The following is a 72,089-nucleotide window of genomic DNA, read 5'->3' as shown; positions in this document are numbered from 1 at the left end:
AATTAGAATGGCTTATTTTGAATGACAATTGTATCAACCAATCAGATGGCCTCAATCCTAAACTAATTTGAATAAGGGCTTTTTTTACACTCCATAACTTACTGAGGTCCTTCCTGCCCCTAGTTTAATTGAACACCTGCAGAACAAGCCACAGATAGTTGATAACAAGAGCATTCTTGACCAATTGTCTTGCTGGTTGAAGACTATTGCATGATGGTCCCAGCAAAAGTTGTAAAATAGAAAACTGTTGACTGACAGTACATAAACCAATCAGAATGGCTTATTTTGAATGACAATTGCATCAACCAATCAGATGGCCTCAATTCTAAACTAATTTGCATAAGGGCTTTTTTTACTCTCCATAACTTACTGAGGTCCTTCCTGCCCCTAGTTTAATTGAACACCTGCAGAACAAGCCACAGATAGTTGATAACAAGAGCATTCTTGACCAATTGTCTTGCTGGTTGAAGACTATTGCATGATGGTCCCAGCAAAAGTTGTAAAATAGAAAACTGTTGACTGACAGCACATAAACCAATCAGAATGGCTTATTTTGAATGACGATTGCATCAACCAATCAGATGGTCTCAATTCTAAACTAATTTGCATAATGGCTTCATTTTCTCTCCATAACTTACTGAGGTCCTTCCTAACCCTAGTTTAATTGAACACCTGCAGAACCAGCCACAGATAGTTGATAACAAGAGCATTCTTGACCAATTGTCTTGCTGGTTGAAGACTATTGCATGATGGTCCCAGCAAAAGTTGTAAATAGAAAACTGTTGACTGACAGTACATAAACCAATCAGAATGGCTTATTTTGAATGACGATTGCATCAACCAATCAGATGGTCTCAATTCTAAACTAATTTGCATAAGGGCTTTATTTACTCTCCATAACTTACTGAGGTCCTTCCTAACCCTAGTTTAATTGAACACCTTCAGAACCAGCCACAGATAGTGGATAACAAGAGCATTCTTGACCAATTGTCTTGCTGGTTGAAGACTATTGCATGATGGTCCCAGCAAAAGTTGTAAAATAGAAAACTGTTGACTGACAGTACATACACCAATCAGAATGGCTTATTTTGAATGACAATTGCATCAGCCAATCAGATGATCTCAATTCTAAACTAATTTTCATAATGGCTTTATTTGCTCTCCATAACTTACTGAGGTCCATCCTAACCCTAGTTTAATTGAACACCTGCAGAACCAGCCACAAATAGTTGATAAAAAGAGCATTCTTGACCAATTGTCTTGCTGGTTTAAGACTATTGCATGATGGTCCCAGCAAAAGTTGTGAAATAGAAAACTGTTGACTGACATTATATAAACCAATCAGAATGGCTTATTGTGAATGACAATTGTATCAACCAATCAGATGGTCTCAATTCTAAACTAATTTGCATAAGCGCTTTATTTGCTCTCCATAACTTACTGAGGTCCTTCCTAACCCTAGTTTAATTGAACACCTGCAGAACCAGCCACAGATAGTTAATAACAAGAGCATTCTTGACCAATTGTCTTGCTGGTTGAAGACTATTGTATGATGGTCCCAGCAAAAGTTGTAAAATAGAAAACTGTTGACTGACATTACATAAACCAATTAGAATGGCTTATTTTGAATGACAATTGTATCAACCAATCAGATGGCCTCAATCCTAAACTAATTTGAATAAGGGCTTTTTTTACACTCCATAACTTACTGAGGTCCTTCCTGCCCCTAGTTTAATTGAACACCTGCAGAACAAGCCACAGATAGTTGATAACAAGAGCATTCTTGACCAATTGTCTTGCTGGTTGAAGACTATTGCATGATGGTCCCAGCAACAGTTGTAAAACAGAAAACTGTTGACTGACAGTACATAAACCAATCAGAGTGGCTTATTTTGAATGACAATTGCATCAACCAATCAGATGATCTCAATTCTAAACTAATTTGCATAAGCGCTTTATTTGCTCTCCATAACTTACTGAGGTCCTTCCTAACCCTAGTTTAATTGAACACCTGCAGAACCAGCCACAGATAGTGGATAACAAGAGCATTCTTGACCAATTGTCTTGCTGGTTGAAGACTATTGCATGATGGTCCCAGCAAAAGTTGTAAAATAGAAAACTGTTGACTGACAGTACATAAACCAATCAGAATGGCTTATTTTGAATGACAATTGCATCAACCAATCAGATGGCCTCAATTCTAAACTAATTTGCATAAGGGCTTTTTTTACTCTCCATAACTTACTTAGGTCATTCCTGCCCCTAGTTTAATTGAACACCTGCAGAACAAGCCACAGATAGTTGATAACAAGAGCATTCTTGACCAATTGTCTTGCTGGTTGAAGACTATTGCATGATGGTCCCAGCAACAGTTGTAAAACAGAAAACTGTTGACTGACAGTACATAAACCAATCAGAGTGGCTTATTTTGAATGACAATTGCATCAACCAATCAGATGATCTCAATTATAAACTAATTTGCATAAGCGCTTTATTTGCTCTCCATAACTTACTGAGGTCCTTCCTGCCCCTAGTTTAATTGAACACCTGCAGAACAAGCCACAGATAGTTGATAACAAGAGCATTCTTGACCAATTGTCTTGCTGGTTGAAGACTATTGCATGATGGTCCCAGCAACAGTTGTAAAACAGAAAACTGTTGACTGACAGTACATAAACCAATCAGAGTGGCTTATTTTGAATGACAATTGCATCAACCAATCAGATGATCTCAATTATAAACTAATTTGCATAAGCGCTTTATTTGCTCTCCATAACTTACTGAGGTCCTTCCTAACCCTAGTTTAATTGAACACCTGCAGAACAAGCCACAGATAGTTGATAACAAGAGCATTCTTGACCAATTGTCTTGCTGGTTGAAGACTATTGCATGATGGTCCCAGCAACAGTTGTAAAACAGAAAACTGTTGACTGACAGTACATAAACCAATCAGAGTGGCTTATTTTGAATGACAATTGCATCAACCAATCAGATGATCTCAATTATAAACTAATTTGCATAAGCGCTTTATTTGCTCTCCATAACTTACTGAGGTCCTTCCTAACCCTAGTTTAATTGAACACCTGCAGAACCAGCCACAGATAGTTGATAACAAGAGCATTCTTGACCAATTGTCTTGCTGGTTAAAGACTATTGCATGATGGTCCCAGCAAAAGTTGTAAAATAGAAAACTGTTGACTGACAGTACATAAACCAATCAGAATGGCTTATTTTGAATGACAATTGCATCAACCAATCAGATGGCCTCAATTCTAAACTAATTTGCATAAGGGCTTTTTTTACTCTCCATAACTTACTGAGGTCCTTCCTGCCCCTAGTTTAATTGAACACCTGCAGAACAAGCCACAGATAGTTGATAACAAGAGCATTCTTGACCAATTGTCTTGCTGGTTGAAGACTATTGCATGATGGTCCCAGCAAAAGTTGTAAAATAGAAAACTGTTGACTGACAGCACATAAACCAATCAGAATGGCTTATTTTGAATGACGATTGCATCAACCAATCAGATGGTCTCAATTCTAAACTAATTTGCATAAGGGCTTTATTTACTCTCCATAACTTACTGAGGTCCTTCCTAACCCTAGTTTAATTGAACACCTTCAGAACCAGCCACAGATAGTTGATAACAAGAGCATTCTTGACCAATTGTCTTGCTGGTTGAAGACTATTGCATGATGGTCCCAGCAAAAGTTGTAAAATAGAGAACTGTTGACTGACAGTACATAAACCAATCAGAATGGCTTATTTTGAATGACAATTGCATCAACCAATCAGATGGCCTCAATTCTAAACTAATTTGCATAAGGGCTTTTTTTACTCTCCATAACTTACTTAGGTCATTCCTGCCCCTAGTTTAATTGAACACCTGCAGAACAAGCCACAGATAGTTGATAACAAGAGCATTCTTGACCAATTGTCTTGCTGGTTGAAGACTATTGCATGATGGTCCCAGCAAAAGTTGTAAAATAGAAAACTGTTGACTGACAGTACATAAATCAATCAGAGTGGCTTATTTTGAATGACAATTGCATCAACCAATCAGATGGTCTCAATTCTAAACTAATTTGCATAAGCGCTTTATTTGCTCTCCATAACTTACTGAGGTCCTTCCTGCCCCTAGTTTAATTGAACACCTGCAGAACAAGCCACAGATAGTTGATAACAAGAGCATTCTTGACCAATTGTCTTGCTGGTTGAAGACTATTGCATGATGGTCCCAGCAACAGTTGTAAAACAGAAAACTGTTGACTGACAGTACATAAACCAATCAGAGTTGCTTATTTTGAATGACAATTGCATCAACCAATCAGATGATCTCAATTATAAACTAATTTGCATAAGCGCTTTATTTGCTCTCCATAACTTACTGAGGTCCTTCCTAACCCTAGTTTAATTGAACACCTGCAGAACAAGCCACAGATAGTTGATAACAAGAGCATTCTTGACCAATTGTCTTGCTGGTTGAAGACTATTGCATGATGGTCCCAGCAACAGTTGTAAAACAGAAAACTGTTGACTGACAGTACATAAACCAATCAGAGTGGCTTATTTTGAATGACAATTGCATCAACCAATCAGATGATCTCAATTATAAACTAATTTGCATAAGCGCTTTATTTGCTCTCCATAACTTACTGAGGTCCTTCCTAACCCTAGTTTAATTGAACACCTGCAGAACAAGCCACAGATAGTTGATAACAAGAGCATTCTTGACCAATTGTCTTGCTGGTTGAAGACTATTGCATGATGGTCCCAGCAACAGTTGTAAAACAGAAAACTGTTGACTGACAGTACATAAACCAATCAGAGTGGCTTATTTTGAATGACAATTGCATCAACCAATCAGATGATCTCAATTATAAACTAATTTGCATAAGCGCTTTATTTGCTCTCCATAACTTACTGAGGTCCTTCCTAACCCTAGTTTAATTGAACACCTGCAGAACCAGCCACAGATAGTTGATAACAAGAGCATTCTTGACCAATTGTCTTGCTGGTTAAAGACTATTGCATGATGGTCCCAGCAAAAGTTGTAAAATAGAAAACTGTTGACTGACAGTACATAAACCAATCAGAATGGCTTATTTTGAATGACAATTGCATCAACCAATCAGATGGCCTCAATTCTAAACTAATTTGCATAAGGGCTTTTTTTACTCTCCATAACTTACTGAGGTCCTTCCTGCCCCTAGTTTAATTGAACACCTGCAGAACAAGCCACAGATAGTTGATAACAAGAGCATTCTTGACCAATTGTCTTGCTGGTTGAAGACTATTGCATGATGGTCCCAGCAAAAGTTGTAAAATAGAAAACTGTTGACTGACAGCACATAAACCAATCAGAATGGCTTATTTTGAATGACGATTGCATCAACCAATCAGATGGTCTCAATTCTAAACTAATTTGCATAAGGGCTTTATTTACTCTCCATAACTTACTGAGGTCCTTCCTAACCCTAGTTTAATTGAACACCTTCAGAACCAGCCACAGATAGTTGATAACAAGAGCATTCTTGACCAATTGTCTTGCTGGTTGAAGACTATTGCATGATGGTCCCAGCAAAAGTTGTAAAATAGAGAACTGTTGACTGACAGTACATAAACCAATCAGAATGGCTTATTTTGAATGACAATTGCATCAACCAATCAGATGGCCTCAATTCTAAACTAATTTGCATAAGGGCTTTTTTTACTCTCCATAACTTACTGAGGTCCTTCCTGCCCCTAGTTTAATTGAACACCTGCAGAACAAGCCACAGATAGTTGATAACAAGAGCATTCTTGACCAATTGTCTTGCTGGTTGAAGACTATTGCATGATGGTCCCAGCAAAAGTTGTAAAATAGAAAACTGTTGACTGACAGCACATAAACCAATCAGAATGGCTTATTTTGAATGACGATTGCATCAACCAATCAGATGGTCTCAATTCTAAACTAATTTGCATAAGGGCTTTATTTACTCTCCATAACTTACTGAGGTCCTTCCTAACCCTAGTTTAATTGAACACCTTCAGAACCAGCCACAGATAGTTGATAACAAGAGCATTCTTGACCAATTGTCTTGCTGGTTGAAGACTATTGCATGATGGTCCCAGCAAAAGTTGTAAAATAGAGAACTGTTGACTGACAGTACATAAACCAATCAGAATGGCTTATTTTGAATGACAATTGCATCAACCAATCAGATGGCCTCAATTCTAAACTAATTTGCATAAGGGCTTTTTTTACTCTCCATAACTTACTTAGGTCATTCCTGCCCCTAGTTTAATTGAACACCTGCAGAACAAGCCACAGATAGTTGATAACAAGAGCATTCTTGACCAATTGTCTTGCTGGTTGAAGACTATTGCATGATGGTCCCAGCAAAAGTTGTAAAATAGAAAACTGTTGACTGACAGTACATAAATCAATCAGAGTGGCTTATTTTGAATGACAATTGCATCAACCAATCAGATGGTCTCAATTCTAAACTAATTTGCATAAGCGCTTTATTTGCTCTCCATAACTTACTGAGGTCCTTCCTGCCCCTAGTTTAATTGAACACCTGCAGAACAAGCCACAGATAGTTGATAACAAGAGCATTCTTGACCAATTGTCTTGCTGGTTGAAGACTATTGCATGATGGTCCCAGCAACAGTTGTAAAACAGAAAACTGTTGACTGACAGTACATAAACCAATCAGAGTTGCTTATTTTGAATGACAATTGCATCAACCAATCAGATGATCTCAATTATAAACTAATTTGCATAAGCGCTTTATTTGCTCTCCATAACTTACTGAGGTCCTTCCTAACCCTAGTTTAATTGAACACCTGCAGAACAAGCCACAGATAGTTGATAACAAGAGCATTCTTGACCAATTGTCTTGCTGGTTGAAGACTATTGCATGATGGTCCCAGCAACAGTTGTAAAACAGAAAACTGTTGACTGACAGTACATAAACCAATCAGAGTGGCTTATTTTGAATGACAATTGCATCAACCAATCAGATGATCTCAATTATAAACTAATTTGCATAAGCGCTTTATTTGCTCTCCATAACTTACTGAGGTCCTTCCTAACCCTAGTTTAATTGAACACCTGCAGAACAAGCCACAGATAGTTGATAACAAGAGCATTCTTGACCAATTGTCTTGCTGGTTGAAGACTATTGCATGATGGTCCCAGCAACAGTTGTAAAACAGAAAACTGTTGACTGACAGTACATAAACCAATCAGAGTGGCTTATTTTGAATGACAATTGCATCAACCAATCAGATGATCTCAATTATAAACTAATTTGCATAAGCGCTTTATTTGCTCTCCATAACTTACTGAGGTCCTTCCTAACCCTAGTTTAATTGAACACCTGCAGAACCAGCCACAGATAGTTGATAACAAGAGCATTCTTGACCAATTGTCTTGCTGGTTAAAGACTATTGCATGATGGTCCCAGCAAAAGTTGTAAAATAGAAAACTGTTGACTGACAGTACATAAACCAATCAGAATGGCTTATTTTGAATGACAATTGCATCAACCAATCAGATGGCCTCAATTCTAAACTAATTTGCATAAGGGCTTTTTTTACTCTCCATAACTTACTGAGGTCCTTCCTGCCCCTAGTTTAATTGAACACCTGCAGAACAAGCCACAGATAGTTGATAACAAGAGCATTCTTGACCAATTGTCTTGCTGGTTGAAGACTATTGCATGATGGTCCCAGCAAAAGTTGTAAAATAGAAAACTGTTGACTGACAGCACATAAACCAATCAGAATGGCTTATTTTGAATGACGATTGCATCAACCAATCAGATGGTCTCAATTCTAAACTAATTTGCATAAGGGCTTTATTTACTCTCCATAACTTACTGAGGTCCTTCCTAACCCTAGTTTAATTGAACACCTTCAGAACCAGCCACAGATAGTTGATAACAAGAGCATTCTTGACCAATTGTCTTGCTGGTTGAAGACTATTGCATGATGGTCCCAGCAAAAGTTGTAAAATAGAGAACTGTTGACTGACAGTACATAAACCAATCAGAATGGCTTATTTTGAATGACAATTGCATCAACCAATCAGATGGCCTCAATTCTAAACTAATTTGCATAAGGGCTTTTTTTACTCTCCATAACTTACTTAGGTCATTCCTGCCCCTAGTTTAATTGAACACCTGCAGAACAAGCCACAGATAGTTGATAACAAGAGCATTCTTGACCAATTGTCTTGCTGGTTGAAGACTATTGCATGATGGTCCCAGCAAAAGTTGTAAAATAGAAAACTGTTGACTGACAGTACATAAATCAATCAGAGTGGCTTATTTTGAATGACAATTGCATCAACCAATCAGATGGTCTCAATTCTAAACTAATTTGCATAAGCGCTTTATTTGCTCTCCATAACTTACTGAGGTCCTTCCTGCCCCTAGTTTAATTGAACACCTGCAGAACAAGCCACAGATAGTTGATAACAAGAGCATTCTTGACCAATTGTCTTGCTGGTTGAAGACTATTGCATGATGGTCCCAGCAACAGTTGTAAAACAGAAAACTGTTGACTGACAGTACATAAACCAATCAGAGTTGCTTATTTTGAATGACAATTGCATCAACCAATCAGATGGCCTCAATTCTAAACTAATTTGCATAAGGGCTTATTTTGAATGACGATTGCATCAACCAATCAGATGGTCTCAATTCTAAACTAATTTGCATAAGGGCTTTATTTACTCTCCATAACTTACTGAGGTCCTTCCTAACCCTAGTTTAATTGAACACCTTCAGAACCAGCCACAGATAGTGGATAACAAGAGCATTCTTGACCAATTGTCTTGCTGGTTGAAGACTATTGCATGATGGTCCCAGCAAAAGTTGTAAAATAGAAAACTGTTGACTGACAGTACATACACCAATCAGAATGGCTTATTTTGAATGACAATTGCATCAGCCAATCAGATGATCTCAATTCTAAACTAATTTTCATAATGGCTTTATTTGCTCTCCATAACTTACTGAGGTCCATCCTAACCCTAGTTTAATTGAACACCTGCAGAACCAGCCACAAATAGTTGATAAAAAGAGCATTCTTGACCAATTGTCTTGCTGGTTTAAGACTATTGCATGATGGTCCCAGCAAAAGTTGTGAAATAGAAAACTGTTGACTGACATTATATAAACCAATCAGAATGGCTTATTGTGAATGACAATTGTATCAACCAATCAGATGGTCTCAATTCTAAACTAATTTGCATAAGCGCTTTATTTGCTCTCCATAACTTACTGAGGTCCTTCCTAACCCTAGTTTAATTGAACACCTGCAGAACCAGCCACAGATAGTTGATAACAAGAGCATTCTTGACCAATTGTCTTGCTGGTTGAAGACTATTGCATGATGGTCCCAGCAAAAGTTGTAAAATAGAAAACTGTTGACTGACATTACATAAACCAATTAGAATGGCTTATTTTGAATGACAATTGTATCAACCAATCAGATGGCCTCAATCCTAAACTAATTTGAATAAGGGCTTTTTTTACACTCCATAACTTACTGAGGTCCTTCCTGCCCCTAGTTTAATTGAACACCTGCAGAACAAGCCACAGATAGTTGATAACAAGAGCATTCTTGACCAATTGTCTTGCTGGTTGAAGACTATTGCATGATGGTCCCAGCAACAGTTGTAAAACAGAAAACTGTTGACTGACAGTACATAAACCAATCAGAATGGCTTATTTTGAATGACAATTGCATCAACCAATCAGATGGCCTCAATTCTAAACTAATTTGCATAAGGGCTTTTTTTACTCTCCATAACTTACTGAGGTCCTTCCTGCCCCTAGTTTAATTGAACACCTGCAGAACAAGCCACAGATAGTTGATAACAAGAGCATTCTTGACCAATTGTCTTGCTGGTTGAAGACTATTGCATGATGGTCCCAGCAAAAGTTGTAAAATAGAAAACTGTTGACTGACAGCACATAAACCAATCAGAATGGCTTATTTTGAATGATGATTGCATCAACCAATCAGATGGTCTCAATTCTAAACTAATTTGCATAAGGGCTTTATTTTCTCTCCATAACTTACTGAGGTCCTTCCTAACCCTAGTTTAATTGAACACCTGCAGAACCAGCCACAGATAGTTGATAACAAGAGCATTCTTGACCAATTGTCTTGCTGGTTGAAGACTATTGCATGATGGTCCCAGCAAAAGTTGTAAAATAGAAAACTGTTGACTGACAGTACATAAACCAATCAGAATGGCTTATTTTGAATGACGATTGCATCAACCAATCAGATGGTCTCAATTCTAAACTAATTTGCATAAGGGCTTTATTTACTCTCCATAACTTACTGAGGTCCTTCCTAACCCTAGTTTAATTGAACACCTTCAGAACCAGCCACAGATAGTGGATAACAAGAGCATTCTTGACCAATTGTCTTGCTGGTTAAAGACTATTGCATGATGGTCCCAGCAAAAGTTGTAAAATAGAAAACTGTTGACTGACAGTACATACACCAATCAGAATGGCTTATTTTGAATGACAATTGCATCAGCCAATCAGATGATCTCAATTCTAAACTAATTTTCATAATGGCTTTATTTGCTCTCCATAACTTACTGAGGTCCATCCTAACCCTAGTTTAATTGAACACCTGCAGAACCAGCCACAAATAGTTGATAAAAAGAGCATTCTTGACCAATTGTCTTGCTGGTTTAAGGCTATTGCATGATGGTCCCAGCAAAAGTTGTGAAATAGAAAACTGTTGACTGACATTATATAAACCAATCAGAATGGCTTATTGTGAATGACTATTGTATCAACCAATCAGATGGTCTCAATTCTAAACTAATTTGCATAAGCGCTTTATTTGCTCTCCATAACTTACTGAGGTCCTTCCTAACCCTAGTTTAATTGAACACCTGCAGAACCAGCCACAGATAGTTGATAACAAGAGCATTCTTGACCAATTGTCTTGCTGGTTGAAGACTATTGTATGATGGTCCCAGCAAAAGTTGTAAAATAGAAAACTGTTGACTGACATTACATAAACCAATTAGAATGGCTTATTTTGAATGACAATTGTATCAACCAATCAGATGGCCTCAATCCTAAACTAATTTGAATAAGGGCTTTTTTTACACTCCATAACTTACTGAGGTCCTTCCTGCCCCTAGTTTAATTGAACACCTGCAGAACAAGCCACAGATAGTTGATAACAAGAGCATTCTTGACCAATTGTCTTGCTGGTTGAAGACTATTGCATGATGGTCCCAGCAACAGTTGTAAAACAGAAAACTGTTGACTGACAGTACATAAACCAATCAGAGTGGCTTATTTTGAATGACAATTGCATCAACCAATCAGATGATCTCAATTATAAACTAATTTGCATAAGCGCTTTATTTGCTCTCCATAACTTACTGAGGTCCTTCCTAACCCTAGTTTAATTGAACACCTGCAGAACCAGCAACAGATAGTTGGTAACAAGAGCATTCTTGACCAATTGTCTTGCTGGTTGAAGACTATTGCATGATGGTCCCAGCAAAAGTTGTAAAATAGAAAACTGTTCACTGACATTACATAAACCAATCAGAATGGCTTATTTTGAATGACAATTGCATCAACCAATCAGATGATCTCAATTCTAAACTAATTTGCATAAGCGCTTTATTTGCTCTCTATAACTTACTGAGGTCCTTCCTAACCCTAGTTTAATTGAACACCTGCAGAACCAGCCACAGATAGTTGGTAACAAGAGCATTCTTGACCAATTGTCTTGCTGGTTGAAGACTATTGCATGATGGTCCCAGCAAAAGTTGTAAAATAGAAAACTGTTCACTGACATTACATAAACCAATCAGAATGGCTTATTTTGAATGACAATTGTATCAACAAATCAGATGGCCTCAATTCTAAACTAATTTGCATAATGGCTTTATTTGCTCTCCATAACTTACTTAGGTCCTTCCTGCCCCTAGTTTAATTGAACACCTTCAGAACAAGCCACAGATAGTTGATAACAAGAGCATTCTTGACCAATTGTCTTGCTGGTTGAAGACTATTGCATGATGGTCCCAGCAAAAGTTGTAAAATAGAAAACTGTTGACTGACAGTACATAAACCAATCAAAATGGCTTATTTTGAATGACAATTGTATCAACCAATCAGATGGCCTCAATTCTAAACTAATTTGCATAATGGCTTTATTTGCTCTCCATAACTTACTGAGGTCCTTCCTAACCCTAGTTTAATTGAACACCTTCAGAACCAGCCACAGATAGTGGATAACAAGAGCATTCTTGACCAATTGTCTTGCTGGTTGAAGACTATTGCATGATGGTCCCAGCAAAAGTTGTAAAATAGAAAACTGTTGACTGACAGTACATAAACCAATCAGAGTGGCTTATTTTGAATGACAATTGCATCAACCAATCAGATGATCTCAATTCTAAACTAATTTGCATAAGCGCTTTATTTGCTCTCCATAACTTACTGAGGTCCTTCCTAACCCTAGTTTAATTGAACACCTGCAGAACCAGCCACAGATAGTGGATAACAAGAGCATTCTTGACCAATTGTCTTGCTGGTTGAAGACTATTGCATGATGGTCCCAGCAAAAGTTGTAAAATAGAAAACTGTTGACTGACAGTACATAAACCAATCAGAATGGCTTATTTTGAATGACAATTGCATCAACCAATCAGATGGCCTCAATTCTAAACTAATTTGCATAAGGGCTTTTTTTACTCTCCATAACTTACTTAGGTCATTCCTGCCCCTAGTTTAATTGAACACCTGCAGAACAAGCCACAGATAGTTGATAACAAGAGCATTCTTGACCAATTGTCTTGCTGGTTGAAGACTATTGCATGATAGTCCCAGCAAAAGTTGTAAAATAGAAAACTGTTGACTGACAGTACATAAACCAATCAGAGTGGCTTATTTTGAATGACAATTGCATCAACCAATCAGATGGTCTCAATTCTAAACTAATTTGCATAATGGCTTTATTTGCTCTCCATAACTTACTGAGGTCCTTCCTAACCCTAGTTTAATTGAACACCTTCAGAACCAGCCACAGATAGTGGATAACAAGAGCATTCTTGACCAATTGTCTTGCTGGTTGAAGACTATTGCATGATGGTCCCAGCAAAAGTTGTAAAATAGAAAACTGTTGACTGACAGTACATAAACCAATCAGAGTGGCTTATTTTGAATGACAATTGCATCAACCAATCAGATGATCTCAATTCTAAACTAATTTGCATAAGCGCTTTATTTGCTCTCCATAACTTACTGAGGTCCTTCCTAACCCTAGTTTAATTGAACACCTGCAGAACCAGCCACAGATAGTTGATAACAAGAGCATTCTTGACCAATTGTCTTGCTGGTTGAAGACTATTGCATGATGGTCCCAGCAAAAGTTGTAAAATAGAGAACTGTTGACTGACAGTACAGAAACCAATCAGAATGGCTTATTTTGAATGACAATTGCATCAACCAATCAGATGGCCTCAATTCTAAACTAATTTGCATAAGGGCTTTTTTTACTCTCCATAACTTACTTAGGTCATTCCTGCCCCTAGTTTAATTGAACACCTGCAGAACAAGCCACAGATAGTTGATAACAAGAGCATTCTTGACCAATTGTCTTGCTGGTTGAAGACTATTGCATGATGGTCCCAGCAAAAGTTGTAAAATAGAAAACTGTTGACTGACAGTACATAAACCAATCAGAGTGGCTTATTTTGAATGACAATTGCATCAACCAATCAGATAGTCTCAATTCTAAACTAATTTGCATAAGCGCTTTATTTGCTCTCCATAACTTACTGAGGTCCTTCCTGCCCCTAGTTTAATTGAACACCTGCAGAACAAGCCACAGATAGTTGATAACAAGAGCATTCTTGACCAATTGTCTTGCTGGTTGAAGACTATTGCATGATGGTCCCAGCAACAGTTGTAAAACAGAAAACTGTTGACTGACAGTACATAAACCAATCAGAGTGGCTTATTTTGAATGACAATTGCATCAACCAATCAGATGATCTCAACTCTAAACTAATTTGCATAAGGGCTTTATTTACTCTCCATAACTTACTGAGGTCCTTCCTAACCCTAGTTTAATTGAACACCTGCAGAGCCAGCCACAAATAGTTGATAACAAGAGCAATCATGACCAATTGTCTTGCTGGTTGAAGACTATTGCATGATGGTCCCAGCAAAAGTTGTAAAATAGAAAACTGTTGACTGACATTACATAAACCAATCAGAATGGCTTATTTTGAATGACAATTGTATCAACCAATCAGATGGTCTCAATTCTAAACTAATTTGCATAAGGGCTTTATTTACTCTCCATAACTTACTGAGGTCCTTCCTAACCCTAGTTTAATGGAACACCTGCAGAACCAGCCACAGATAGTGGATGAAAAGAGCATTCTTGAACAATTGTCTGGCTGGTTGAAGACTATTGCATGATGGTCCCAGCAAAAGTTGTAAAATAGAAAACTGTTGACTGACAGTACATAAACCAATCAGAGTGGCTTATTTTGAATGACAATTGCATCAACCAATCAGATGATCTCAATTCTAAACTAATTTGCATAAGCGCTTTATTTGCTTTCCATAACTTACTGAGGTCCTTCCTAACCCTAGTTTAATTGAACACCTGCAGAACCAGCCACAGATAGTTGATAACAAGAGCATTCTTGACCAATTGTCTTGCTGGTTGAAGACTATTGCATGATGGTCCCAGCAAAAGTTGTAAAATAGAAAACTGTTGACTGACAGTACATAAACCAATCAGAATGGCTTATTTTGAATGACAGTTGCATCAAGTAAGTTATGGAGAGCAAATAAATTCCTTATGCAAATTAGTTTGGAAATTAGACCATCTGATTGGTTGATGCAATTCTCATTAGGGATGGCCATCGACCATCGATGTTTTTAAACCATCGATGTGTTATGGTCGATGTTCAATAGTTTTGACATCGATGGGGGAGAACCAGATGGTTTCACACCATCAATGTCAAGTTAAAACTACTAGTTTTGTTTTGCTATTTCCTGGGACACGGAGCACAGCTCCACCCACGACACCAGTGAAGCCCCGCCCCCATATTCTGATTGGCCCACAGGCCAGTCAGTCAAATACAATGGATGACCACTGATATGTAACAACATCGATGGCAAAGACAACAATGGCCATCATTAATACTCATTCAAAACAATCCATTCCGATTGGTTTATGTACTGTCAGTCAACAGTTTTCAATTTTAATAATTTTGATGGGACCATCATGCAATAGTCTTCAACCAGGAAGCCACTTGGTCAAGAATACTCTTGTTATCAACCATATTTGGCTGGTTTTGTAGGTTTTCTATTAGACTAGGGTGAGGAAGGATCTAAGTAAGTTATGGAGAGCAAATAAATTCCTTATGCAAATAAGTTTGGAAATTAGACCATCTGATTGGTTGATGCAATTCTCATTAGGGATGGCCATCGGCCATCGATGTTTATAAACCATCGATGGGTTATGGTCGATGTTCAATAGTTATGACATCGATGGGGGAGAACCAGATGGTTTCACACCATCAATGTCAAGCTCAAACTACTAGTTTTGTTTTGCTATTTCCTGGGACACAGAGCATAGCTCCACCCACGACACCAGTGAAGCCCCGCCCCCATATTCTGATTGTACCACAGGCCAGTCAGTCAAATACAATGGATGACCACTGATATGTAACAACATCGATAGCAAAGGCAACAATGGCCATCATTAATACTCATTCAAAACAATCCATTCCGATTGGTTTATGCACTGTCAGTCAACAGTTTTCAATTTTACTACTTTTGATGGGACCATCATGCAATAGTCTTCATCCAGGAAGCCAATTGGTCAAGAATGTTCTTCTCATCAACCATCTTTGGCTGGTTTTATAGGTTTTCAATTAGACTAGGGTGAGGAAGGACCTAAGTAAGTTATGGAGAGCAAATAAATTCCTTATGCAAATTAGTTTGGAAATTAGAACATCTGATTGGCTGATGCAATTCTCATTAGCGATGGCCATCGACCATCGATGTTTGTAAACCATCGATGTGTTATGGTCGATGTTCAATAGTTTTGACATCGATGGGGGAGAACCAGATGGTTTCACACCATCAATGTCAAGCTGAAACTACTAGTTTTGTTTTGCAATTTCCTGGGACACGGAGCATAGCTCCACCCACGACACCAGTGAAGCCCCACCCCCATATTCTGATTGGCCCACAGGCTAGTCAGTCAAATACAATGGATGACACTGATATGTAAAAACATTGATGGCAAAGGCAACAATGGCCATCATTAATACTCATTCAAAACAATCCATTCCGATTGGTTTATGCACTGTCAGTCAACAGTTTTCAATTTTACTACTTTTGATGGGACCATCATGCAATAGTCATCAACCAGAAAGCCAATTGGTCAAGAATGTTCTTTTTATCAACCATCTTTGGCTGTTTTTTTTAGGTTTTCTATTAGACTAGGGTGAGGAAGGACCAAAGTAAGTTATGGAGAGCAAATAAATTCCTTACGCAAATTAGTTTGGAAATTAGACCATATGATTGTTTGATGCAATTCTCATTAGGGATGGCCATCCGCCATCGATGTTTATAAACCATCGATGGGTTAGGGTCGATGTTCAATAGTTTTTACATCGATGGGGGAGAACCAGATGGTTTCACACTATCAATGTCAAGCTCAAACTACTAGTTTTGTTTTGCTATTTCCTGGGACACGGAGGATAGCCCCACCCCCATATTCCGATTGGCCCAAAGGCCAGTCAGTGAAATACAATGGATGACCACTGATATGTAACAACATCGATTGCAAAGGCAACAATGGCCATCATTAATACTCATTCAAAACAATCCATTCCGATTGGTATATGTACTGTCAATCAACAGTTTTCAATTTTACTACTTTTGATGGGACCATCATGCAATAGTCTTCAACCAGGAAGCCAATTGGTCAAGAATGTTCTTCTCATCAACCATCTGTGGCTGGTCTTATAGGTTTTCAATTAGACTAGGGTGAGGAAGGACCGAAGTAAGTTATGGCGAGCAAATAAATTCCTTATGCAAATTAGTTTGGAAATTAGACCATCTGATTGGTTGATGCAATTCTCATTAGGGATGGCCATCGACCATCGATGTTTTTAAACCATCGATGTGTTATGGTCGATGTTCAATAGTTTTGACATCGATGGGGGAGAACCAGATGGTTTCACACGATCAATGTCAAGTTAAAACTACTAGTTTTGTTTTGCTATTTCCTGGTTGACGGAGCATAACTTCACCCACGACACCAGTGAAGCCCCACCCCCATATTCTGATTGGCCCACAGGCTAGTCAGTCAAATACAATGGATGACACTGATATGTAAAAACATTGATGGCAAAGGCAACAATGGCCATCATTAATACTCATTCAAAACAATCCATTCCGATTGGTTTATGCACTGTCAGTCAACAGTTTTCAATTTTACTACTTTTGATGGGACCATCATGCAATAGTCATCAACCAGAAAGCCAATTGGTCAAGAATGTTCTTTTTATCAACCATCTTTGGCTGGTTTTGTAGGTTTTCTATTAGACTAGGGTGAGGAAGGACCTAAGTAAGTTATGGAGAGCAAATAAATTCCTTATGCAAATTAGTTTGGAAATTAGACCATATGATTGTTTGATGCAATTCTCATTAGGGATGGTCATCGGCCATCGATGTTTGTAAACCATCGATGGGTTATGGTCGATGTTCAATAGTTTTGGCATCGATGGGGGAGAACCAGATGGTTTCACACCATCAATGTAAAGCTCAAACTACTAGTTTTGTTTTGCTATTTCCTGGGACACGGAGCACAGCTCCACCCACGACACCAGTGAAGCCCCGCCCCCATATTCTGATTGGCCCACAGGCCAGTCAGTCAAATACAATGGATGACCACTGATATGTAACAACATCGATGGCAAAGGCAACAATGGCCATCATTAATACTCATTCAAAACAATCCATTCCGATTGGTTTATGTACTGTCAGTCAACAGTTTTCAATTTTAATAATTTTGATGGGACCATCATGCAATAGTCTTCAACCAGGAAGCCACTTGGTCAAGAATATTCTTGTTATCAACCATCTTTGGCTGGTTTTGTAGGTTTTTTGTATTAGACTACGGTGAGGAAGGACCTAAGTAAGTTATGGAGAGCAAATAAATTCCTTATGCAAATTAGTTTGGAAATAAGACCATCTGATTGGTTGATGCAATTCTCATTAGGGATGGCCATCGACCATCGATGTTTATAAACCATCGATGGGTTATGGTCGATGTTCAATAGTTTTGGCATCGATGGGGGAGAACCAGATCGTTTCACACAATCAATGTCAAGCTGAAACTACTAGTTTTGTTTTGCTATTTCCTGGGACACGGAGGATAGCTCTACCCACGACACCAGTGAAGCCCCACCCCCATATTCTGATTGGCCCACAGGCCAGTCAGTGAAATACAATGGATGACCACTGATATGTAACAACATCGATGGCAAAGGCAACAATGGCCATCATTAATACTCATTCAAAACAATCCATTCCGATTGGTTTATGTACTGTCAGTCAACAGTTTTCAATTTTAATAATTTTGATGGGACCATCATGCAATAGTCTTCAACCCGGAAGCCAATTGGTCAAGAATGTTCTTGTTATCAACCATCTTAGGCTGGTTTTGTAGGTTTTCTATTAGACTAGGGTGAGGAAGGACCTAAGAAAGTTATGGAGAGCAAATAAATTCCTTATGCAAATTAGTTTGGAAATAAGACCATCTGATTGGTTGATGCAATTCTCCTTAGGGATGGCCATCGACCATCGATGGTTGTAAACCATCGATGGGTTATGGTCGATGTTCAATAGTTTTGACATCGATGGGGGAGAACCAGATGGTTTCACACAATCAATGTCAAGCTGAAACTACTAGTTTTGTTTTGCTATTTCCTGGGACACGGAGGATAGCTCTACCCACGACACCAGTGAAGCCCCACCCCCATATTCTGATTGGCCCACAGGCCAGTCGGTGAAATACAATGGATGACCACTGATATGTAACAACATTGATGGCAAAGGCAACAATGGCCATCATTAATACTCATTCAAAACAATCCATTCCGATTGGTTTATGTATTGTCAGTCAACAGTTTTCTATTTTACTACTTTTGATGGGACCATCATGCAATAGTCTTCAACCCGGAAGCCATTTTTTTTTTTTTTTTTAAACCATTCAGGTTAATTAAAAGTTTTGCTCCATTACTACTCAGATGAATAGACCGAAGCATTCTCTCACTTTTAATCGTCATCCTCATGGTTCACACATAAAATATACAGAAAAATACAATAATAATTCTTAAGACTGAAAAAAAACTATTAGACCCTAACTTGGCCAATCCCATTTTATCTAAACATATTTAACCACTTGTTTCCATTTCAGAAACTTCCATACCCCTTCTGCATCAAAACCATCACCTTTCTTACAATCCATTCTATAAACCACATACAACTTAGCCAGAACCATTCTCACACAATCATTCACACTCCATTCTTCATTCTTATACACACTCATATTCCGCGCATTCCACAAAACCTCCATCACACATGCCATAATAATCCACAAACATCTTTCTTTCATCCCCTCACAAACCCCCATACCAAACATCGCCACTCTCCAAGATACAGAACTAATTCCACCAATCTCTTTACAAAGTCCACCCACACCTTTCCACACAGCATACCCAAACTCACAGTTCCACATTACATGCATTATAGTTTCCGTACCACCACATCCCCGCCTGGGACACACCTCCGAACTTACTAAATCTCTCTTTTTTTGTACATACCGCACCGGTAAAACCCCATGCATACACATCCAAACTATCTCACGCTGCTTATTCGTCATCCCATTCATCCCAATTTTCTTCCACACCTTTTCAGCCTCACTTGATCTTAATAACTCAATATTACATACAGTTTCACGCATCCTTAACACTTTCATAACCTTCTTCCTTTCTCTCAGATCCTTAACAGGCATACCCAACAACTCATACTTTTTAACAAATTTTTCAACCACACAATACCATACTGGACAACTGAAGGCCATTGGTAACGTTAATACCCTTTCCCTCCACCCTAATCCACAAAGCATCCACCCAGCCATAAACTTTGTCATGCATGCCGCTTTACTTTCTTTTTCAATCAACCTTAACACTAACACCATATAATTTAGGCCCAAATACACTTCCAGATCAGGGAACCCCATACCTCCATTTTCCCTCTCTTTCACGACATATTCTCTTTTGAGTCTTTCCATTTTACACCCCCAAAAAAATAGAAAAATAATTCTGTTCACTCGTCTCAAACAACTAATACTAGGAGGAAACACACTTGCAACAAACAAAATAATTGGCAAAATAACATTTTTAACCACTACTACCTTACCAGTCAACGACAATTCACGCATTCTCCAAAAATCCAACTTTTTCGCTATTTTCACACCACATTCTTCCCAACTTTCATCTCCCCTCAATCTCTCATCAAACTTAACCCCTAAAACTTTCAAACTTCCATTCTCACATTCTATATCCTCGATCATTTCCCTCCCATCCCCAAAACTCTTTAATTTCGATTTCTTCCAATGAACTTTAAATGCTGATACACAACAAAAAAACCCAATCAATAACTTTACCCTTCTCAAAGCACACTCATTCTCACACACAATCGCAACATCGTCCATGTAACTTAATACCTTTACACTCCTACCCCCACTACCAGGCACTACCACACCACGTACCATCTTATCCCTCCGTATCAACTGCAAGAGAGGCTCAATTGCACATATAAAGGCAATCGGGGACATAGGGCAGCCCTGTCTCACCCCAGACTCCACTCTCACACTCTCACTTACTACCCCATTCACCATTATTTTACTACTAATGTCCTCATACAAACTCCTAATACATTTAACAAAATCAACCGGAAACCCCATACGCACTAACACACGAAACATATATACATGAGACACACGATCAAAGGCTTTCTCAAAGTCCAGTGCTAGCACCATACACTTCTGTTTCCTATCCAGACAATCCTTAATTATATCCCGCAACAGCCCTAGATTATCAGACATCCTCCTGTCCGGGACCGCGCATACCTGATCCTCTTCAATTATTTGACCAATGACCTCCCGCATACGATTTGCCAATAACTTCGCATAGATTTTATAGTCTGCGTTTAGCAGGGTAATTGGCCTCCAGTTGTCCAGTACCATTCTCTCACCTTTCTTAAACACAAGCACAACAATCCCTTCTTTCATTGACCCACTTATCCTTCCATTCAAAAACATAAACTTACACACTTCACACAAGTCTTTACCAATCACATCCCAATACATACTATACAATTCAACTGGAAACCCATCTGCCCCAGGCGTTTTATTCCGTTCCGCACTTGCGATCACAGATCTTATTTCCTCTTCAGACACCGCTTTACATAACATAGGAATATCCTCCCTCGGCACTTTATTTTCCAAAACTCCCAAAACATCCTCTTCCAAACAACTATCACACCATTTATTACCATACAATCCCTTATAAAATCTTACAATCACTCCCAACAACTCACTATCTCTCACTTCACACCCATTCTCATCATAAACCGCATTCATCTCTTTATTTGCCTTACATACCTTTTTAAAGTAAAACCTAGTGCACCTTTCATCCTTCTCCATACACTCAATTTTAGATCTATACATAATCTCACAACCCCTTTCATACAAACACTTCTTAATCTCAACTCGCACCCCCTCAATCTCCTCACAAACTTCATACCCATTCTCTCTCATTTTATACAAAAAACTCAACCTTTTATTCAAGGACTCATACCTCATTCGCTTCCGTGCAGCCAACCTATAACCATTTTTCCGAAAAAAGCCTTTCATCTTTCCTTTCACCCAATCCCACCATACCAAAATATCATTAAACTCATTCTTCCTTTCACACCAATACCTATATCTTCTCTCAAACTCCTTCCGTACCACAACATCCTCCAATAACTTCACATTCAGCTTCCAGTTACCCTTACCATACATACATTCAGACTTTCCAACAAAATGCCCAATCAGGCACTCATGATCAGAAAACGGGACCTGTTTCTGAAAAAAATGAACACACTTAATATCATTGGACGTCAAAAGAAAATCTATTCTGGATTCACTCCCACCCCTATCCGCTCGATAGGTTACTGGTGGAGGCTTACCCATCCGCTCTACTGCAACATCCACAAAAGAAAGATCGTCAATTATTTGCCTTAAAAAATTCCCAGACACATCTATCTTACCATCCCCTCTCCCCTTCCTATCTCTCTTATCAATAATACAATTGAAATCACCCAAAACAAAAGTAGGGATTCTCCCCGGCAAAAACAACCTCATCTTCTCAAAAAGTTCATACCTTTCTTTTTTACAGGCAGACCCATACACACATACAATTCTAAACTTCCACCCTCTATAACTAAGAATAACTATTATACACCTTCCCCCCACCACTACACTAGAACTAATAATTTTAACCTCTTTATTTCTAATTAACAATCCCACCCCATCGTTTTTATTCTGGTCAGACCCGGACCATACACATTCACTATAGACCCATTCATCAATTTTAACCCTTTCAGAGATCCCGCACTCTTGCAAACATAAAATATCGACTTTAAACTTAGATAACTCATCAAAAACTGCCAATCTTCTGGCTCTGCTTTTGATCACTCTCACATTTAGTGAGGCAACTCTCAAAAAAACTTCAAAGGTCATGGCTTTAAAAAGGAATCAGCCATACACCCAACCCAGACCTTGTGAGCATGTGAATAATTTGACACCTTCAAATTTCATGGTGTACAACTTGTATTGCCATGTCTGGACTTTGATTTTCAAAAAGTTTCTCTTCCATAATTTCGTTTTCACCCATCCCCTTGTTGACCCCCACAGAAACCCGTAGTCTCTTTGAAGCTCTCCTCCACACCTTCTCCTAAAAAATCAGAGGATGCAGCTGAGTTCGCGGGCGAGCGCAACAACAGAGGGAGTCTAGGATTTAATTCATCCATCGACTCACTCTCGCTAGACAAATCTTCAATCTTTGCCTTTTTTGAACATCTCTCTACCTGTCCTTCCGCTTTACGGGTAGACAGGCCGTCAGTGGCACCTTCATTCGTATTGTCCACACCTGACTTCTCCCACTCAATTTGCAAAGATGCATTATCTTCTTCAGGGCTACTGATATTTTCCACAATATCACTCAGGTGCTCTTCTACCATCATCCCAGCTGTTTCAGCCTCAGGGTTCCGAGTTTTCTCAACACCCTGTGACTCATTAGCCAAATTCGTTGCATCTGGAGACTGATCTACAGGCATTTCATCCATGTAGGATTTTTCGCAGCCGCGTCTCAATGCCTCAGAGTAAGCCATTCTCTCCGACCTCTCCTCCCTTTCTTTATTTCTCTCTTCCTCCTCAATCATCCTCCTTCTTTCATATATTTTTGCAACCGGGCACACCCGACACGTGTGTCCAGGCTTACCACAGATATCACATACTTTGGGCTGTGTACAGCTACCAGCCTCATGACATGTGCGTTTACAGTTTCTGCACACTTTGCCAGTTGGGCAGTCTTCTTTGACGTGCCCAAATGTGAAACATTTCCGACAATAACTAGGCTGGCCGGGGTAAAAGAGGAACCCTCTATGCCCTGCAATGGTAAAATTGGCTGGGGGGTGCATCATGCTTCCAATACGATCTGGATCTACCTTCAATTTTGCGAAAAACCTGATCTTTCCATTAAAGATCCCAAATTGGTTTGTTAATTTTACACCCCCCCTGAGGCTTGAGCAATACCGCATCAAAAAGTTCTTGATTATCTCAATATCAGTAAAAGGGTTGTAAACATGCACTGTAATTGGAATCTCTTGAGCTGCATAGAGTGGAATAATTTTCACAAAACTCAACTCCGGCTTATCCAACTCTCTCTTAAGCCTCTCAAAAACCGTCAGACAAATACCATTGCGAATAAAGGTAACATCATAAATACCCTGAGTCGGGAAGTCCTGTATACAGAAAATCTGCTGCAACGACGCTCCTCCAATTTTCTCCAGCAACTCCTTCACAATAAACACCAAACGATGTTCGTTCCTCTTTTCTTCTTCCACCAGTAATCGAAAGGTATTCCGTACACCAGCCATACTGTACAAGTGTAGATCCGAAAGATCCTAGGGCTCCCCACGAGGAGGACCCTACAAGCCCCTGGCCCAGACCTTAGCAATGAACTTCGGTCTGAGCCAAAAGGCAGAGAAGCGATCTTACATTGATGGAAAAGGCAACAATGGCCACCATTAATACTCATTCAAAACAATCCATTCCGACTGGTTTATGTACTGTCAGTCAACAGTTTTCAATTTTACTACTTTTGATGGGACCATCATGCAATAGTCTTCAACCAGGAAGCCAATTGGTCAAGAATGTTCTTCTCATCAACCATCTTAGTCTGGTTTTGTAGGTTTTCTATTAGACTAGGGTGAGGAAGGACCTAAGAAAGTTATGGAGAGCAAATAAATTCCTTATGCAAATTAGTTTGGAAATAAGACCATCTGATTGGTTGATGCAATTCTCATTAGGGATGGCCATCGACCATCGATGTTTGTAAACCATCGATGGGTTATGGTCGATGTTCAATAGTTTTGACATCGATGGGGGAGAACCAGATGGTTTCACACAATCAATGTCAAGCTGAAACTACTAGTTTTGTTTTGCTATTTCCTGGGACACGGAGCATAGCTCTACCCACGACACCAGTGAAGCCCCACCCCCATATTCTGATTGGCCCACAGGCCAGTCAGTGAAATACAATGGATGACCACTGATATGTAACAACATCGATGGCAAAGGCAACAATGGCCATCATTAATACTCATTCAAAACATTCCATTCCGATTGGTTTATGTACTGTCAGTCAACAGTTTTCAATTTTAATAATTTTGATGGGACCATCATGCAATAGTCTTCAACCCGGAAGCCAATTGGTCAAGAACGTTCTTGTTATCAACCATCTTAGGCTGGTTTTGTAGGTTTTCTATTAGACTAGGGTGAGGAAGGACCTAAGTAAGTTATGGAGAGCAAATAAATTCCTTATGCAAATTAGTTTGGAAATAAGACCATCTGATTGGTTGATGCAATTCTCATTAGGGATGGCCATCGACCATCGATGTTTATAAACCATCGATGGGTTATGGTCGATGTTCAATAGTTTTGACATCGATGGGGGAGAACCAGATGGTTTCACACAATCAATGTCAAGCTGAAACTACTAGTTTTGTTTTGCTATTTCCTGGGACACAGAGGATAGCCCCACCCCCATATTCTGATTGGCCCACAGGCCAGTCAGTGAAATACAATGGATGACCACTGATTTGTAACAACATCGATGGCAAAGGCAACAATGGCCATCATTAATACTCATTCAAAACAATCCATTCCGATTGGTTTATGTACTGTCAGTCAACAGTTTTCAATTTTAATAATTTTGATGGGACCATCATGCAATAGTCTTCAACCCGGAAGCCAATTGGTCAAGAATGTTCTTGTTATCAACCATCTTAGGCTGGTTTTGTAGGTTTTCTATTAGACTAGGGTGAGGAAGGACCTAAGTAAGTTATGGAGAGCAAATAAATTCCTTATGCAAATTAGTTTGGAAATAAGACCATCTGATTGGTTGATGCAATTCTCATTAGGGATGGCCATCGACCATCGATGTTTGTAAACCATCGATGGGTTATGGTCGATGTTCAATAGTTTTGACATCGATGGGGGAGAACCAGATGGTTTCACACAATCAATGTCAAGTTAAAACGACTAGTTTTGTTTTGCTATTTCCTGGTTGACGGAGCATAACTCCACCCACGACACCAGTGAAGCCCCGCCCCCATATTCTGATTGGCCCACAGGCTAGTCAGTCAAATACAATGGATGACACTGATATGTAAAAACATTGATGGCAAAGGCAACAATGGCCATCATTAATACTCATTCAAAACAATCCATTCCGATTGGTTTATGTATTGTCAGTCAACAGTTTTCTATTTTACTACTTTTGATGGGACCATCATGCAATAGTCTTCAACCAGGAAGCCTAGTGGTCAAGAATGTTCTTCTCATCAACCATCTTTGACTGGTTTTGTAGGTTTGCAATTAGACTAGGGTGAGGAAGGACCTAAGTAAGTTATGGAGAGCAAATAAATTCCTTATGCAAATTAGTTTGGAAATTAGACCATCTGATTGGTTGATGCAATTCTCATTAGGGATGGCCATCGGCCATCGGCCATTGATGTTTATAAACCATCGATGGGTTATGGTCGATGTTCAATAGTTTTGACATCGATGGGGGAGAACCAGATGGTTTCACACCATCAATGTCAAGCTCAAACTACTAGTTTTGTTTTGCTATTTCCTGGGACACGGAGCATAGCTCCATCCACGACACCAGTGAAGCCCCGCCCCCATATTCTGATTGGCCCACAGGCTAGTCAGTCAAATACAATGGATGACACTGATATGTAAAAACATTGATGGCAAAGGCAACAATGGCCATCATTAATACTCATTCAAAACAATCCATTCCGATTGTTTTATGTATTGTCAGTCAACAGTTTTCTATTTTACTACTTTTGATGGGACCATCATGCAATAGTCTTCAACCAGGAAGCCTAGTGGTCAAGAATGTTCTTCTCATCAACCATCTTTGACTGGTTTTATAGGTTTTCAATTAGACTAGGGTGAGGAAGGACCTAAGTAAGTTATGGAGAGCAAATAAATTCCTTATGCAAATTAGTTTGGAAATTTGACCATCTGATTGGTTGATGCAATTCTCATTAGGGATGGCCATCGACCATCGATGTTAATAAACCATCGATGTGTTATGGTCGATGTTCAATAGTTTTGACATCGATGGGGAAGAACTAGATGGTTTCACACCATCAATGTCAAGTTAAAACGACTAGTTTTGTTTTGCTATTTCCTGGTTGACGGAGCATAACTCCACCCACGACACCAGTGAAGCCCCGCCCCTATATTCTGATTGGCCCACAGGCCAGTCAGTCAAATACAATCGATGACCACTGATATGTAACAACATCGATGGCAAAGGCAACATGGGCTATCATTAATACTCATTCAAAACAAGCCATTCCGATTGGTATATGTACTGTCAATCAACAGTTTTCAATTTTACTACTTTTTATGGGACAATCATGCAATTGTCTTCAACCAAGAAACCAATTGGTCAAGAGTATTCTTGTTAACAACCATCTTTGGCTGGTTGTGTAGGTTTTCAATTAGACTAGGGTGAGGAAGGACCTAAGTAAGTTATGGAGAGCAAATAAATTTCTTATGCAAATTAGTTTGGAAATTAGACCATCTGATTGGTTGATGCAATTCTCATTAGGGATGGCCATCGATCATCTATGTTTGTAAACCATCTATGGGTTATTTTCGATGTTCAATAGTTTTGAGATCGATGGGGGAGAACCAGATGGTTTCACACCATCAATGTCAAGCTCAAACGACTAGTTTTGTTTTTCTATTTCCTGGTACACGGAGCATAGCTCCACCAACAAGACCAGTGAAGCCCCGCCCCCATATTCTGATTGTACCACAGGCCAGTCAGTCAAATACAATGGATGACCACTGATATGTAACAACATCGATGGCAAAGGCCACAATGGCCATCATTAATACCTATTCAAAACAATCCATTCCGATTGGTTTATGTACTGTCAGTCAACAGTTTTCAATTTTACTACTTTTGATGGGACCATCATGCAATAGTCTTCAACCAGGAAGCCAATTGGTCAAGAATATTCTTCTCATCAACCATTTTTGGCTGGTTTTATAGGTTTTCAATTAGACTAGGGTGAGGAAGGACCTAAGTAAGTTATGGAGAGCAAATAAATTCCTTATGCAAATTAGTTTGGAAATTAGACCATCTGATTGGTTGATGCAATTCTCATTAGGGATGGCCATCGACCATCGATGTTTTTAAACCATCGATGTGTTATGGTCGATGTTCAATAGTTTTGACATCGATCAGGGAGAACCAGATGGTTTCACACCATCAATGTCAAGTTAAAACGACTAGTTTTGTTTTGCTATTTCCTGGTTGACGGAGCATAACTTCACCCACGACACCAGGGAAGCCCCGCCCCCATATTCTGATTGGCCCACAGGCCAGTCAGTGAAATACAATGGATGACCACTGATATGTAACAACATCGATAGCAAAGGCAACAATGGCCTTAATTAATACTCATTCAAAACAATCCATTCCGATTGGTATATGTACTGTCAATGAACAGTTTTCATTTTTACTACTTTTGATGGGACCATCATGCAATAATCTTCAACCAGGAAGCCAATTGGTCAATAATGTTCTTCTCATCAACCATCTGTGGCTGGTTTTATAGGTTTTCAATTAGACTAGGGTGAGGAAGGACCTAAGTAAGTTATGGAGAGCAAATTAATTCCTTATGCAAATTAGTTTGGAAATTAGACCATCTGATTGGTTGATGCAATTCTCATTAGGGATGGCCATCGACCATCGATGTTTGTAAACTATCGATGTGTTATGGTCGATGTTCAATAGTTTTGACATCGATGGGGGAGAACCAGATGGTTTCACACCATCAATGTCAAGCTGAAACTACTAGTTTTGTTTTGCTATTTCCTGGGACACGGAGCATAGCTCCACCCACGACACCAGTGAAGCCCCACCTCCATATTCTGATTGGCCCACAGGCCAGTTGGTGAAATACAATGGATGACCACTGATATGTAACAACATTGATGGCAAAGGCAACAATGGCTATCATTAATACTCATTCAAAACAATCCATTCCGATTGGTTTATGTACTGTCAGTCAACAGTTTTCGATTTTACTACTTTTGATGTGACCATCATACAATAGTCTTCAACCAGGAAGCCAATTGGTCAAGAATGTTCTTCTCATCAACCATCTTTGGCTGGTTTTGTAGGTTTGCAATTAGACTAGGGTGAGGAAGGACCTAAGTAAGTTATGGAGAGCAAATAAATTCCTTATGCAAATTAGTTTGGAAATTAGACCATCTGATTGGTTGATGCAATTCTCAATAGGGAAGGCCATCGGCCATCGATGTTTATAAACCATCAATGGGTTATGGTCGATGTTCAATAGTTTTGACATCGATGGGGGAGAACCAGATGGTTTCACACCATCAATGTCAAGTTAAAACAACTAGTTTTGTTTTGCTATTTCCTGGTACACAGATCATAGCTCCACCCACAACACCAGTAAAGCCCCGCCCCCATATTCTGATTGGCCCACAAGCCAGTCAGTCAAATACAATGGATGACCACTGATATGTAACAACATCGATGGCAAAGGCAACAATGGCCATCATTAATACTCATTCAAAACAATCCATTCCGATTGGTTTATGTACTGTCAGTAAACAGTTTTCTATTTTACTACTTTTGATGAGACCATCATGCAATAGTCTTCAACCAGCAAGCCAATTGGTCAAGAATGTTCTTGTCATCCACCATCTTTGGCTGGTTTTGTAGGTTTTCAATTAGACTAGGGTGAGGAAGGACCTAAGTAAGTTATGGAGAGCAAATAAATTCCTTATGCAAATTAGTTTGGAAATTAGACCATCTGATTGGTTGATGCAATTCTCATAAGGGATGGCCATCGATGTTTATGGTCGATGTTCAATAGTTTTTACATCGATGGGGGAGATCCAGATGGTTTCAAACCATCAATGTAAAGCTCAAACTACTAGTTGCAAAGGCAACAATGGCCATCATTAATACTCATTCAAAACAATCCATTTTGCTTGGTTTATGTACTGTCAGTCAACAGTTTTCTATTTTACTACTTATGATGGGACCATCATGCAATAGTCTTCAACCAGGAAGCCAATTTTTTTTTTTTTTTTTTTTTTTATAAAACCATCAGGTTTAAAAGCAATCGCTTAAATAGTCTACCCTTTAGACTATCTCTCACGTGACTTTCTGAGCGATAAACTTTTCTCCTTCATCAACTGGTTTTATTTTGCTTTTTTGAAATGAAAAAAAACTTACACAGAACCAATAAAAAGCACCACAATACCATATCCCCTCTCCCCTAAACTATACAAATTGTACCACATGCATCCATTTCTTTACTTTCCACACTCCCTCTGCATCCATACCACCTCCACCTTCTTTATCAAACAAATAACATGTATACAATTTCCCCAACACCATCCTAATACAATCATTCACACTTTTATCTTCTTTCTTATACACATACATATTCCTATTATCCCTACTTCCATTACACAACACATTAATAGCCACATCACTCTTTCTTTTATTTTCCCATTTACTCCCAAGCCAAACATTGCCAACCTCCATGAAATCCCACACAATTCTCTACATAATCCACTCATACCCTTCCATACTTTTTTAGCAAAACCACATCCCCACATTACATGCAATACTGTCTCATTTATTCCACATTCTTCTCTCGGGCATATTTCTATTCTTGTCAAATCTCTCTTTTTAAGTACCATTCTTACAGGCAAGACACCATGCATAACTTTCCAAACCACATCTTTTTGTTTATTCGACATCCCATTCATTTCCATTTTCTTCCACACCACTTCTGCTTCTTTCAATCTCAAATATTCAATATTGCATACAGTTTCTCTGTCTTTCAAAATCTTTATTATTTTCTTCCTCCCCATAAAATCTTCCATACTCATATTTAACAAATCATTCTTCCTAATAAATCGCTCCACAAACACATACCATTCTGGGCAACTGAAGGCCATTGGCACACTCAAAGACCTCTTCATCCATCCAATCCCACACAACATCCATCCACCCAGGTATTTTGTCATATATGAGGTTTTTGAACTCCCCTTTAACAATCTCGCCACTATTGCCACATAATTCACTCCTATAAATCTATCAAAATTTGGAAAATTTCCCCCTCCTTTAATCCTAGATTTAACCACATTCTCACGTCTCAACCACTCCATTTTACTACCCCACAGAAAAACAAAACATTTCCTTACAATTTTTCTAAAAACACCATTTGGGGGGGGAAACACACATGCAACATACAATATTATGGGAAGAATCACACTCTTCACAACTAGTACTTTCCCTGTCATTGATAAATTTCTTAATTTCCAGAAATCCAATTTCTTCATAATCTTCCTATTACATTCATTCCAACTATCATTACCTTTTAAGTTATCATCGAAAATTAAACCCAACACCTTTATCCCCCCTGCCACTCTTGTAATCTCATTCACTTCCACATTAATTCCACCAAACACTCTATAATTACTTTTATCCCAATTAATTTTAAAGCCTGATGCATTACAAAAGAACCCCACTAATAATCTTGTCCTGTTTAAGGCTGCTTGGTTTTGACACAATACTACCACATCATCCATGTACCCCATTACTTTAGCACTCTTACCACCACTCCCCGGTATAAGTACTCCTCTCACAACCTTATCACACCTAATCATTTGTAACAGTGGCTCCATCACACAAATAAACAACACAGGGGACACAGGACACCCCTGCCTTACACCTGATTTAACCATGATCTCCTCACTCACATTCCCATTCACCAATATACAACTCGATGCCAAAACATACAAACTTCTTACTCTTTCTACAAACCCAGCGGGAAACCCCATTTTTAACAAAACTCTGAACATAAACTCATGTGCAACTTTATCAAAGGCTTTTTCAAAATCAAGACTCAAAACCACACAACCTTGTTTCCTATCTTTACAATCTCTCAGTATATCCCTTAATAAAATCAAATTATCACTAATTTTACGTTCCGGTACAGCACATACTTGGTCTTCATTCACAATTTTTCCTATTACACTTCTCATTCGATTCGCCAAAATTTTTGAATATATTTTGTAATCTGAATTTAACAAAGTTATAGGCCTCCAGTTGCCCAAATCTCTTCTATCATTCTTTTTATATATTAAAACTACAACACCCTTACCCATAGACTTGCCAATTATACCATTTATCCACATAAACTGGCATACTTCCACTAAATCACTTCCCAACATATCCCAACACATACAATATAACTCTACTGGCAATCCATCTTGCCCAGGAGTTTTGTTTTTTCTTGCATTCATAACCACCATTTTTACTTCTTCCACACCAATATCTTCCATCAAAACACTTTTATCTTCCTGACTCACTTCATTCTGTAATACACTTAAAACTTCATCTCCCATATCACTTTCAATACTTTTCCTTCCATACAATTCTTTATAAAACGTAACTACTTCTTCCGTTAATTTACCACCACTAACATCCATTCCTTCTCCATTCCTTAATACATCCATATCAGTTTTCCTTTTACATATTTTCCTGAAAAAAAACCTTGTACATTTCTCATTTTTCTCTTGATGCTCAACTTTCGCTCTAAAAATGATTTTTTTCCCCCTATTTTCCAAATAGTTGTTTAACACACACCTTTCTTTCACTATCTCTTCACTCATGTCAAATCCTAGATCTCTCATTTTGTAAAGATACCTCATTCTTACACATAATGCCTCATACCTCATTCTTTCCTTCCTTACTTTTTTGATTCCCCATTTTCTGAAAAAACACCTCATCCTAACTTTCAGCCACTCCCACCATACTAATATATTCGCAAAGTCATTTTTTCTCCTCTTCCATATTGTATACATCTTAACCAAATCATCCCTTACTTCACAGTCAAACGAACATTTAATTTCCATATACCTCTACCATATACATTGTTTACATTCCCTTGGACTTCACATATAATGCATTCGTGATCTGAAAAAGGCATTCTTACCTGCTCTCCATTCATACATGATATACCTTTGGATATGAAAATATAGTCAATTCTGGAAGTTATGCCTCCTCTATCAGCAATATACGTTGGTGGAGGTGGCTTCCCCATACACACCGCAGCTGCATCTATAAAGGAAAAATCCGTAATAATCTGATTTAATATATTCCCGGTTATATCAACACTCCTAGTACTTCCATATCCTCTCCCACTTTTCTCAATTATACAATTGAAGGTACTTATGAGTTATCCGGGCGCCCGATTTCTAAATTGGGTCGGATCGGGCACATCGCATCGCATCGCATGCGACCATCGGATGCGATGCGATGACCCGATTTTTCCATAGGAATCAATGTTAAAATGGACTGAGTCCATTTTAACATGGAATTCAATGGGAAAAAGGGGTCCTTTTCATACCCCTACTATCCAAGTGGGCATGGAGTTGGATATAAACCTGTGGCGAGCGAAGCGAGCCACCGAGCCCGAAGCGTGGCGAGCGTAGCGAGCCCCGCGAGGGGACACAGAATACCGTCCCCTCGCGGGGCTCGCTTCGCTCGCCACGCTTCGGGCTCGGTGGCTCGCTACGCTCGCCACAGGTTTATATCCAACTCCATGCCCACTTGGATAGTAGGGGTATGAAAAGGACCCCTTTTTCCCATTGAATTCCATGTTAAAATGGACTTAGTCCATTTTAACATTGATTCCTATGGAAAAATCGGGTCATCGCATCCGATGGTCGCATGCGATGCGATGCGATATCGCATCGCATCGCATCTGATTGTATGCCTTAACTTAAGGCATACAATCAAAAAATCGGGCGCCCAGATAACTCATAAGTACCCAATTGAAATCCCCCATTAACATAAGGGGTGTTCTTCCAGGAAGGAATAACCTTATCTTATCAAACAATTTCTTTCTTTCTAATTTACAAGCAGGAGCATATATACACATGATCCTAAACCTCCACCCTCTAAGACTAAAAGTCCCAACAATACACCTCCCTTCTTCCACCACAAAAAAATCCTCCCCTATAATATCCCTATTATTTATTACAATACCCACCCCATCATTTTTATTTAAACAAGACCCAGACCAAAAACTATCCCCTTTGTCCCATTCTTCTTTTTTAATGGGCTCTGAAATCCCACATTCCTGTACACAAATTATATCAGCTTTTAAGTTTTTTAATATTTCAAAAACCGCAGCACGCCTGGGTCTGCTTGTTATCAGCCTGACATTTAATGTTGCAACTTTTACGCTAATGTTGCTTGTAATATTAGGCATAGGTAGATTTAGAAGTCCCGTAAATAATTTCCAGGTAGTTGGATTACAAAAACACAACATAAATCAGCATCATCCAATTTCATCATAGTTCTCCTTCCCAGTCAAACGTGCGATTGACTGTTTGGATGCCCCCAAAATATTGGAAGATTCAGTGGAAGATGGAGAACTGGCATTGTCTTCGGAACTTAAGGTAGTATCCATACCATCTGGTTCAATTGCTGGGGGACTGTATTTAACCCTTTCAATTCTGGTTTTTTTAACAGCCCTTCCATCAGGAGTTGCTTTCCTCAGTTTTATAGACTCCTCATCAGACAATAAGGTATCAGCACTTTGAATATCCTCTGAATCTAAATTTTGACTTTCAGCTGAGCTTTCATCACTCTCAATATTCTCTGTAATGAGTTGATTAGCCTCAGCTGCAAAGAGTTTCAACTGCTCCTCACTGTGGTCAGTTGCAGTATCAGCAGTTTGCATTGCCTTAACTGGCTGTTGTGGATCTGGTGTAGCCTGTGCCTCCACCTCCATCTGTACTCCTATTTGCACAACAAGCGATGGGGCTATACATGTCTTTTTAGCCTCCGTTGTGCGAGTATCCTTAGCCATTTGGCATGCTGCCTCTCTGGCTTCTCTTTCAGCTTGCTCAGCTAATCTTCGAGCACCTTGCTCTTTTCGAGCTTTGGTGAATTCTGAGCATGTTTTGAACGAATGTCCAGGTTCCCCGCAGAGGTCGCATTTGCGTTCCTCTGGGCACCGGTTTGCTTCATGCCCCTCTTTTCTGCAGTTTCTACAGGTTCTCCCTTTCTCACACTCTTCCCTTGTGTGGCCATATTCAAAACATTTTCTGCAGAATCTGGGTTGGGTGGGGTAATATAGGAAGCACCTGTTGCCTCCAATTGTGAAATTTGCAGGTGGATGCATTACCCCACCTGGACATCTCTCATCCCTCCTTAGTTTACACCAAAATTTTCTTTTGGCATTAAAGATACCCATACTGTTTTTCAAAAATTCCCCTCCTCTCACCGAACTGCAATACCTTGCAAGGAAAGCAAGTAACAAATCATAGTTCATAAACGGATTGTAAGCATGTACTGTGATTGGGACTTCTTGTGCAGTAAATAGGGGAAACATTTCTATCCCCTCCATTTTAGGGTCCAGATATTTCTCTTTTAACATTTCATAAACTTTGTAACTGTCTTTCCCATCGAAAAAACTGACATCATACATGCCCTGGTTAGGAAAATCTTGGATACAAAAAATAGTACTTATCTTCACTCCTGCCAGCTCCACCAAAACTTCCCTCACAAGATGATAAAGTCCACAGTCTTTCCTCCTTCTTTCTTGCACGAAAAAACGAATTTAATTCTTCAGTCCAGGTGTTTCAGCCATGATGCTTCAAAATTCCTGCGGTGTTGATACCTCCTCAGCGTAATAGATCCCACAGAAAAGTTTCCCAACCTCACAACCTCAGGCCCAGACCTCAGCCCGGGCCAAAACGCTGCGAAGCTCAGACAATTGGTCAAGATTGCTCTTGTTATCAACTATCTGTGGCTTGTTCTGCAGGTGTTCAATTAAACTAGGGGCAGGAAGGACCTCAGTAAGTTATGGAGAGTAAAAAAAAGCCCTTATGCAAATTAGTTTAGAATTGAGGCCATCTGATTGGTTGATACAATTGTCATTCAAAATAAGCCATTCTGATTGGTTTATGTAATGTCAGTCAACAGTTTTCTATTTTTCAACTTTTGCTGGGACCATCATGCAATAGTCTTCGACCAGCAAGACAATTGGTCAAGAATGCTCTTGTTATCAACTATCTGTGGCTGGTTCTGCAGGTGTTCAATTAAACTAGGGCTAGGAAGGACCTCAGTAAGTTATGGAGAGCAAATAAAGCGCTTATGCAAATTAGTTTAGAATTGAGATCATCTGATTGGTTGATGCAATTGTCATTCAAAATAAGCCACTCTGATTGGTTTATGTACTGTCAGTCAACAGTTTTCTATTTTACAACTTTTGCTGGGACCATCATGCAATAGTCTTCAACCAGCAAGACAATTGGTCAAGAATGCTCTTGTTATGAACTATCTGTGGCTTGTTCTGCAGGTGTTCAATTAAACTAGGGGCAGGAAGGACCTGAGTAAGTTATGGAGAGTAAAAAAAGCCCTTATGCCAATTAGTTTAGAATTGAGGCCATCTGATTGGTTGATACAATTGTCATTCAAAATAAGCCATTCTGATTGGTTTATGTAATGTCAGTCAACAGTTTTCTATTTTACAACTTTTGCTGGGACCATCATGCAATAGTCTTCAACCAGCAAGACAATTAGTCAAGAATGCTCTTTTTATCAACTATCTGTGGCTGGTTCTGCAGGTGTTCAATTAAACTAGGGTTAGGAAGGACCTCAGTAAGTTATGGAGAGTAAATAAAGCCCTTATGCAAATTAGTTTAGAATTGAGACCATCTGATTGGTTGATACAATTGTCATTCACAATAAGCCATTCTGATTGGTTTATATAATGTCACTCAACAGTTTTCTATTTCACAACTTTTGCTGGGACCATCATGCAATAGTCTTAAACCAGCAAGACAATTGGTCAAGAATGCTCTTTTTATCAACTATCTGTGGCTGGTTCTGCAGGTGTTCAATTAAACTAGGGTTAGGAAGGACCTCAGTAAGTTATGGAGAGCAAATAAAGCGCTTATGCAAATTAGTTTAGAATTGAGATCATCTGATTGGTTGATGCAATTGTCATTCAAAATAAGCCACTCTGATTGGTTTATGTACTTTCAGTCAACAGTTTTCTATTTTACAACTTTTGCTGGGACCATCATGCAATAGTCTTCAACCAGCAAGAAAATTGGTCAAGAATGCTCTTGTTATCAACTATCTGTGGCTTGTTCTGCAGGTGTTCAATTAAACTAGGGGCAGGAAGGACCTCAGTAAGTTATGGAGAGTAAAAAAAGCCCTTATGCAAATTAGTTTAGAATTGAGGCCATCTGATTGGTTGATGCAATTGTCATTCAAAATAAGCCATTCTGATTGGTTTATGTACTGTCAGTCAACAGTTTTCTATTTTACAACTTTTGCTGGGACCATCATGCAATAGTCTTCAACCAGCAAGACAATTGGTCAAGAATGCTCTTTTTATCAACTATCTGTGGCTGGTTCTGCAGGTGTTCAATTAAACTAGGGTTAGGATGGACCTCAGTAAGTTATGGAGAGCAAATAAAGCCATTATGCAAATTAGTTTAGAATTGAGATCATCTGATTGGTTGATGCAATTGTCATTCAAAATAAGCCATTCTGATTTGTTTATGTACTGTCAGTCAACAGTTTTCTATTTTACAACTTTTGCTGGGACCATCATGCAATAGTCTTCAACCAGCAAGACAATTGGTCAAGAATGCTTTTGTTATCCACTATCTGTGGCTGGTTCTGAAGGTGTTCAATTAAACTAGGGTTAGGAAGGACCTCAGTAAGTTATGGAGAGTAAATAAAGCCCTTATGCAAATTAGTTTAGAATTGAGACCATCTGATTGGTTGATGCAATTGTCATTCAAAATAAGCCATTCTGATTGGTTTATGTACTGTCAGTCAACAGTTTTCTATTTTACAACTTTTGCTGGGACCATCATGCAATAGTCTTCAACCAGCAAGACAATTGGTCAAGAATGCTCTTTTTATCAACTATCTGTGGCTGGTTCTGCAGGTGTTCAATTAAACTAGGGTTAGGATGGACCTCAGTAAGTTATGGAGAGCAAATAAAGCCATTATGCACATTAGTTTAGAATTGAGATCATCTGATTGGTTGATGCAATTGTCATTCAAAATAAGCCATTCTGATTGGTTTATGTACTGTCAGTCAACAGTTTTCTATTTTACAACTTTTGCTGGGACCATCATGCAATAGTCTTCAACCAGCAAGACAATTGGTCAAGAATGCTCTTGTTATCAACTATCTGTGGCTGGTTCTGCAGGTGTTCAATTAAACTAGGGTTAGGAATGACCTCAGTAAGTTATGGAGAGCAAATAAAGCGCTTATGCAAATTAGTTTAGAATTGAGATCATCTGATTGGTTGATGCAATTGTCATTCAAAATAAGCCACTCTGAATGGTTTATGTACTGTCAGTCAACAGTTTTCTATTTTACAACTTTTGCTGGGACCATCATGCAATAGTCTTCAACCAGCAAGACAATTGGTCAAGAATGCTCTTGTTATCAACTATCTGTGGCTGGCTCTGCAGGTGTTCAATTAAACTAGGGTTAGGAAGGACCTCAGTAAGTTATGGAGAGTAAATAAAGCCCTTATGCAAATTAGTTTAGAATTGAGACCATCTGATTGGTTGATACAATTGTCATTCACAATAAGCCATTCTGATTGGTTTATATAATGTCAGTCAACAGTTTTCTATTTCACAACTTTTGCTGGGACCATCATGCAATAGTCTTAAACCAGCAAGACAATTGGTCAAGAATGCTCTTTTTATCAACTATCTGTGGCTGGTTCTGCAGGTGTTCAATTAAACTAGGGTTAGGATGGACCTCAGTAAGTTATGGAGAGCAAATAAAGCCATTATGCAAATTAGTTTAGAATTGAGATCATCTGATTGGTTGATGCAATTGTCATTCAAAATAAGCCATTCTGATTGGTTTATGTACTGTCAGTCAACAGTTTTCTATTTTACAACTTTTGCTGGGACCATCATGCAATAGTCTTCAACCAGCAAGACAATTGGTCAAGAATGCTCTTGTTATCCACAATCTGTGGCTGGTTCTGAAGGTGTTCAATTAAACTAGGGTTAGGAAGGACCTCAGTAAGTTATGGAGAGTAAATAAAGCCCTTATGCAAATTAGTTTAGAATTGAGACCATCTGATTGGTTGATGCAATTGTCATTCAAAATAAGCCATTCTGATTTGTTTATGTACTGTCAGTCAACAGTTTTCTATTTTACAACTTTTGCTGGGACCATCATGCAATAGTCTTCAACCAGCAAGACAATTGGTCAAGAATGCTCTTTTTATCAACTATCTGTGGCTGGTTCTGCAGGTGTTCAATTAAACTAGGGTTAGGATGGACCTCAGTAAGTTATGGAGAGCAAATAAAGCCATTATGCAAATTAGTTTAGAATTGAGATCATCTGATTGGTTGATGCAATTGTCATTCAAAATAAGCCACTCTGATTGGTTTATGTACTGTCAGTCAACAGTTTTCTATTTTACAACTTTTGCTGGGACCATCATGCAATAGTCTTCAACCAGCAAGACAATTGGTCAAGAATGCTCTTGTTATCAACTATCTGTGGCTTGTTCTGCAGGTGTTCAATTAAACTAGGGGCAGGAAGGACCTCAGTAAGTTATGGAGAGCAAATAAAGCGCTTATGCAAATTAGTTTATAATTGAGATCATCTGATTGGTTGATGCAATTGTCATTCAAAATAAGCCACTCTGATTGGTTTATGTACTGTGAGTCAACAGTTTTCTGTTTTACAACTGTTGCTGGGACCATCATGCAATAGTCTTCAACCAGCAAGACAATTGGTCAAGAATGCTCTTGTTATCAACTATCTGTGGCTTGTTCTGCAGGTGTTCAATTAAACTAGGGGCAGGAAGGACCTCAGTAAGTTATGGAGAGTAAAAAAAGCCCTTATGCAAATTAGTTTAGGATTGAGGCCATCTGATTGGTTGAGACAATTGTCATTCAAAATAAGCCATTCTGATTGGTTTATGTACTGTCAGTCAACAGTTTTCTATTTTACAACTTTTGCTGGGACCATCATGCAATAGTCTTCAACCAGCAAGACAATTGTTCAAGAATGCTCTTTTTATCAACTATCTGTGGCTGGTTCTGCAGGTGTTCAATTAAACTAGGGTTAGGAAGGACCTCAGTAAGTTATGGAGAGTAAATAAAGCCCTTATGCAAATTAGTTTAGAATTGAGACCATCTGATTGGTTGATACAATTGTCATTCAAAATAAGCCATTCTGATTGGTTTATGTAATGTCAGTCAACAGTTTTCTATTTTACAACTTTTGCTGGGACCATCATGCAATAGTCTTCAACCAGCAAGACAATTGGTCAAGAATGCTCTTGTTATCAACTATCTGTGGCTGGCTCTGCAGGTGTTCAATTAAACTAGGGTTAGGAAGGACCTCAGTAAGTTATGGAGAGTAAATAAAGCCCTTATGCAAATTAGTTTAGAATTGAGACCATCTGATTGGTTGATGCAATTGTCATTCAAAATAAGCCATTCTGATTGGTTTATGTACTGTCAGTCAACAGTTTTCTATTTTACAACTTTTGCAGGGACCATCATGCAATAGTCTTCAACCAGCAAGACAATTGGTCAAGAATGCTCTTGTTATCAACTATCTGTGGCTGGTTCTGCAGGTGTTCAATTAAACTAGGGTTAGGAAGGACCTCAGTAAGTTATGGAGAGCAAATAAAGCGCTTATGCAAATTAGTTTAGAATTGAGGTCATCTGATTGGTTGATGCAATTGTCATTCAAAATAAGCCACTCTGATTGGTTTATGAACTGTCAGTCAACAGTTTTCTATTTTACAACTTTTGCTGGGACCATCATGCAATAGTCTTCAACCAGCAAGACAATTGGTCATGAATGCTCTTGTTATCTACTATCTGTGGCTGGTTCTGAAGGTGTTCAATTAAACTAGGGTTTAGGAAGGACCTCAGTAAGTTATGGAGAGTAAATAAAGCCCTTATGCAAATTAGTTTAGAATTGAGACCATCTGATTGGTTGATGCAATTGTCATTCAAAATAAGCCATTCTGATTGGTTTATGTACTGTCAGTCAACAGTTTTCTATTTTACAACTTTTGCTGGGACCATCATGCAATAGTCTTCAACCAGCAAGACAATTGGTCAAGAATGCTCTTGTTATCAACTATCTGTGGCTTGTTCTGCAGGTGTTCAATTAAACTAGGGGCAGGAAGGACCTCAGTAAGTTATGGAGAGTAAATAAAGCCCTTATGCAAATTAGTTTAGAATTGAGACCATCTGATTGGTTGATGCAATTGTCATTCAAAATAAGCCATTCTGATTGGTTTATGTACTGTCAGTCAACAGTTTTCTATTTTACAACTTTTGCAGGGACCATCATGCAATAGTCTTCAACCAGCAAGACAATTGGTCAAGAATGCTCTTGTTATCAACTATCTGTGGCTGGTTCTGCAGGTGTTCAATTAAACTAGGGTTAGGAAGGACCTCAGTAAGTTATGGAGAGCAAATAAAGCGCTTATGCAAATTAGTTTAGAATTGAGGTCATCTGATTGGTTGATGCAATTGTCATTCAAAATAAGCCACTCTGATTGGTTTATGAACTGTCAGTCAACAGTTTTCTATTTTACAACTTTTGCTGGGACCATCATGCAATAGTCTTCAACCAGCAAGACAATTGGTCATGAATGCTCTTGTTATCTACTATCTGTGGCTGGTTCTGAAGGTGTTCAATTAAACTAGGGTTTAGGAAGGACCTCAGTAAGTTATGGAGAGTAAATAAAGCCCTTATGCAAATTAGTTTAGAATTGAGACCATCTGATTGGTTGATGCAATTGTCATTCAAAATAAGCCATTCTGATTGGTTTATGTACTGTCAGTCAACAGTTTTCTATTTTACAACTTTTGCTGGGACCATCATGCAATAGTCTTCAACCAGCAAGACAATTGGTCAAGAATGCTCTTGTTATCAACTATCTGTGGCTTGTTCTGCAGGTGTTCAATTAAACTAGGGTTTAGGAAGGACCTCAGTAAGTTATGGAGAGTAAATAAAGCCCTTATGCAAATTAGTTTAGAATTGAGACCATCTGATTGGTTGATGCAATTGTCATTCAAAATAAGCCATTCTGATTGGTTTATGTACTGTCAGTCAACAGTTTTCTATTTTACAACTTTTGCTGGGACCATCATGCAATAGTCTTCAACCAGCAAGACAATTGGTCAAGAATGCTCTTGTTATCAACTATCTGTGGCTAGTTCTGCAGGTGTTCAATTAAACTAGGGTTAGGAAGGACCTCAGTAAGTTATGGAGAGCAAATAAAGCGCTTATGCAAATTAGTTTAGAATTGAGATCATCTGATTGGTTGATGCAATTGTCATTCAAAATAAGCCATTCTGATTGGTTTATTTACTGTCAGTCAACAGTTTTCTATTTTACAACTTTTGCTGGAACCATCATGCAATAGTCTTCAACCAGCAAGACAATTGGTCAAGAATGCTCTTGTTATCAACTATCTGTGGCTAGTTCTGCAGGTGTTCAATTAAACTAGGGTTAGGAAGGACCTCAGCAAGTTATGGAGAGCAAATAAAGCGCTTATGCAAATTAGTTTAGAATTGAGATCATCTGATTGGTTGATGCAATTGTCATTCAAAATAAGCCATTCTGATTGGTTTATTTACTGTCAGTCAACAGTTTTCTATTTTACAACTTTTGCTGGGACCATCATGCAATAGTCTTCAACCAGCAAGACAATTGGTCAAGAATGCTCTTGTTATCAACTATCTGTGGCTGGCTCTGCAGGTGTTCAATTAAACTAGGGTTAGGAAGGACCTCAGTAAGTTATGGAGAGTAAATAAAGCCCTTATGCAAATTAGTTTAGAATTGAGACCATCTGATTGGTTGATGCAATTGTCATTCAAAATAAGCCATTCTGATTGGTTTATGTACTGTCAGTCAACAGTTTTCTATTTTACAACTTTTGCAGGGACCATCATGCAATAGTCTTCAACCAGCAAGACAATTGGTCAAGAATGCTCTTGTTATCAACTATCTGTGGCTGGTTCTGCAGGTGTTCAATTAAACTAGGGTTAGGAAGGACCTCAGTAAGTTATGGAGAGCAAATAAAGCGCTTATGCAAATTAGTTTAGAATTGAGGTCATCTGATTGGTTGATGCAATTGTCATTCAAAATAAGCCACTCTGATTGGTTTATGAACTGTCAGTCAACAGTTTTCTATTTTACAACTTTTGCTGGGACCATCATGCAATAGTCTTCAACCAGCAAGACAATTGGTCATGAATGCTCTTGTTATCCACTATCTGTGGCTGGTTCTGAAGGTGTTCAATTAAACTAGGGTTTAGGAAGGACCTCAGTAAGTTATGGAGAGTAAATAAAGCCCTTATGCAAATTAGTTTAGAATTGAGACCATCTGATTGGTTGATGCAATTGTCATTCAAAATAAGCCATTCTGATTGGTTTATGTACTGTCAGTCAACAGTTTTCTATTTTACAACTTTTGCTGGGACCATCATGCAATAGTCTTCAACCAGCAAGACAATTGGTCAAGAATGCTCTTGTTATCAACTATCTGTGGCTGGTTCTGCAGGTGTTCAATTAAACTAGGGTTAGGAAGGACCTCAGTAAGTTATGGAGAGCAAATAAAGCGCTTATGCAAATTAGTTTAGAATTGAGATCATCTGATTGGTTGATGCAATTGTCATTCAAAATAAGCCACTCTGATTGGTTTATGTACTGTCAGTCAACAGTTTTCTATTTTACAACTTTTGCTGGGACCATCATGCAATAGTCTTCAACCAGCAAGACAATTGGTCAAGAATGCTCTTGTTATCAACTATCTGTGGCTGGTTCTGCAGGTGTTCAATTAAACTAGGGTTAGGAAGGACCTCAGTAAGTTATGGAGAGCAAATAAAGCGCTTATGCAAATTAGTTTATAATTGAGATCATCTGATTGGTTGATGCAATTGTCATTCAAAATAAGCCACTCTGATTGGTTTATGTACTGTCAGTCAACAGTTTTCTGTTTTACAACTGTTGCTGGGACCATCATGCAATAGTCTTCAACCAGCAAGACAATTGGTCAAGAATGCTCTTGTTATCAACTATCTGGCTTGTTCTGCAGGTGTTCAATTAAACTAGGGGCAGGAAGGACCTCAGTAAGTTATGGAGAGTAAAAAAAGCCCTTATGCAAATTAGTTTAGGATTGAGGCCATCTGATTGGTTGATATAATTGTCATTCAAAATAAGCCATTCTGATTGGTTTATGTAATGTCAGTCAACAGTTTTCTATTTTACAACTTTTGCTGGGACCATCATGCAATAGTCTTCAACCAGCAAGACAATTGGTCAAGAATGCTCTTGTTATCAACTATCTGTGGCTAGTTCTGCAGGTGTTCAATTAAACTAGGGTTAGGAAGGACCTCAGTAAGATATGGAGAGCAAATAAAGCGCTTATGCAAATTAGTTTAGAATTGAGATCATCTGATTGGTTGATGCAATTGTCATTCAAAATAAGCCACTCTGATTGGTTTATGTACTGTCAGTCAACAGTTTTCTATTTTACAACTTTTGCTGGGACCATCATGCAATAGTCTTTAACCAGCAAGACAATTGGTCAAGAATGCTCTTGTTATGAACTATCTGTGGCTTGTTCTGCAGGTGTTCAATTAAACTAGGGGCAGGAAGGACCTGAGTAAGTTATGGAGAGTAAAAAAAGCCCTTATGCCAATTAGTTTAGAATTGAGGCCATCTGATTGGTTGATACAATTGTCATTCAAAATAAGCCATTCTGATTGGTTTATGTAATGTCAGTCAACAGTTTTCTATTTTACAACTTTTGCTGGGACCATCATGCAATAGTCTTCAACCAGCAAGACAATTAGTCAAGAATGCTCTTTTTATCAACTATCTGTGGCTGGTTCTGCAGGTGTTCAATTAAACTAGGGTTAGGAAGGACCTCAGTAAGTTATGGAGAGTAAATAAAGCCCTTATGCAAATTAGTTTAGAATTGAGACCATCTGATTGGTTGATACAATTGTCATTCACAATAAGCCATTCTGATTGGTTTATATAATGTCACTCAACAGTTTTCTATTTCACAACTTTTGCTGGGACCATCATGCAATAGTCTTAAACCAGCAAGACAATTGGTCAAGAATGCTCTTTTTATCAACTATCTGTGGCTGGTTCTGCAGGTGTTCAATTAAACTAGGGTTAGGAAGGACCTCAGTAAGTTATGGAGAGCAAATAAAGCGCTTATGCAAATTAGTTTAGAATTGAGATCATCTGATTGGTTGATGCAATTGTCATTCAAAATAAGCCACTCTGATTGGTTTATGTACTTTCAGTCAACAGTTTTCTATTTTACAACTTTTGCTGGGACCATCATGCAATAGTCTTCAACCAGCAAGAAAATTGGTCAAGAATGCTCTTGTTATCAACTATCTGTGGCTTGTTCTGCAGGTGTTCAATTAAACTAGGGGCAGGAAGGACCTCAGTAAGTTATGGAGAGTAAAAAAAGCCCTTATGCAAATTAGTTTAGAATTGAGATCATCTGATTGGTTGATGCAATTGTCATTCAAAATAAGCCATTCTGATTGGTTTATTTACTGTCAGTCAACAGTTTTCTATTTTACAACTTTTGCTGGGACCATCATGCAATAGTCTTCAACCAGCAAGACAATTGGTCAAGAATGCTCTTGTTATCAACTATCTGTGGCTGGCTCTGCAGGTGTTCAATTAAACTAGGGTTAGGAAGGACCTCAGTAAGTTATGGAGAGTAAATAAAGCCCTTATGCAAATTAGTTTAGAATTGAGACCATCTGATTGGTTGATGCAATTGTCATTCAAAATAAGCCATTCTGATTGGTTTATGTACTGTCAGTCAACAGTTTTCTATTTTACAACTTTTGCAGGGACCATCATGCAATAGTCTTCAACCAGCAAGACAATTGGTCAAGAATGCTCTTGTTATCAACTATCTGTGGCTGGTTCTGCAGGTGTTCAATTAAACTAGGGTTAGGAAGGACCTCAGTAAGTTATGGAGAGCAAATAAAGCGCTTATGCAAATTAGTTTAGAATTGAGGTCATCTGATTGGTTGATGCAATTGTCATTCAAAATAAGCCACTCTGATTGGTTTATGAACTGTCAGTCAACAGTTTTCTATTTTACAACTTTTGCTGGGACCATCATGCAATAGTCTTCAACCAGCAAGACAATTGGTCATGAATGCTCTTGTTATCCACTATCTGTGGCTGGTTCTGAAGGTGTTTAATTAAACTAGGGTTTAGGAAGGACCTCAGTAAGTTATGGAGAGTAAATAAAGCCCTTATGCAAATTAGTTTAGAATTGAGACCATCTGATTGGTTGATGCAATTGTCATTCAAAATAAGCCATTCTGATTGGTTTATGTACTGTCAGTCAACAGTTTTCTATTTTACAACTTTTGCTGGGACCATCATGCAATAGTCTTCAACCAGCAAGACAATTGGTCAAGAATGCTCTTGTTATCAACTATCTGTGGCTGGTTCTGCAGGTGTTCAATTAAACTAGGGTTAGGAAGGACCTCAGTAAGTTATGGAGAGCAAATAAAGCGCTTATGCAAATTAGTTTAGAATTGAGATCATCTGATTGGTTGATGCAATTGTCATTCAAAATAAGCCACTCTGATTGGTTTATGTACTGTCAGTCAACAGTTTTCTATTTTACAACTTTTGCTGGGACCATCATGCAATAGTCTTCAACCAGCAAGACAATTGGTCAAGAATGCTCTTGTTATCAACTATCTGTGGCTGGTTCTGCAGGTGTTCAATTAAACTAGGGTTAGGAAGGACCTCAGTAAGTTATGGAGAGCAAATAAAGCGCTTATGCAAATTAGTTTATAATTGAGATCATCTGATTGGTTGATGCAATTGTCATTCAAAATAAGCCACTCTGATTGGTTTATGTACTGTCAGTCAACAGTTTTCTGTTTTACAACTGTTGCTGGGACCATCATGCAATAGTCTTCAACCAGCAAGACAATTGGTCAAGAATGCTCTTGTTATCAACTATCTGGCTTGTTCTGCAGGTGTTCAATTAAACTAGGGGCAGGAAGGACCTCAGTAAGTTATGGAGAGTAAAAAAAGCCCTTATGCAAATTAGTTTAGGATTGAGGCCATCTGATTGGTTGATATAATTGTCATTCAAAATAAGCCATTCTGATTGGTTTATGTAATGTCAGTCAACAGTTTTCTATTTTACAACTTTTGCTGGGACCATCATGCAATAGTCTTCAACCAGCAAGACAATTGGTCAAGAATGCTCTTGTTATCAACTATCTGTGGCTAGTTCTGCAGGTGTTCAATTAAACTAGGGTTAGGAAGGACCTCAGTAAGATATGGAGAGCAAATAAAGCGCTTATGCAAATTAGTTTAGAATTGAGATCATCTGATTGGTTGATGCAATTGTCATTCAAAATAAGCCACTCTGATTGGTTTATGTACTGTCAGTCAACAGTTTTCTATTTTACAACTTTTGCTGGGACCATCATGCAATAGTCTTTAACCAGCAAGACAATTGGTCAAGAATGCTCTTGTTATGAACTATCTGTGGCTTGTTCTGCAGGTGTTCAATTAAACTAGGGGCAGGAAGGACCTGAGTAAGTTATGGAGAGTAAAAAAAGCCCTTATGCCAATTAGTTTAGAATTGAGGCCATCTGATTGGTTGATACAATTGTCATTCAAAATAAGCCATTCTGATTGGTTTATGTAATGTCAGTCAACAGTTTTCTATTTTACAACTTTTGCTGGGACCATCATGCAATAGTCTTCAACCAGCAAGACAATTAGTCAAGAATGCTCTTTTTATCAACTATCTGTGGCTGGTTCTGCAGGTGTTCAATTAAACTAGGGTTAGGAAGGACCTCAGTAAGTTATGGAGAGTAAATAAAGCCCTTATGCAAATTAGTTTAGAATTGAGACCATCTGATTGGTTGATACAATTGTCATTCACAATAAGCCATTCTGATTGGTTTATATAATGTCACTCAACAGTTTTCTATTTCACAACTTTTGCTGGGACCATCATGCAATAGTCTTAAACCAGCAAGACAATTGGTCAAGAATGCTCTTTTTATCAACTATCTGTGGCTGGTTCTGCAGGTGTTCAATTAAACTAGGGTTAGGATGGACCTCAGTAAGTTATGGAGAGCAAATAAAGCCATTATGCAAATTAGTTTAGAATTGAGATCATCTGATTGGTTGATGCAATTGTCATTCAAAATAAGCCACTCTGATTGGTTTATGTACTGTCAGTCAACAGTTTTCTATTTTACAACTTTTGCTGGGACCATCATGCAATAGTCTTTAACCAGCAAGACAATTGGTCAAGAATGCTCTTGTTATGAACTATCTGTGGCTTGTTCTGCAGGTGTTCAATTAAACTAGGGGCAGGAAGGACCTGAGTAAGTTATGGAGAGTAAAAAAAGCCCTTATGCCAATTAGTTTAGAATTGAGGCCATCTGATTGGTTGATACAATTGTCATTCAAAATAAGCCATTCTGATTGGTTTATGTAATGTCAGTCAACAGTTTTCTATTTTACAACTTTTGCTGGGACCATCATGCAATAGTCTTCAACCAGCAAGACAATTAGTCAAGAATGCTCTTTTTATCAACTATCTGTGGCTGGTTCTGCAGGTGTTCAATTAAACTAGGGTTAGGAAGGACCTCAGTAAGTTATGGAGAGTAAATAAAGCCCTTATGCAAATTAGTTTAGAATTGAGACCATCTGATTGGTTGATACAATTGTCATTCACAATAAGCCATTCTGATTGGTTTATATAATGTCACTCAACAGTTTTCTATTTCACAACTTTTGCTGGGACCATCATGCAATAGTCTTAAACCAGCAAGACAATTGGTCAAGAATGCTCTTTTTATCAACTATCTGTGGCTGGTTCTGCAGGTGTTCAATTAAACTAGGGTTAGGAAGGACCTCAGTAAGTTATGGAGAGCAAATAAAGCGCTTATGCAAATTAGTTTAGAATTGAGATCATCTGATTGGTTGATGCAATTGTCATTCAAAATAAGCCACTCTGATTGGTTTATGTACTTTCAGTCAACAGTTTTCTATTTTACAACTTTTGCTGGGACCATCATGCAATAGTCTTCAACCAGCAAGAAAATTGGTCAAGAATGCTCTTGTTATCAACTATCTGTGGCTTGTTCTGCAGGTGTTCAATTAAACTAGGGGCAGGAAGGACCTCAGTAAGTTATGGAGAGTAAAAAAAGCCCTTATGCAAATTAGTTTAGAATTGAGGCCATCTGATTGGTTGATGCAATTGTCATTCAAAATAAGCCATTCTGATTGGTTTATGTACTGTCAGTCAACAGTTTTCTATTTTACAACTTTTGCTGGGACCATCATGCAATAGTCTTCAACCAGCAAGACAATTGGTCAAGAATGCTCTTTTTATCAACTATCTGTGGCTGGTTCTGCAGGTGTTCAATTAAACTAGGGTTAGGATGGACCTCAGTAAGTTATGGAGAGCAAATAAAGCCATTATGCAAATTAGTTTAGAATTGAGATCATCTGATTGGTTGATGCAATTGTCATTCAAAATAAGCCATTCTGATTGGTTTATGTACTGTCAGTCAACAGTTTTCTATTTTACAACTTTTGCTGGGACCATCATGCAATAGTCTTCAACCAGCAAGACAATTGGTCAAGAATGCTTTTGTTATCCACTATCTGTGGCTGGTTCTGAAGGTGTTCAATTAAACTAGGGTTAGGAAGGACCTCAGTAAGTTATGGAGAGTAAATAAAGCCCTTATGCAAATTAGTTTAGAATTGAGACCATCTGATTGGTTGATGCAATTGTCATTCAAAATAAGCCATTCTGATTGGTTTATGTACTGTCAGTCAACAGTTTTCTATTTTACAACTTTTGCTGGGACCATCATGCAATAGTCTTCAACCAGCAAGACAATTGGTCAAGAATGCTCTTTTTATCAACTATCTGTGGCTGGTTCTGCAGGTGTTCAATTAAACTAGGGTTAGGATGGACCTCAGTAAGTTATGGAGAGCAAATAAAGCCATTATGCAAATTAGTTTAGAATTGAGATCATCTGATTGGTTGATGCAATTGTCATTCAAAATAAGCCATTCTGATTGGTTTATGTACTGTCAGTCAACAGTTTTCTATTTTACAACTTTTGCTGGGACCATCATGCAATAGTCTTCAACCAGCAAGACAATTGGTCAAGAATGCTTTTGTTATCCACTATCTGTGGCTGGTTCTGAAGGTGTTCAATTAAACTAGGGTTAGGAAGGACCTCAGTAAGTTATGGAGAGTAAATAAAGCCCTTATGCAAATTAGTTTAGAATTGAGACCATCTGATTGGTTGATACAATTGTCATTCACAATAAGCCATTCTGATTGGTTTATATAATGTCACTCAACAGTTTTCTATTTCACAACTTTTGCTGGGACCATCATGCAATAGTCTTAAACCAGCAAGACAATTGGTCAAGAATGCTCTTTTTATCAACTATCTGTGGCTGGTTCTGCAGGTGTTCAATTAAACTAGGGTTAGGAAGGACCTCAGTAAGTTATGGAGAGCAAATAAAGCGCTTATGCAAATTAGTTTAGAATTGAGATCATCTGATTGGTTGATGCAATTGTCATTCAAAATAAGCCACTCTGATTGGTTTATGTACTTTCAGTCAACAGTTTTCTATTTTACAACTTTTGCTGGGACCATCATGCAATAGTCTTCAACCAGCAAGAAAATTGGTCAAGAATGCTCTTGTTATCAACTATCTGTGGCTTGTTCTGCAGGTGTTCAATTAAACTAGGGGCAGGAAGGACCTCAGTAAGTTATGGAGAGTAAAAAAAGCCCTTATGCAAATTAGTTTAGAATTGAGGCCATCTGATTGGTTGATGCAATTGTCATTCAAAATAAGCCATTCTGATTGGTTTATGTACTGTCAGTCAACAGTTTTCTATTTTACAACTTTTGCTGGGACCATCATGCAATAGTCTTCAACCAGCAAGACAATTGGTCAAGAATGCTCTTTTTATCAACTATCTGTGGCTGGTTCTGCAGGTGTTCAATTAAACTAGGGTTAGGATGGACCTCAGTAAGTTATGGAGAGCAAATAAAGCCATTATGCAAATTAGTTTAGAATTGAGATCATCTGATTGGTTGATGCAATTGTCATTCAAAATAAGCCATTCTGATTGGTTTATGTACTGTCAGTCAACAGTTTTCTATTTTACAACTTTTGCTGGGACCATCATGCAATAGTCTTCAACCAGCAAGACAATTGGTCAAGAATGCTTTTGTTATCCACTATCTGTGGCTGGTTCTGAAGGTGTTCAATTAAACTAGGGTTAGGAAGGACCTCAGTAAGTTATGGAGAGTAAATAAAGCCCTTATGCAAATTAGTTTAGAATTGAGACCATCTGATTGGTTGATGCAATTGTCATTCAAAATAAGCCATTCTGATTGGTTTATGTACTGTCAGTCAACAGTTTTCTATTTTACAACTTTTGCTGGGACCATCATGCAATAGTCTTCAACCAGCAAGACAATTGGTCAAGAATGCTCTTTTTATCAACTATCTGTGGCTGGTTCTGCAGGTGTTCAATTAAACTAGGGTTAGGATGGACCTCAGTAAGTTATGGAGAGCAAATAAAGCCATTATGCAAATTAGTTTAGAATTGAGATCATCTGATTGGTTGATGCAATTGTCATTCAAAATAAGCCATTCTGATTGGTTTATGTACTGTCAGTCAACAGTTTTCTATTTTACAACTTTTGCTGGGACCATCATGCAATAGTCTTCAACCAGCAAGACAATTGGTCAAGAATGCTCTTGTTATCAACTATCTGTGGCTGGTTCTGCAGGTGTTCAATTAAACTAGGGTTAGGAATGACCTCAGTAAGTTATGGAGAGCAAATAAAGCGCTTATGCAAATTAGTTTAGAATTGAGATCATCTGATTGGTTGATGCAATTGTCATTCAAAATAAGCCACTCTGAATGGTTTATGTACTGTCAGTCAACAGTTTTCTATTTTACAACTTTTGCTGGGACCATCATGCAATAGTCTTCAACCAGCAAGACAATTGGTCAAGAATGCTCTTGTTATCAACTATCTGTGGCTGGCTCTGCAGGTGTTCAATTAAACTAGGGTTAGGAAGGACCTCAGTAAGTTATGGAGAGTAAATAAAGCCCTTATGCAAATTAGTTTAGAATTGAGACCATCTGATTGGTTGATACAATTGTCATTCACAATAAGCCATTCTGATTGGTTTATATAATGTCAGTCAACAGTTTTCTATTTCACAACTTTTGCTGGGACCATCATGCAATAGTCTTAAACCAGCAAGACAATTGGTCAAGAATGCTCTTTTTATCAACTATCTGTGGCTGGTTCTGCAGGTGTTCAATTAAACTAGGGTTAGGATGGACCTCAGTAAGTTATGGAGAGCAAATAAAGCCATTATGCAAATTAGTTTAGAATTGAGATCATCTGATTGGTTGATGCAATTGTCATTCAAAATAAGCCATTCTGATTGGTTTATGTACTGTCAGTCAACAGTTTTCTATTTTACAACTTTTGCTGGGACCATCATGCAATAGTCTTCAACCAGCAAGACAATTGGTCAAGAATGCTCTTGTTATCCACAATCTGTGGCTGGTTCTGAAGGTGTTCAATTAAACTAGGGTTAGGAAGGACCTCAGTAAGTTATGGAGAGTAAATAAAGCCCTTATGCAAATTAGTTTAGAATTGAGACCATCTGATTGGTTGATGCAATTGTCATTCAAAATAAGCCATTCTGATTTGTTTATGTACTGTCAGTCAACAGTTTTCTATTTTACAACTTTTGCTGGGACCATCATGCAATAGTCTTCAACCAGCAAGACAATTGGTCAAGAATGCTCTTGTTATCAACTATCTGTGGCTGGTTCTGCAGGTGTTCAATTAAACTAGGGTTAGGAAGGACCTCAGTAAGTTATGGAGAGCAAATAAAGCGCTTATGCAAATTAGTTTAGAATTGAGATCATCTGATTGGTTGATGCAATTGTCATTCAAAATAAGCCACTCTGATTGGTTTATGTACTGTCAGTCAACAGTTTTCTATTTTACAACTTTTGCTGGGACCATCATGCAATAGTCTTCAACCAGCAAGACAATTGGTCAAGAATGCTCTTGTTATCAACTATCTGTGGCTTGTTCTGCAGGTGTTCAATTAAACTAGGGGCAGGAAGGACCTCAGTAAGTTATGGAGAGTAAAAAAAGCCCTTATGCAAATTAGTTTAGAATTGAGGCCATCTGATTGGTTGATGAAATTGTCATTCAAAATAAGCCATTCTGATTGGTTTATGTACTGTCAGTCAACAGTTTTCTATTTTACAACTTTTGCTGGGACCATCATGCAATAGTCTTCAACCAGCAAGACAATTGGTCAAGAATGCTCTTGTTATCAACTATCTGTGGCTGGTTCTGCAGGTGTTCAATTAAACTAGGGTTAGGAAGGACCTCAGTTAGTTATGGAGAGCAAATAAAGCGCTTATGCAAATTAGTTTAGAATTGAGATCATCTGATTGGTTGATGCAATTGTCATTCAAAATAAGCCATTCTGATTGGTTTATTTACTGTCAGTCAACAGTTTTCTATTTTACAACTTTTGCTGGGACCATCATGCAATAGTCTTCAACCAGCAAGACAATTGGTCAAGAATGCTCTTGTTATCAACTATCTGTGGCTGGTTCTGCAGGTGTTCAATTAAACTAGGGTTAGGAAGGACCTCAGTAAGTTATGGAGAGCAAATAAAGCGCTTATGCAAATTAGTTTATAATTGAGATCATCTGATTGGTTGATGCAATTGTCATTCAAAATAAGCCACTCTGATTGGTTTATGTACTGTCAGTCAACAGTTTTCTGTTTTACAACTGTTGCTGGGACCATCATGCAATAGTCTTCAACCAGCAAGACAATTGGTCAAGAATGCTCTTGTTATCAACTATCTGGCTTGTTCTGCAGGTGTTCAATTAAACTAGGGGCAGGAAGGACCTCAGTAAGTTATGGAGAGTAAAAAAAGCCCTTATGCAAATTAGTTTAGGATTGAGGCCATCTGATTGGTTGATATAATTGTCATTCAAAATAAGCCATTCTGATTGGTTTATGTAATGTCAGTCAACAGTTTTCTATTTTACAACTTTTGCTGGGACCATCATGCAATAGTCTTCAACCAGCAAGACAATTGTTCAAGAATGCTCTTTTTATCAACTATCTGTGGCTGGTTCTGAAGGTGTTCAATTAAACTAGGGTTAGGAAGGACCTCAGTAAGTTATGGAGAGTAAATAAAGCCCTTATGCAAATTAGTTTAGAATTGAGACCATCTGATTGGTTGATACAATTGTCATTCAAAATAAGCCATTCTGATTGGTTTATGTAATGTCAGTCAACAGTTTTCTATTTTACAACTTTTGCTGGGACCATCATGCAATAGTCTTCAACCAGCAAGACAATTGGTCAAGAATGCTCTTGTTATCAACTATCTGTGGCTGGCTCTGCAGGTGTTCAATTAAACTAGGGTTAGGAAGGACCTCAGTAAGTTATGGAGAGTAAATAAATCCCTTATGCAAATAAGTTTAGAATTGAGACCATCTGATTGGTTGATGCAATTGTCATTCAAAATAAGCCACTCTGATTGGTTTATGTACTGTCAGTCAACAGTTTTCTATTTTACAACTTTTGCTGGGACCATCATGCACTAGTCTTCAACCAGCAAGACAATTGGTCAAGATTGCTCTTGTTATCAACTATCTGTGGCTGGCTCTGCAGGTGTTCAATTAAACTAGGGTTAGGAAGGACCTCAGTAAGTTATGGAGAGTAAATAAAGCCCTTATGCAAATTAGTTTAGAATTGAGACCATCTGATTGGTTGATACAATTGTCATTCAAAATAAGCCATTCTGATTGGTTTATGTAATGTCAGTCAACAGTTTTCTATTTTACAACTTTTGCTGGGACCATCATGCAACAGTCTTCAACCAGCAAGACAATTGGTCAAGAATGCTCTTGTTATCAACTATCTGTGGCTGGCTCTGCAGGTGTTCAATTAAACTAGGGTTAGGAAGGACCTCAGTAAGTTATGGAGAGTAAATAAATCCCTTATGCAAATAAGTTTAGAATTGAGACCATCTGATTGGTTGATGCAATTGTCATTCAAAATAAGCCACTCTGATTGGTTTATGTACTGTCAGTCAACAGTTTTCTGTTTTACAACTGTTGCTGGGACCATCATGCAATAGTCTTCAACCAGCAAGACAATTGGTCAAGAATGCTCTTGTTATCAACTATCTGTGGCTGGTTCTGCAGGTGTTCAATTAAACTAGGGTTAGGAAGGACCTCAGTAAGTTATGGAGAGCAAATAAAGCGCTTATGCAAATTAGTTTAGAATTGAGATCATCTGATTGGTTGATGCAATTGTCATTCAAAATAAGCCACTCTGATTGGTTTATGTACTGTCAGTCAACAGTTTTCTATTTTACAACTTTTGCTGGGACCATCATGCAATAGTCTTCAACCAGCAAGACAATTGGTCAAGAATGCTCTTGTTATCAACTATCTGTGGCTTGTTCTGCAGGTGTTCAATTAAACTAGGGGCAGGAAGGACCTCAGTAAGTTATGGAGAGTAAAAAAAGCCCTTATGCAAATTAGTTTAGAATTGAGGCCATCTGATTGGTTGATGAAATTGTCATTCAAAATAAGCCATTCTGATTGGTTTATGTACTGTCAGTCAACAGTTTTCTATTTTACAACTTTTGCTGGGACCATCATGCAATAGTCTTCAACCAGCAAGACAATTGGTCAAGAATGCTCTTGTTATCAACTATCTGTGGCTGGTTCTGCAGGTGTTCAATTAAACTAGGGTTAGGAAGGACCTCAGTTAGTTATGGAGAGCAAATAAAGCGCTTATGCAAATTAGTTTAGAATTGAGATCATCTGATTGGTTGATGCAATTGTCATTCAAAATAAGCCATTCTGATTGGTTTATTTACTGTCAGTCAACAGTTTTCTATTTTACAACTTTTGCTGGGACCATCATGCAATAGTCTTCAACCAGCAAGACAATTGGTCAAGAATGCTCTTGTTATCAACTATCTGTGGCTGGTTCTGCAGGTGTTCAATTAAACTAGGGTTAGGAAGGACCTCAGTAAGTTATGGAGAGCAAATAAAGCGCTTATGCAAATTAGTTTATAATTGAGATCATCTGATTGGTTGATGCAATTGTCATTCAAAATAAGCCACTCTGATTGGTTTATGTACTGTCAGTCAACAGTTTTCTGTTTTACAACTGTTGCTGGGACCATCATGCAATAGTCTTCAACCAGCAAGACAATTGGTCAAGAATGCTCTTGTTATCAACTATCTGGCTTGTTCTGCAGGTGTTCAATTAAACTAGGGGCAGGAAGGACCTCAGTAAGTTATGGAGAGTAAAAAAAGCCCTTATGCAAATTAGTTTAGGATTGAGGCCATCTGATTGGTTGATATAATTGTCATTCAAAATAAGCCATTCTGATTGGTTTATGTAATGTCAGTCAACAGTTTTCTATTTTACAACTTTTGCTGGGACCATCATGCAATAGTCTTCAACCAGCAAGACAATTGTTCAAGAATGCTCTTTTTATCAACTATCTGTGGCTGGTTCTGAAGGTGTTCAATTAAACTAGGGTTAGGAAGGACCTCAGTAAGTTATGGAGAGTAAATAAAGCCCTTATGCAAATTAGTTTAGAATTGAGACCATCTGATTGGTTGATACAATTGTCATTCAAAATAAGCCATTCTGATTGGTTTATGTAATGTCAGTCAACAGTTTTCTATTTTACAACTTTTGCTGGGACCATCATGCAATAGTCTTCAACCAGCAAGACAATTGGTCAAGAATGCTCTTGTTATCAACTATCTGTGGCTGGCTCTGCAGGTGTTCAATTAAACTAGGGTTAGGAAGGACCTCAGTAAGTTATGGAGAGTAAATAAATCCCTTATGCAAATAAGTTTAGAATTGAGACCATCTGATTGGTTGATGCAATTGTCATTCAAAATAAGCCACTCTGATTGGTTTATGTACTGTCAGTCAACAGTTTTCTATTTTACAACTTTTGCTGGGACCATCATGCACTAGTCTTCAACCAGCAAGACAATTGGTCAAGATTGCTCTTGTTATCAACTATCTGTGGCTGGCTCTGCAGGTGTTCAATTAAACTAGGGTTAGGAAGGACCTCAGTAAGTTATGGAGAGTAAATAAAGCCCTTATGCAAATTAGTTTAGAATTGAGACCATCTGATTGGTTGATACAATTGTCATTCAAAATAAGCCATTCTGATTGGTTTATGTAATGTCAGTCAACAGTTTTCTATTTTACAACTTTTGCTGGGACCATCATGCAACAGTCTTCAACCAGCAAGACAATTGGTCAAGAATGCTCTTGTTATCAACTATCTGTGGCTGGCTCTGCAGGTGTTCAATTAAACTAGGGTTAGGAAGGACCTCAGTAAGTTATGGAGAGTAAATAAATCCCTTATGCAAATAAGTTTAGAATTGAGACCATCTGATTGGTTGATGCAATTGTCATTCAAAATAAGCCACTCTGATTGGTTTATGTACTGTCAGTCAACAGTTTTCTGTTTTACAACTGTTGCTGGGACCATCATGCAATAGTCTTCAACCAGCAAGACAATTGGTCAAGAATGCTCTTGTTATCAACTATCTGTGGCTGGTTCTGCAGGTGTTCAATTAAACTAGGGTTAGGAAGGACCTCAGTAAGTTATGGAGAGCAAATAAAGCGCTTATGCAAATTAGTTTAGAATTGAGATCATCTGATTGGTTGATGCAATTGTCATTCAAAATAAGCCACTCTGATTGGTTTATGTACTGTCAGTCAACAGTTTTCTATTTTACAACTTTTGCTGGGACCATCATGCAATAGTCTTCAACCAGCAAGACAATTGGTCAAGAATGCTCTTGTTATCAACTATCTGTGGCTTGTTCTGCAGGTGTTCAATTAAACTAGGGGCAGGAAGGACCTCAGTAAGTTATGGAGAGTAAAAAAAGCCCTTATGCAAATTAGTTTAGAATTGAGGCCATCTGATTGGTTGATGAAATTGTCATTCAAAATAAGCCATTCTGATTGGTTTATGTACTGTCAGTCAACAGTTTTCTATTTTACAACTTTTGCTGGGACCATCATGCAATAGTCTTCAACCAGCAAGACAATTGGTCAAGAATGCTCTTGTTATCAACTATCTGTGGCTGGTTCTGCAGGTGTTCAATTAAACTAGGGTTAGGAAGGACCTCAGTAAGTTATAGAGAGTAAATAAAGCCCTTATGCAAATTAGTTTAGAATTGAGACCATCTGATTGGTTGATGCAATTGTCATTCAAAATAAGCCATTCTGATTGGTTTATGTACTGTCAGTCAACAGTTTTCTATTTTACAACTTTTGCTGGGACCATCATGCAATAGTCTTCAACCAGCAAGACAATTGGTCAAGAATGCTCTTGTTATCAACTATCTGTGGCTTGTTCTGCAGGTGTTCAATTAAACTAGGGGCAGGAAGGACCTCAGTAAGTTATGGAGAGTAAAAAAAGCCCTTATGCAAATTAGTTTAGAATTGAGGCCATCTGATTGGTTGATGAAATTGTCATTCAAAATAAGCCATTCTGATTGGTTTATGTACTGTCAGTCAACAGTTTTCTATTTTACAACTTTTGCTGGGACCATCATGCAATAGTCTTCAACCAGCAAGACAATTGGTCAAGAATGCTCTTGTTATCAACTATCTGTGGCTGGTTCTGCAGGTGTTCAATTAAACTAGGGTTAGGATGGACCTCAGTTAGTTATGGAGAGCAAATAAAGCGCTTATGCAAATTAGTTTAGAATTGAGATCATCTGATTGGTTGATGCAATTGTCATTCAAAATAAGCCATTCTGATTGGTTTATTTACTGTCAGTCAACAGTTTTCTATTTTACAACTTTTGCTGGGACCATCATGCAATAGTCTTCAACCAGCAAGACAATTGGTCAAGAATGCTCTTGTTATCAACTATCTGTGGCTGGTTCTGCAGGTGTTCAATTAAACTAGGGTTAGGAAGGACCTCAGTAAGTTATGGAGAGCAAATAAAGCGCTTATGCAAATTAGTTTATAATTGAGATCATCTGATTGGTTGATGCAATTGTCATTCAAAATAAGCCACTCTGATTGGTTTATGTACTGTCAGTCAACAGTTTTCTGTTTTACAACTGTTGCTGGGGCCATCATGCAATAGTCTTCAACCAGCAAGACAATTGGTCAAGAATGCTCTTGTTATCAACTATCTGGCTTGTTCTGCAGGTGTTCAATTAAACTAGGGGCAGGAAGGACCTCAGTAAGTTATGGAGAGTAAAAAAAGCCCTTATGCAAATTAGTTTAGGATTGAGGCCATCTGATTGGTTGATATAATTGTCATTCAAAATAAGCCATTCTGATTGGTTTATGTAATGTCAGTCAACAGTTTTCTATTTTACAACTTTTGCTGGGACCATCATGCAATAGTCTTCAACCAGCAAGACAATTGTTCAAGAATGCTCTTTTTATCAACTATCTGTGGCTGGTTCTGCAGGTGTTCAATTAAACTAGGGTTAGGAAGGACCTCAGTAAGTTATGGAGAGTAAATAAAGCCCTTATGCAAATTAGTTTAGAATTGAGACCATCTGATTGGTTGATACAATTGTCATTCAAAATAAGCCATTCTGATTGGTTTATGTAATGTCAGTCAACAGTTTTCTATTTTACAACTTTTGCTGGGACCATCATGCAATAGTCTTCAACCAGCAAGACAATTGGTCAAGAATGCTCTTGTTATCAACTATCTGTGGCTGGCTCTGCAGGTGTTCAATTAAACTAGGGTTAGGAAGGACCTCAGTAAGTTATGGAGAGTAAATAAATCCCTTATGCAAATAAGTTTAGAATTGAGACCATCTGATTGGTTGATGCAATTGTCATTCAAAATAAGCCACTCTGATTGGTTTATGTACTGTCAGTCAACAGTTTTCTGTTTTACAACTGTTGCTGGGACCATCATGCAATAGTCTTCAACCAGCAAGACAATTGGTCAAGAATGCTCTTGTTATCAACTATCTGTGGCTTGTTCTGCAGGTGTTCAATTAAACTAGGGGCAGGAAGGACCTAAGTAAGTTATGGAGAGTAAAAAAAGCCCTTATGCAAATTAGTTTAGAATTGAGGCCATCTGATTGGTTGATGCAATTGTCATTCAAAATAAGCCATTCTGATTGGTTTATGTACTGTCAGTCAACAGTTTTCTATTTTACAACTTTTGCTGGGACCATCATGCAATAGTCTTCAACCAGCAAGACAATTGGTCAAAAATGCTCTTGTTATCAACTATCTGTGGCTGGTTCTGCAGGTGTTCAATTAAACTAGGGTTAGGAAGGACCTCAGTAAGTTATGGAGAGCAAATAAAGCGCTTATGCAAATTAGTTTAGAATTGAGACCATCTGATTGGTTGATACAATTGTCATTCACAATAAGCCATTCTGATTGGTTTATATAATGTCAGTCAACAGTTTTCTATTTCACAACTTTTGCTGGGACCATCATGCATTAATCTTAAACCAGCAAGACAATTGGTCAAGAATGCTCTTTTTATCAACTATCTGTGGCTGGTTCTGCAGGTGTTCAATTAAACTAGGGGCAGGAAGGACCTAAGTAAGTTATGGAGAGTAAAAAAAGCCCTTATGCAAATTAGTTTAGAATTGAGGCCATCTGATTGGTTGATGCAATTGTCATTCAAAATAAGCCATTCTGATTGGTTTATGTACTGTCAGTCAACAGTTTTCTATTTTACAACTTTTGCTGGGACCATCATGCAATAGTCTTCAACCAGCAAGACAATTGGTCAAAAATGCTCTTGTTATCAACTATCTGTGGCTGGTTCTGCAGGTGTTCAATTAAACTAGGGTTAGGAAGGACCTCAGTAAGTTATGGAGAGCAAATAAAGCGCTTATGCAAATTAGTTTAGAATTGAGACCATCTGATTGGTTGATACAATTGTCATTCACAATAAGCCATTCTGATTGGTTTATATAATGTCAGTCAACAGTTTTCTATTTCACAACTTTTGCTGGGACCATCATGCATTAATCTTAAACCAGCAAGACAATTGGTCAAGAATGCTCTTTTTATCAACTATCTGTGGCTGGTTCTGCAGGTGTTCAATTAAACTAGGGTTAGGATGGACCTCAGTAAGTTATGGAGAGTAAATAAAGCCCTTATGCAAATTAGTTTAGAATTGAGGCCATCTGATTGGTTGATACAATTGTCATTCAAAATAAGCCATTCTGATTGGTTTATGTAATGTCAGTCAACAGTTTTCTATTTTACAACTTTTGCTGGGACCATCATGAAATAGTCTTCAACCAGCAAGACAATTAGTCAAGAATGCTCTTTTTATCAACTATCTGTGGCTGGTTCTGCAGGTGTTCAATTAAACTAGGGTTAGGAAGGACCTCAGTAAGTTATAGAGAGTAAATAAAGCCCTTATGCAAATTAGTTTAGAATTGAGACCATCTGATTGGTTGATGCAATTGTCATTCAAAATAAGCCATTCTGATTGGTTTATGTACTGTCAGTCAACAGTTTTCTATTTTACAACTTTTGCTGGGACCATCATGCACTAGTCTTCAACCAGCAAGACAATTGGTCAAGATTGCTCTTGTTATCAACTATCTGTGGCTGGCTCTGCAGGTGTTCAATTAAACTAGGGTTAGGAAGGACCTCAGTAAGTTATGGAGAGTAAATAAAGCCCTTATGCAAATTAGTTTAGAATTGAGACCATCTGATTGGTTGATGCAATTGTCATTCAAAATAAGCCATTCTGATTGGTTTATGTACTGTCAGTCAACAGTTTTCTATTTTACAACTTTTGCTGGGACCATCATGCAATAGTCTTCAACCAGCAAGACAATTGGTCAAGAATGCTCTTGTTATCAACTATCTGTGGCTGGTTCTGCAGGTGTTCAATTAAACTAGGGTTAGGATGGACCTCAGTAAGTTATGGAGAGTAAATAAAGCCCTTATGCAAATTAGTTTAGAATTGAGGCCATCTGATTGGTTGATACAATTGTCATTCAAAATAAGCCATTCTGATTGGTTTATGTAATGTCAGTCAACAGTTTTCTATTTTACAACTTTTGCTGGGACCATCATGCAATAGTCTTCAACCAGCAAGACAATTGGTCAAGAATGCTCTTGTTATCAACTATCTGTGGCTTGTTCTGCAGGTGTTCAATTAAACTAGGGGCAGGAAGGACCTCAGTAAGTTATGGAGAGTAAATAAAGCCCTTATGCAAATTAGTTTAGAATTGAGACCATCTGATTGGTTGATGCAATTGTCATTCAAAATAAGCCATTCTGATTGGTTTATGTACTGTCAGTCAACAGTTTTCTATTTTACAACTTTTGCAGGGACCATCATGCAATAGTCTTCAACCAGCAAGACAATTGGTCAAGATTGCTCTTGTTATCAACTATCTGTGGCTGGCTCTGCAGGTGTTCAATTAAACTAGGGTTAGGAAGGACCTCAGTAAGTTATGGAGAGTAAATAAAGCCCTTATGCAAATTAGTTTAGAATTGAGACCATCTGATTGGTTGATGCAATTGTCATTCAAAATAAGCCATTCTGATTGGTTTATGTACTGTCAGTCAACAGTTTTCTATTTTACAACTTTTGCTGGGACCATCATGCAATAGTCTTCAACCAGCAAGACAATTGGTCAAGAATGCTCTTGTTATCAACTATCTGTGGCTTGTTCTGCAGGTGTTCAATTAAACTAGGGGCAGGAAGGACCTCAGTAAGTTATGGAGAGTAAATAAAGCCCTTATGCAAATTAGTTTAGAATTGAGACCATCTGATTGGTTGATGCAATTGTCATTCAAAATAAGCCATTCTGATTGGTTTATGTACTGTCAGTCAACAGTTTTCTATTTTACAACTTTTGCAGGGACCATCATGCAATAGTCTTCAACCAGCAAGACAATTGGTCAAGAATGCTCTTGTTATCAACTATCTGTGGCTGGTTCTGCAGGTGTTCAATTAAACTAGGGTTAGGAAGGACCTCAGTAAGTTATGGAGAGCAAATGAAGTGCTTATGCAAATTAGTTTAGAATTGAGGTCATCTGATTGGTTGATGCAATTGTCATTCAAAATAAGCCACTCTGATTGGTTTATGTACTGTCAGTCAACAGTTTTCTATTTTACAACTTTTGCTGGGACCATCATGCAATAGTCTTCAACCAGCAAGACAATTGGTCATGAATGCTCTTGTTATCCACTATCTGTGGCTGGTTCTGAAGGTGTTCAATTAAACTAGGGTTTAGGAAGGACCTCAGTAAGTTATGGAGAGTAAATAAAGCCCTTATGCAAATTAGTTTAGAATTGAGACCATCTGATTGGTTGATGCAATTGTCATTCAAAATAAGCCATTCTGATTGGTTTATGTACTGTCAGTCAACAGTTTTCTATTTTACAACTTTTGCAGGGACCATCATGCAATAGTCTTCAACTAGCAAGACAATTGGTCAAGAATGCTCTTGTTATCAACTATCTGTGGCTGGTTCTGCAGGTGTTCAATTAAACTAGGGTTAGGAAGGACCTCAGTAAGTTATGGAGAGCAAAAAAAGCCCTTATGCAAATTAGTTTAGAAATGAGGCCATCTGATTGGTTTATGCAATTGTCATTCAAAATAAGCCATTCTGATTGGTTTATGTACTGTCAGTCAACAGTTTTCTATTTTACAACTTTTGCTGGGACCATCATGCAATAGTCTTCAACTAGCAAGACAATTGGTCAAGAATGCTCTTGTTATCCACTATCTGTGGCTGGTTCTGAAGGTGTTCAATTAAACTAGGGTTAGGAAGGACCTCAGTAAGTTATGGAGAGTAAATAAAGCCCTTATGCAAATTAGTTTAGAATTGAGACCATCTGATTGGTTGATGCAATCGTCATTCAAAATAAGCCATTCTGATTAATTTATGTAATGTCAGTGAACAGTTTTCTATTTTACAACTTTTGCTGGGACCATCATGCAATAGTCTTCAACCAGCAAGACAATTGGTCAAGAATGCTCTTGTTATCAACTATCTGTGGCTGGTTCTGCAGGTGTTCAATTAAACTAGGGTTAGGAAGGACCTCAGTAAGTTATGGAGAGCAAATAAAGCGCTTATGCAAATTAGTTTAGAATTGAGATCATCTGATTGGTTGATGCAATTGTCATTCAAAATAAGCCATTCTGATTGGTTTATGTACTGTCAGTCAACAGTTTTCTATTTTACAACTTTTGCTGGGACCATCATGCAATAGTCTTCAACCAGCAAGACAATTGGTCAAGAATGCTCTTACTATCAACTATCTGTGGCTGGTTCTGCAGGTGTTCAATTAAACTAGGGTTAGGAAGGACCTCAGTAAGTTATGGAGAGCAAATAAAGCGCTTATGCAAATTAGTTTAGAAATTAGACCATCTGATTGGTTGATGCAATACTCATTAGGGATGGCCATCGGCCATCGATGTTTATAAAACATCTATAGGTTATGGTCGATGTTCAATAGTTTTGACATCGATGGGGGAGAAGCAGATGGTTTCACACCATCAATGTCAAGCTCAAACTACTAGTTTTGTTTTGCTATTTCCTGGGACACTGAGCATAGCTCCACCCACGACACCAGTGAAGCCCCGCCCCCATATTCTGATTGGCCCACAGGCCAGTCCATCAAATACAATGGATGACCACCGATATGTAACAACATCAATGGCAAGTCAACAGTTTTCTATTTTACTACTTTTGATGGGACCATCATACAACAGTCTTCGACCAACAAACCAATTAGTCAAGAACATTCTTGTTATCAACCATCTTTGGCTGGTTTTGTAGGTTTTCAATTAGACTATGGTGAGGAAGGACCTAAATAAGTTATGGAGAGCAAATAAATTCCTTATGCAAATTAGTTTGGAAATTAGACCGTGTGATTGGTTGATTCAATACTCATTAGGGATGACCATCGATGTTTATAAAACATCGATAGATTATGGTCGATGTTCATAGTTTTTACATCGATGGGGGAGAACCAAATGGTTTCCCACCATCAATGTCAAGCTAAAACGAAAAGATTTTTTGTGCTATCTCCTGGGACATGGAATATAGCTCCACCCCCTGAAACATGTGAAGCCCCGCCCCCGTGTTCTGATTGGCCCACGGTCCAGTCAGTCAAATACAATGGATGACCACCTATAGGTAACAACATCGATGGCAAAGGCAACAATGGCCATCACTAACACTCATTCAAAACAATCCACTCCGATTGGTTTATGCACTGTCAGTCAACAGTTTTCTATTTTACTACTTCAGCTGGGACCATCATGTGTAGTCTTCAACCAGCAAGACAATCAGTCGTGGATGTTCTTGTCACCCACCATCTTTGGCTAGTTTTGTAGGTTTTCAATAAGACTAGGGTGAGGAAAGACCTAAGTAAGTTATGGAGAGCAAATAAAGCCCTTATGCAAATTAGTTTAGAAATTAGACCATCTGATTGGTTGATGCAATACTCATTAGGGATGGCCATCGATGTTTATAAAACATCTATAGGTTATGGTCGATGTTCAATAGTTTTGACATCGATGGGGGAGAACCAGATGGTTTCACACCATCAATGTCAAGCTCAAACTACTAGTTTTGTTTTGCTATTTCCTGGGACACTGAGCATAGCTCCACCCACGACACCAGTGAAGCCCCGCCCCCATATTCTGATTGGCCCACAGGCCAGTCCATCAAATACAATGGATGACCACCGATATGTAACAACATCAATGGCAAGTCAACAGTTTTCTATTTTACTACTTTTGATGGGACCATCATACAACAGTCTTCAACCAACAAACCAATTGGTCAAGAACATTCTTGTTATCAACCATCTTTGGCTGGTTTTGTAGGTTTTCAATTAGACTATGGTGAGGAAGGACATAAATAAGTTATGGAGAGCAAATAAATTCCTTATGCAAATTAGTTTGGAAATTAGACCATGTGATTGGTTGATGCAATTCTCATTAGGGATGACCATCGATGTTTATAAAACATCGATAGATTATGGTCGATGTTTATAGTTTTTACATCGATGGGGGAGAACCAGATGGTTTCCCACCATCAATGTCAAGCTAAAACGAAAAGATTTGTTGTGCTATCTCCTGGGACATGGAATATAGCTCCACCCCCTGAAACATGTGAAGCCCCGCCCCCGTGTTCTGATTGGCCCACGGCCCAGTCAGTCAAATACAATGGATGACCACCTATAGGTAACAACATCGATGGCAAAGGCAACAATGGCCATCACTAACACTCATTCAAAACAATCCATTCCAATTGCTTTATGCACTGTCAGTCAACAGTTTTCTATTTTACTACTTTAGCTGGGACCATCATGTGATAGTATTCATCCAGCAAGACAATCCGTCGTGAATGTTCTTGTCACCCACCATCTTTGGCTAGTTTTGTAGGTTTTCAATAAGACTAGGGTGAGGAAAGACCTAAGTAAGTTATGGAGAGCAAATAAAGCCCTTATGCAAATTAGTTTAGAAATTAGACCATCTGTTTGGTTGATGCAATACTCATTAGGGATGACCTTCGGCCATCGATGTTTATAAAACATCTATAGGTTATGGTCGATGTTCAATAGTTTTGACATCGATGGGGGAGAACCAGATGGTTTCACACCATCAATGTCAAGCTCAAACTACTAGTTTTGTTTTGCTATTTCCTGGGACACTGAGCATAGCTCCACCCACGACACCAGTGAAGCCCCGCCCCCATATTCTGATTGGCCCACAGGACAGTCCATCAAATACAATGGATGACCACCGATATGTAACAACATCAATGGCAAGTCAACAGTTTTCTATTTTACTACTTTTGATGGGACCATCATACAACAGTCTTCGACCAACAAACCAATTGGTCAAGAACATTCTTGTTATCAACCATCTTTGGCTGGTTTTGTAGGTTTTCAATTAGACTATGGTGAGGAAGGACCTAAATAAGTTATGGAGAGCAAATAAATTCCTTATGCAAATTAGTTTGGAAATTAGACCATGTGATTGGTTGATGCAATACTCATTAGGGATGACCATCAATGTTTATAAAACATCGATAGATTATGGTCGATGTTCATAGTTTTTACATCGATGGGGGAGAACCAAATGGTTTCCCACCATCAATGTCAAGCTAAAACGAAAAGATTTGTTGTGCTATCTCCTGGGACATGGAATATAGCTCCACCCCCTGAAACATGTGAAGCCCCGCCCCCCTGTTCTGATTGGCCCACGGTCCAGTCAGTCAAATACAATGGATGACCACCTATAGGTAACAACATCGATAGCAAAGGCAACAATGGCCATCACTAACACTCATTCAAAACAATCCATCCCGATTGGTTTATGCACTGTCAGTCAACAATTTTCTATTTTACTCCTTTAGCTGGGACCATCATGTGATAGTCTTCAACCAGCAAGACAATCAGTCGTTAATGTTCTTGTCACCCAACATCTTTGGCTAGTTTTGTAGGTTTTCAATAAGACTAGGGTGAGGAATGACCTAAGTAAGTTATGGAGAGCAAAGAAAGCCCTTATGCAAATTAGTTTAGAAATTAGACCATCTGATTGGTTGATGCAATACTCATTAGGGATGGCCATCGGCCATCGGCCATCGATGTTTATAAAACATCTATAGGTTATGGTCGATGTTCAATAGTTTTGACATCGATGGGGGAGAACCAGATGGTTTCACACCATCAATGTCAAGCTCAAACTACTAGTTTTGTTTTGCTATTTCCTGGGACACTGAGCATAGCTCCACCCACGACACCAGTGAAGCCCCGCCCCCATATTCTGATTGGCCCATAGGCCAGTCCATCAAATACAATGGATGACCACCAATATGTAACAACATCAATGGCAAGTCAACAGTTTTCTATTTTACTACTTTTGATGGGACCATCATACAACAGTCTTCAACCAACAAACCAATTGGTCAAGAACATTCTTGTTATCAACCATCTTTGGCTGGTTTTGTATGTTTTCAATTAGACTATGGTGAGGAAGGACCTGAATAAGTTATGGAGAGCAAAAAAATTCCTTATGCAAATTAGTTTGGAAATTAGACCATGTGATTGGTTGATGCAATTCTCATTAGGGATGACCATCGATGTTTATAAAACATCGATAGATTATGGTCGATGTTCATAGTTTTTACATCGATGGGGGAGAACCAGATGGTTTCCCACCATAAATGTCAAGCTAAGACGAAAAGATTTGTTGTGCTATCTCCTGGGACATGGAATATAGCTCCACCCCCTGAAACATGTGAAGCCCCGCCCCCCTGTTCTGATTGGCCCACGGTCCAGTCAGTCAAATACAATGGATGACCACCTATAGGTAACAACATCGATGGCAAAGGCAACAATGGCCATCACTAACACTCATTCAAAACAATCCATTCCGATTGGTTTATGCACTGTCAGTCAACAGTTTTCTATTTTACTACTTTAGCTGGGACCATCATGTGATAGTCTTCAACCAGCAAGACAATCAGTCGTTAATGTTCTTGTCACCCAACATCTTTGGCTAGTTTTGTAGGTTTTCAATAAGACTAGGGTGAGGAAAGACCTAAGTAAGTTATGGAGAGCAAAGAAAGCCCTTATGCAAATTAGTTTAGAAATTAGACCATCTGATTGGTTGATGCAATACTCATTAGTGATGGCCATCGGCCATCGATGTTTATAAAACATCTATAGGTTATGGTCGATGTTCAATAGTTTTGACATCGATGGGGGAGATATGAACAACGGTATTTATGTTTGACCAATAGCGCAACCCCCTTAAAAAGATGCAGAATGCACAAAAATTTTTTTACAATTTATTGTGACATAACAAATGATGACAACATGGTCATGAATAAAATACATACATAAAAGCAGATGAATAGTAATTTTAACCAGGCAATTTCACTGGACCGATGGTTTGAGCACAAAATATGAGTGATAATTTTATCTCACCATAGAAGGAAGTTGCGGTGGGCTTTTACTTCCGATTGAAGTTCTGCGGCTCCACCGCAGATGGCTTTCTATGGATGAAATCCCAATAAAGTGCTCGTGCGTCCTTAAAGTGTCCTGGTGCTTCAAAAGTGCAAAGTGGAAAGTGCACTTAGTCCAGCAGTCTGTATCCAAATCGGTAGCTGCAACGCGTTTCGGAGATCTATAAATGTCTCCTTTCTCACAGCTTGAGAAAGGAGACATTTATAGATCTCCGAAACGCGTTGCAGCTACCGATTTGGATACAGACTGCTGGACTAAGTGCACTTTCCACTTTGCACTTTTGAAGCACCAGGACACTTTAAGGACGCACGAGCACTTTATTGGGATTTCATCCATAGAAAGCCATCTGCGGTGGAGCCGCAGAACTTCAATCGGAAGTAAAAGCCCACCGCAACTTCCTTCTATGGTGAGATAAAATTATCACTCATATTTTGTGCTCAAACCATCGGTCCAGTGAAATTGCCTGGTTAAAATTACTATTCATCTGCTTTTATGTATGTATTTTACTCATGACCATGTTGTCATCATTTGTTATGTCACAATAAATTGTAAAAAAATTTTTGTGCATTCTGCATCTTTTTAAGGGGGTTGCGCTATTGGTCAAACATAAATACCGTTGTTCATAGATTCTTTTGGAAGGTGGTGTACCTTCCTTTATATGTTTGATAAAGCTGCACCCTACTTAATTTATTGCGCTAAATTATCCCACAAACACCTGTCTTTTTGCATCGATGGGGGAGAACCAGATGGTTTCACACCATCAATGTCAAGCTCAAACTACTAGTTTTGTTTTGCTATTTCCTGGGACACTGAGCATAGCTCCACCCATGACACCAGTGAAGCCCCGCCCCCATATTCTGATTGGCCCACAGGCCAGTCCATCAAATACAATGGATGACCACCGATATGTAACAACATCAATGGCAAGTCAACAGTTTTCTATTTTACTACTTTTGATGGGACCATCATACAACAGTCTTCAACCAACAAACCAGTTGGTCAAGAACATTCTTGTTATCAACCATCTTTTGCTGGTTTTGTAGGTTTTCAATTAGACTATGGTGAGGAAGGACCTAAATAAGTTATGGAGAGCAAATAAATTCCTTATGCAAACTAGTTTGGAAATTAGACCATGTGATTGGTTGATGCAATTCTCATTAGGGATGACCATCGATGTTTATAAAACATCGATATATTATCGTCGATGTTCATAGTTTTTACATCGATGGGGGAGAACCAGATGGTTTCCCACCATCAATGTCAAGCTAAAACAAAAAGATTTGTTGTGCTATCTCCTGGGACATGGAATATAGCTCCACCCCCTTAAACATGTGAAGCCCCGCCCCCGTGTTCTGATTGGCCCACGGTCCAGTCAGTCAAATACAATGGATGACCACCTATAGGTAACAACATCGATGGCAAAGGCAACAATGGCCATCACTAACACTCATTCAAAACAATCCATTCCGATTGGTTTAGGCACTGTCAGTCAACAGTTTTCTATTTTACTACTTTAGCTGGGACCATCATGTGATAGTCTTCAACCAGCAAGACAATCAGTCGTGAATGTTCTTGTCACCCACCATCTTTGGCCAGTTTTGAAGGTTTTCAATAAGACTAGGGTGAGGAAAGACCTAAGTAAGTTATGGAGAGCAAATAAAGCCCTTATGCAAATTAGTTTAGAAATTAGACCATCTGATTGGTTGATGCAATACTCATTAGGGATGGCCATCGGCCATCGATGTTTATAAAACATCTATAGGTTATGGTCGATGTTCAATAGTTTTGACATCGATGGGTGAGAACCAGATGGTTTCACACCATCAATGTCAAGCTCAAACTACTAGTTTTGTTTTGCTATTTCCTGGGACACTGAGCATAGCTCCACCCACGACACCAGTGAAGCCCCGCCCCCATATTCTGATTGGCCCATAGGCCAGTCCATCAAATACAATGGATGACCACCAATATGTAACAACATCAATGGCAAGTCAACAGTTTTCTATTTTACTACTTTTGATGGGACCATCATACAACAGTCTTCAACCAACAAACCAATTGGTCAAGAACATTCTTGTTATCAACCATCTTTGGCTGGTTTTGTATGTTTTCAATTAGACTATGGTGAGGAAGGACCTGAATAAGTTATGGAGAGCAAAAAAATTCCTTATGCAAATTAGTTTGGAAATTAGACCATGTGATTGGTTGATGCAATTCTCATTAGGGATGACCATCGATGTTTATAAAACATCGATAGATTATGGTCGATGTTCATAGTTTTTACATCGATGGGGGAGAACCAGATGGTTTCCCACCATAAATGTCAAGCTAAGACGAAAAGATTTGTTGTGCTATCTCCTGGGACATGGAATATAGCTCCACCCCCTGAAACATGTGAAGCCCCGCCCCCCTGTTCTGATTGGCCCACGGTCCAGTCAGTCAAATACAATGGATGACCACCTATAGGTAACAACATCGATGGCAAAGGCAACAATGGCCATCACTAACACTCATTCAAAACAATCCATTCCGATTGGTTTATGCACTGTCAGTCAACAGTTTTCTATTTTACTACTTTAGCTGGGACCATCATGTGATAGTCTTCAACCAGCAAGACAATCAGTCGTTAATGTTCTTGTCACCCAACATCTTTGGCTAGTTTTGTAGGTTTTCAATAAGACTAGGGTGAGGAAAGACCTAAGTAAGTTATGGAGAGCAAAGAAAGCCCTTATGCAAATTAGTTTAGAAATTAGACCATCTGATTGGTTGATGCAATACTCATTAGTGATGGCCATCGGCCATCGATGTTTATAAAACATATATAGGTTATGGTCGATGTTCAATAGTTTTGACATCGATG

This window comes from Crinia signifera, chromosome 2 (assembly GCF_055691185.1).
Source record: "Crinia signifera chromosome 2, ASM5569118v1, whole genome shotgun sequence".
NCBI lineage: Eukaryota > Metazoa > Chordata > Amphibia > Anura > Myobatrachidae > Crinia > Crinia signifera.
This window is presented reverse-complemented; position numbering follows the sequence as displayed.